This window comes from Simochromis diagramma, unplaced genomic scaffold (assembly GCF_900408965.1).
Source record: "Simochromis diagramma unplaced genomic scaffold, fSimDia1.1 OVJJ01000516.1, whole genome shotgun sequence".
Classification (NCBI taxonomy): Eukaryota; Metazoa; Chordata; class Actinopteri; order Cichliformes; family Cichlidae; genus Simochromis; species Simochromis diagramma.
This window is the reverse complement of record NW_024386938.1, coordinates 2497194-2569282: the sequence shown is the minus strand read 5'-3', so window position 1 is coordinate 2569282 and position 72089 is coordinate 2497194. Positions and strand designations below refer to the sequence as shown.

The following is a 72089-nucleotide window of genomic DNA, read 5'->3' as shown; positions in this document are numbered from 1 at the left end:
TCACTTCATCCATGTAGGCCGCCTCATCGTTGTTGGAGATGGCACCCAACACCACTGTGTCGTCAGCAAACTTCACAATGGTGTTGGAGCCATGGGTGGCCACACAGTCTGAAGTGTAGAGGGAGTAGAGCAGTGGCGAGAGGACACATCCCTGAGGTGCTCCTGTGTTGATGGTGATGCTGTTGGAGAAGCACCTGCCCACCCTCACCACCTGAGTTCTGCCAGTGAGGAAGTCCAACACCCATGCACACAGACGGCTGTTAAGTCCCAGTTCCCTCAGCTTTGTGAACAGTCTGCAGGGCACTATTGTGTTAAACGCTGAACTGTAATCAACAAACAGCATACGCACATAGTTACCCTGTTTCTTGTCCACGTGGCTGAGAGTGGTGTGTAGGACGTGGGCGATGGCATCCTCTGTGGATCTGTTGGATCTGTAGGCGAACTGCAGCGGATCTGTGGTGTCTGGGATGGAGGAGGAGATGATGTTCTTCAGCAGCCTCTCAAACACCTTCATTACTACCCGAGGTCAGTGCAACTGGCTGGTAATCGTTCAGGGATGAGGGTTTGCTGTTCTTGGGGCACAGGGATGATGGTGGATCTTTGAAGCATGTGGGGACCACAGACTTTGCCAGGGACTCGTTGAAGATGTAAGTGAACACACCTGCTAGCTGGTCAGCACAGCAGCGCAGCAGACGGCCGGTGATGCCGTCTGGCCCCGCCGCTTTCCTTGTGTTCACTCTCCTCAGTGCCGCTCGGACGTCATGCTCCGCGATGCTGGTCACCGGTCTCTCGCTGATGACGTCACTGTCCTCTGTAGTCAGGCGGTAGATAGCATTAGCCGCCTGGCTAACCTCGAAACGGGCGTAGAACTGATTCAGCTCGTTGGTGAATGCAGAGTCAGCGTTGATCAGCGCAGTGTCCCTGGCTTTGTAGTCCGTAATGGTGCGTAGTCCGTGCCACATACTCCGTGTGTCGCCCTGGTGGAAGCGGGACTCCACACGTTCCCGGTACCGGCATTTGGCATCTCTCACCGCGCGCCGCACGCCGTATGAGGCCGCTTTGTAGGCGCTCATATCGCCAGTGGCGAGACCCGCGTTGTAGGAGGCGGTCCTGGCGTTTACTGCAGTGCGGATCGATCTGTCCATCCACGGTTTCTGGTTTGGGAATGTGGTGACTCTCGCAGTGGGGATAATCTCCTCCGCTAGCATATTGACGAAGCATACTGCTACTTCCGTAAACTCGTTGATGTCGACTGCGCATGCTCTGAACATGTCCCAGTCGACGTCGTTGAGTGCGTCCTGTAGTGTAGCTTCTGATTGGGCAGTCCACCGTTTTACCTCCCTCGTGGTTACTTCTTCCCTCCGTATGCTTCAGAAAGTGTTCACGATGTCTTCTCCAGCGCTGATAATTGGCGTCTGTCTTGTGTCAGTGACGTAAAAAATGGATTTAATGCGACTTGACCGTTCAAACAGCAGTCGCTTTCTAAAACATCGGATATGTATCAGATTCAGTACCACATACGAAAGTGACTCAGATCGGATTTGAAAATATCGGATTTGTGCCGTTCACACTGTCACACCATGATCGGATATGTGTCGCATAGGGTCAAAAAAATCGGATTTGATGCGCTTTCGCCTGCAGTGTGAACATAGCCTTTTGACTCACTGAAAAACCCCCAAAAAGGTTAATTTTTGTTTAATCCTGCTCGTCTGTGGCGTCTGCTTTGGATTACTGTATGCAAGTGTCTTAAGATGGGAAGTCAAGTACAGATATATACATTTTTTACTTGAGTACAGTACTTAATTAAATGTGTTTAAGGCCTTTTGTAACAGAGAAAGTTCCTTTTCTGCTGGCAGTCGCTTATGCCGAAGAGTGCAGTACAGTTCTTTTCGAGGACGCCACAGAAGCCGTCATTCAAAATGAGACTGCATTTGAACGCTGCTGCTTTGTGTACTGAAGGAATTGTAGAACAATTTAAATGACTTGTAGGATAGCATGCCAATGCTATCAATCTATTTCATTAAGGACATTGGTGGCAGGTTTTGAATCAACTTCTGAATCACCACTGGTGTCTTTTTAGTCTTGATCTAAATGGATCATAACCAGAGTGAATTTCAAAGCTTCCCTGCCAACATCTGCCAAGGTGAGTGGTGTTGTTTACTTTATAAACAGATGTAATGAGTCAAACAGAGCAAGGCACTGCATGAATGGCAATTCAATTCAATTTTATTTATATAGCGCCAAATCACAACAAAAGTCGCCTCAAGGCGCTTCATAGATACAGAGAAAAACCCAACAATCATATGACCCCCTATGAGCAAGCACTTTGGCAACAGTGGGAAGGAAAAACTCCCTTTTAACAGGAAGAAACCTCCGGCAGAACCAGGCTCAGGGAGAGGCGGGGCCATCTGCTGCGACCGGTTGGGGTGAGAGAAGGAAGACAGGATAAAGACATGCTGTGGAAGAGAGACAGAGGTTAATAACAGATATGATTCAATGCAGAGAGGTCTATTAATACATAGTGAGTGAGAAAGGTGACTGGAAAGGAAAAACTCAATGCATCATGGGAATCCCCGGCAGCCTACGTCTATTGCAGCATAACTAAGGGAGGATTCAGGGTCACCTGGTCCAGCCCTAACTATATGCTTTAGCAAAAAGGAAAGTTTGAAGCCTAATCTTAAAAGTAGAGATAGTGTGTCTCCTGAATCCAAACTGGAAGCTGGTTCCACAGAAGAGGGGCCTGAAAACTGAAGGCTCTGCCTCCCATTCTACTTTTAAATACTCTAGGAACAACAAGTAGGCCTGCAGAGCGAGAGCGAAGCGCTCTAATAGGGTGATATGGTACTACAAGGTCATTGAGATAAGATGGGGCCTGATTATTTAAGACCTTGTATGTGAGGAGCAGGATTTTGAATTCAATTCTGGATTTAACAGGAAGCCAATGAAGGGAAGCCAAAACAGGAGAAATATGCTCTCTCTTTCTAGTCCCTGTCAGGACTCTTGCTGCAGCATTTTGGATTAGTTGAAGGCTTTTCAGTGAGTTTTTTGGACATCCTGATAATAATGAATTACAGTCGTCCAGCCTGGAAGTAATAAATGCATGAACTAGTTCTTCAGCGTCACTCTGAGACAGGATATTTCTAATTTTAGAATGGCAGAGGTGAAATAGCCATCTTCACCATGTGGGATCACAATGGTAACATATAGTGAAACTCTGACACTATATTTTTGACTCCTTAGATGTTACAAGATCAGACTTACTAGTAATTATGCAAATGTTTTTTGCACTTTGACCTGAAATCCATTTGAGACATTAGTGCTGACAGAGGGTCAGATTTACAGTATGCAGCAGTATTTTCCACCGCAGTGTTGACTATACTAGAGTTTCATGATGGCCCAAACCAGCTGCAACTTCAGCAAAGACGTTTTTTGTTAGACACTGTTACCTTAAAACAGTTTTCCCCCGGTTTGTAGATTCCTCAGGCCTCCAGAAAGAACACCGGGACTCAGCAGTCAATTCACAACACTTTTATTAATCCACACTTATTGATTACACCTTCTAGAAGGGAGATGTACAGGACCCCAGAATTCCTCTGCAGATCTCAACCCCTTTGTCTGTTTCACTCAGTTTTGTAGAAGTGACCCCATCCTAAAACCCCCCATGGTATGCTGCAGACCAGAGGTGGGACCAAGTCATTGTTTTGCAAGTCTCAAGTAAGTCTCAAGTCTTTATCCTCAAGTCTCAAGTCAAGTCTCAAGTAATGTCAGGCAAGTCAGAGTCGAGTCTCAAGTCACTGGTGTAAAAGTCCGAGTCAAGTCACAAGTCTGAAATTTTGAATTTCAAGTCCTTTCGAGTCTTTTTAAAAAAAAAAAAAAAAAAAACGAAAAAAAGCATGTTGCAGTTATATGCTAAATGTAAATATTAGACCATGTAATTTTTAAATCTGTGTTTTTCTCAACACATGACAAAATAGTGAACTTAGAAAATATACACAAATTGTGAAATTGCACCTCTTTAAAATGCAGCTCAATTAAACCTAGCTCCAAGAATAATTTTCACCGACAGTTCTGAGATAAGCTGCATGTTATTCTTGGATGCGCTTGTAGGACTGGCTTTAAAATCGCATGACAAAAATATCATACATAAATAAATGATATTTTTTTTAAAATATCATTTAAAAAAAAAAAAAAAAAAAAAAAAAAAAAAAACTGCATCACCAACGTAGCCTGGAAAACATTTGCTAGTTAGATGAAGTCAGCTATCTCATCGTAGCATATTTATATGCATATTTATAATCATACGGTTCTTGGAGTGAGCGCATACACTCATGAAGTTTAGTAACTTCCGGTCACTGCAACAAGCCCAGGTACAGTTTACCGACGGATGGGTGCAGGACCTTGAAATGCACCGTGTAGAACGAAAGACCATCGTACGTATCATAAGTTTACCAGTCTCACAAATCGTCGTCATAAATACACATTCGTTAACCGTTTATTAATAGGACCTTTGAGCTCAACGGTAATTAATTAGCAGTGGAAATAATTTCTGGTAGCATCACAGAAATGTAGCAGTGACAATAATACTGTATGCTGTAATCGTACTGGGCAATTAGTGATACAAAACAACTGTTTTATCCTGTGAATAAAAGTATATGTTTTTGTCACTGTACCATAATAACAGAAGTGAAACGCAATATTGTGTCAGGACAATTCACTATTTATGCACAATAAACACAATAAATAAAGGAGCATAGCGCGACAATTTCTGTTCAGCGCCAGACTTGCTTGTAACCTATATCACCAATTATGTTAAGAAAAATGACGCATTAACTACAACAGCAGACTGACCTGTGTGGAAATGCTTGGAGCAGACTAACCTGTGAGCTGGAGTGTTCTGGGACGTTATATTTGATCTTTGAATGGCTGCAATCCAGGCCACCCGTCGCCTCTTTGTTACTTCGGAAACATGGCTCGAACAATTTCTCTTCAACGACGTAATCCGATAACAACCGATCTCTTTACCTGTCGGCTTCCCGTGGCTGTCATGCGACCGGCAATAGCCGGTCTTGACATTTTTGTGTCTCTTTTTATCGCTGTATAACTGATTTTAATTGAAAGCCTGCGTGCGCTAGTACCGCTTGCCACTAGTTCCCAGAATCCTTTGCGGTTCTACCCGTGAATGACGTCACATTTTCAATCTCTTTAAAATATGCATGTTAAATTTTATATTTGGGGTAAAATATCAAGTCTTTTCAAGTAAACCGGTTCAAGTCCAATTCAAGTCCCAAGTCATTGGTGTAAAAGTCCAAGTCAAGTCACAAGTCTTAGAACATTTTTTCAAGTCAAGTCTAAAGTCATAAAATTAATGACTCGAGTCTGACTCGAGTCCAAGTCATGTGACTCGAGTCCACACCTCTGCTGCAGACTCTGTGTTTGTGTGTATGCACCAGCCTGTGAATGCCTGTGTGTGCGCGTACCCGTATGTCTATGTGAGTGCACGTAAGTGAGTGTGCATGTAGGTGTGTCTCTATGTAAGTCTCTCCCCGTTTCGTATGTTCTCAGGTTTGTTATTTAGTTTTTCCAGTTAGGTTTCTTTAGTTCCCTATCATCCCTCGCTGCCTGTTTGCCACTACACCACCCTCTAAATAAACATCACTCGAATCGTCAGTCATCGCCTGCATTTTGAGTCCTCCTTTCCTCCAACACCACGCGGCTCCCCTCGGCAGCCGTGACAGTCTGTAGGTTGCCAGTTCCTTTGTCTCATTGACCCAGACCTTATCACTCCCAAACGGGTCCGCGGGTGGAGAACAGCTTCAGCTGTCCCCACATTGGTGACTGGGATGTAGGCAACGCCCTTATCCACCTGGACCAAACATGGAGAGGCCAGCAACCCAACTGGCAACCCAGACTCAGAAGGCTCAAAAAGCACAACCTGACCTGACAACTGCTGAAAACAGGTGGTAGCCACCAGCTGCATGACGCCACCAGGTATCCGCACAGCCCGCGGGCCCTGTACCTTAACGGTACCAACAGGGTCCTCTGGGGCTTGGGCTGCAGACTGGTGACACTGATGTAAGGCCTCCAAAACTGGTCTCGGAGCAACACCTCTGCGTTACGCATACCATCAGGTGCACTTTGTTTTACTTGCTCCATCAGAGCCATTAGCGCTAAGGAAAAGTGCTGCAAAGTCTCTCCCTCCCGCTGTCTCCTCGAAAAGAAAGCCTGCTGCAGAGTGACATAGGACTGCGCATTACCATACAGTTCCTTTAAAATGGTCAACACCCGAGCAGGATCCCCTTGCTCTAAATTAGGGCGAAATTTGATCTCCTCCCCTGCTTCTCCCTCTAAATGGTCAAAAATAAAGAAAGCTTGATCAGCAACAGACAGGTGCCGGGCACGCATGCACGCTTGAACCTCTTCGACCCATTCAGCTATATTGATGCCCGTTCTGCCATTGAACATGGGACATTTACGGTCCCTAGGCACCACCACCAAACGCTCTGTAACGGCGGCCTGGCTACCAACATTTGGTATGCAACCAGCTGGTACGAAGGAGGACGACGCGGCACCACCACCAGACTCGAGCACAGCGCCCCCATCCCGGCGCAATTGCTCATTATCTGCCTTTAACTGCGCTACCAAGTCTCCAAGTTGCTGCAATTCTTCCTCCATAATAAATTTTGACCAAAAAAAAGGAAAATTAAATCAGCAAGGTGCTAAAATCCTATTACTCTTCCTCCTACCTGGATACTGCTGTCTTGTCTATAATCACACTCTAAAACAAATAGAGCCTTCAAACAGCTGAACTGTGATCTTTGCAAAAAAACAAAACAAAAACTATTTACAAGACCAAACATCTACCTCAAATGTGCATCCTGTCGACCAACGCCAATTATGTGACCAAGTGGTCGGCGGGGTTATAAAAGAATTAATAAAATGACAACGCCACCTGGGGGAATTCTAGCCCCCAGGAAATATGAACTTAAAAAAAAAAAAAAAAAAAAAACAACGTTTGCACAGGTTCAGGGATGCACACTGAGGCCGGCTCAATGTATTAACACCATTTTATTTATTAAAAAAAATAAAAACAAAACAACAAAGACAGCGCACTAAATGTCTAAAATAGTGTCCCAAATTACAAAAAAATAAACATACAACTGTGACTTACCAGCAGCGGTGGACCAAAAGAAAACCACACAAAAAAACCCACTATAGTCTATTAACCTGGTGCTGTACAACAAAAGTGTGGAAAACCACCCGCCTAAGGTCCCACGGCCGCTGGTAGATCCTCAGTTCACTGAAATAAAAGCACAAGATATACACATTAAACAGGATAAAAAAAACAAAAAACAAAACATGGGACATAAAGGCTCTCTATATACTAAAAAAAAGAAATTAAAAGGAAAACTGAGACCCACATACACACCACAGAGCACAGATTGGAAACACTCGTGCTCTGCGAGCCAGCCCACAGATGGTGCTGGTTCCAATTGTCCGTAGCCCTACTCAGTCTCGCGCAGCTCTCCACAACTGGGAGAGGGAAAGGGAGAGATGGTACCAGTTTTTGTAACACCAGCCCAATATGCAGCTGAAGATCGCCTCGACCAGCCGCGAAAGCTGGAGTAAAACGATAGTCCAAAAAGGGGCTTAACGTGAGACCCGAAGCCCCCAGGGGCGAGGAGAGGCCAGCAGCAGGAACAAAACTGGACGGCCAACAGATCGGAACACAAGATAAAACAGGGCAAGACAAGACAGCAGCTAGGCAGGCGTCTCGACTCTTTGCTTAAAATCAGGCAGTTGGTCCCTGAGGAGGTGCGGCAGCAATCAAACCCTACAAACCAAAAAAGGCAAAGATAACCTTAATCGTCTCTAATTTACAAATACTAGCAGCTATAATATAAGCGGCTTACCCCAAGACTGGAGGCGCTGTACTGTACGGTGAACGCAACTCACGCGTCTCTCCACCACAGCTGGAGTAAAGAAAAGAGAAACAGCTGCGCTGTAGCGGGCCGCAGAATTATGACTACTAGTTACTGACTTTTGAGAGAAAGAGGTCGAAAGGAGGCCTACTTGTAGCAGTCACACAATCCGATCGTATCGGTAAATTAACCAATAGGCCAGCATTTACTGCTGTATCGCACCAGAAGCTCGGGAGGAATGATCCAACAAAAAAAACCGGCTTCCCTTTATACAGGTAAACACCACCCTGTAATCAATATGCAGGTGGGTTCCTAATTAACCCAATCATACGATACAAGGAGCCAGTGCAGCGGAAAGAGAGCGAAGGTGGTAGAGCGAGCGAGAAAGAGAGAAAAAGAAGGGCGAGTAGCCCATCCGGCTACATCTGCATGCCTCAAACATTAATGATGACACCTTCAGTATTTCTCAGTTCCATTCTTTAATTCTCAGGCTTGCAGCGGCAACACAGTCTGCAGCGCTAACTTGTTCATCTACCGTTTTCTGTTGTCTCCTTTTTTATATCTCGTCCTTCCGCCTTACATTCGACCTTTCAAAATAAAAGTTCTGTAAACATCACAATTTGCAAATTGCTAAATGTCATATCACGTAAGGAGTTTTCTCCCACGTAAACAGATGTGTGCCACCATAAAACCTTCCTCCACACACAACCCTCTGTTACATCTTATTCACTTATTTTATAATCCAGTCATTTTTCCAAATCTAGTATCAACTAATTTGCATATCAGTTTATAATGCGCTAAGTTGACAGGTCACATTCAAAATATTACCACAAAAGAGAATTTCCTTCATACAGTAAATTACTTGTGCTGCATCAATCAAGCAGAAAACATCTCACAATTTATTATATTACCAACTAAATTTATTGTCTGATTACTGCTTGGTCATACCAGACTCTCTCTGTCTTCATTTATTTATTTTCTTCTCTGTTTTCACAAACGTTTCACCTATTGTCCTGCAAGCTGGAGAGTCAGCAGTGGATAAATTCAGCATTTGATAACAAAAAGTTTTCCCTGCTTTAACACCAATGAGAGATACAGGCGCGTGTGCTATAGTTTAAGTGATGATGTGACGAATCCTACTTCCGGGCCTAAAGTAGTCTGCGTTTAATATGGCTTTTGTGTTGTTAACATGTTTAATGTTTTGTATTTTCTTCTATTTAATCTCAAAAAGCTCCTAAAACAGTCAGTGATCACTGTGACCTCCCTCGGCTTTTATTACCGCTAATCATTTATTTAAGCTCAGTTTTTAAAACCTTGGGATGAAACTACAGCCCAGCATGAATGACTAACCTCGTATTGTGGATGGATTATCTCAGTTGTTCTCCTGGCTGAAATTTGGTCCTTTTACAGCATCCTGCCATGTGATTACATTTGTTCCTGACCACCGAGAACACTCACGTTAACGTTTATCGAGTGGAAAAAAAGTTAGCTTGTTTATATTATGCTAACATAGCTGTGTCGCTAGCTGTCACGTAGCACATCATTAGGATTGCCAACCGTCCCTTAAAATACGGAATCGTCCCGTATTTAGAAACAAAAGTACACGTCCCGTATTGAGCTAATAACTTTTAATGGAATTAACGCTTTGTTTGAAAACATAATTCCCAGCCCCTCTCCTGCTTTGTGACCAATGAGCTGACAGCTCACTTATGACAATTCAGATTACCGCTCATCTCATTGGTCGAGGAAAGGTCGCTTGCGGAGAAAATACCGGAAGACAACAGGTGACCACAACAAGAAGCATGGCCAACAGGGAAACAAACGCCGACACTGCGGTGCAAGTCTCGGACGACAGTACACCTAAAGCTGGGCAGACACTGTGCGATTTTTTCAGTCACGTTATTCAGCTCCTGCTCAAACTGCACGATTGACTCACAGCGGTCAGAAGTTGGTAGGTCACGGTGCAGGTCTCACACTATACCGCCCGATGCTCTGATGCGACCTGAGAGCTCACCCTGTGCCTCCATAAAATGAAGGTTATAACAGAAATTCTGTCGCTCTCTCTGTCTTTCACTCACACAGACACACCACCACCATCAACTTTGCTAAATTGCTAATGAAAAACATTGATCAGGCAGCTGTGATTGAGCAGCAGTGTAAATCCAACTATTTTCACGGTTGTTGTGGTCGTGATAATTTTGTGATGCCACATCGAAAAGGCTCGGATGAGCTTTCCAAAGTTCTACAAGTTGTGCCTCCATCGCTTGTGTCCAGATCACACGCTGCACAGCCGTGCTGCTCCATCTTTTTCACCGACGTTTACGTGTTTGCGCGTGGGCAGTGTGAGCGGCTGTGGTGAGACCCTCACGAGCGATTGATGATCGGGAGCTGGTCGTGAGGTGTTAATCACTTCTCGTTACCCCACGTATACTACACGACGCACAATGAAGGCCAAAATCGGTCCGATCACCAAATCGGTCGCACGACTCAAAAATCGTCTCAAAATGGGCCAAAAATCGCACAGTGTGAGCCCAGCATTAGAGCAGCAATGTTTGTTCGCTCAGAGAAAGGGGAAAAAGGCTGCAAAAGTACAGGGAGGAATGGGAAAAGGAAAACACCTGGCTGGAAAAAGTTAATATGGGCATGTGCAGTGAATATCAGCGCTATGTGGCCAGAAGTGTGATAATATAATTTGTTTTGTGTAATAAACAACTGCAAGGATAGATGATTACAACAAATAGATGACTAATACATAAAAGTAATACATAGATGAATAATGATGATGAGTTAAGATGCGTAATCATGGGAACAAGCGGGTTTACAAACAGGAGCAGCTGATTAGCATTAGAAAAGCTGAAATAATACCTCAGCTGAAGCCAATTGTACTAAATGCACTATATGTGCACAGTTACAAGAATATTTTTCTTTCTATTATTTTCTATTATTTTAAGTTAAGCAGGACAGAGTTCTTTTAAAGAAAGATTTACTTATATTCTCAAAAGTTAAGCATGACAGGCTTCTGTTTAAGAAAGCGACCTGTTTTCTTGTGTTAATGTTGTCATTTTGAGCTAAAAATAAATGGCTAAATGATCACTTGTTTCACATGTGTTCATATCACAAAGAATAGAATATGCATCTACTTAAATCAACTTCAAGTCAAATGGTTAAAAAAAAAAAAAATTCACACACAAAAAAAGAGCTAGAAAATTCACCACACTGGGAAGGGTGAAGACAACTGGGTTGCCCGGCCCTGGCCACAAGGTGTCCCTTATTTATTTTTCAGGGAGTTGGCAACCCTACACATCATATACCAGCTAGCCCAACTTCAGTAACCCTACAAACGTCACTGCTGTTTTCTGTCTTCATTTATGTTGGAAGTGATAGCAGAGCTGTACGTTTGAATTTGTTTCCAAACCCCACAGTCAGGACATGCTATATTGTATTTAGATAGAAGCTAGCGAGCTAACTTCCTGCTAACTTCTAACTCCGTTAAATGTCATAAATTCCGTTTTCATGGATGCCTGGATGTTAAACTCAATTGTTACACCTGGTAGAACAGAACGCTGATCATTTTATTAAAGATGAAAGACTTTAGACAGTTTTTCAACTCTCAGTAATGCCATAGTGATCGTTTGATATATGGACCTGCAGCGGAGTTTAGGTCCAGACACGGCTAGTGACGTCAGATTTAACGACCGGATTGAGCCATTCAGACAAGCACCTTTTTAACAGAGGATTAACAGAGGTGATTATAAATACATATCAAGAAAATTGACAAGAATATTACAGAGTGGAAAAGAGCGTGTGTAAAAAGGGTCTACCTATTGCAGTGTTTACAGTGTGTTAGATGGAGGAGTTGTAAAGGGAGATGGCCACAGGCGTGCGTGTGTATGTTTATCTGGTTAAATTCAGTATGGTTCCATCAACAGTTTTTACAAGGGGGAGAGGGAGTGCCAGAGGGAGTGTTCACCCAGGGCACCAAACAGCCCAGGACTGCCCCTGGTTGTAGGTTGCCTTGTAGGTAATCAAAGCTGTATTCATATTTGTATCATGGAAGCCAGGTCAGACTGAACTCAAACACAGGACTCATAGTTTGGTACATTTGAATCCCACTGCAGGTTTTTTCAGGAGAGCCACACAGGTACATTTTTTTCATTCAAAGGCAAATTGCACAATCACAGAGGTGAGGCAGCAGGTTTCACTCCACTCCACTTGCGGCTCCAAAATGCCCATAAAACAAAGGAGGTGTGTAATTACCAGCTTGTGTGCAGAAACCTGAGCTGAATCTCACCACTGCATAAAACCAACACACACAGTCTATCACACGCACACACACACAGGCCCGGCCCTAACCAATCTGGCGCCCTAGGCAAGATTTCAGGTGGCGCCCCCCTACATCGGCAGTGTAGTGTATGTACTCACAAGAAACCGAATAGCTTTGTCTTTGACCTTTTTTTTTTTACTTAAAGAAAGCAAATTTACAATCAGAATAATTAACAAGATAAAAAAAATATATGAATAAATAAATGAATACAAAAAATAAAAAATGAATATATGAAATACAATAAATTTTACATACATAAACACAATAAAACGTGTCAACAAGTTGGATAAAATAAATTAAAAATACAATATAAATAAGGCACTGCACAAAACAAGATATTAAATAAACCAGTATGACTTTAACAACTATATTACAAAAAAGGGGATCCTACAGAGTTCTCTAGTTGTGCTTTTTAATACTGCATAAACTAGAATGACTTACAAATTACTGTACACCACCCCCTCATCAACCTCACATCACCTGCTACAGCCTTACTCTCCTAGTCTTTCTTGCAGCAAAGTCATCTACAACATCATCATATGACAACTGATTTCAGACCACATGATTTATGCTTATGATGGAAAGTCCACTGAGACGTTCTTGCATCATAGTAGATCTCAGGTAGGTTTTAATGAGTTTGAGCTTAGAGAAGCTTCTTTCAGCAGCAGCCACTGTAACAGGAAGAGTGGCAAAGATTCTCAGAGCAACCCACATGTTGGGGTAAATTTCTGCCAGCTTCTTCTCATGCAGGAAGGTCAAGAGTTCCATGTTTGTCATGTTCTTTGATGGCAATGGTGGGAAATTCTGCATTTCCATTGTAAGTTCTGTGCCATTAATGTCCGGCTGGCTGTCATGGGTCAGAGTAGTACTCAGTGTTTGGCACTGCTGTAGCAGCTCTTCTTTTTGTAAGTTGTGGAAATTGAGGAGTACTCCAAACTTGTCATTCACCTCTCCAAGGTTCTGAAATCTCTCATCAAGTGAAGAGATGGCTGTATCCACTACCACATTAAAAAATGTGGTTTCCATTTTTTTAAGTGCATCTTGTATGGGCTCATCTGGAGACTCATAACCGAAGTGCCTTTTGGTGGTTCTCAATCGCTTTTGTTGAAAATTCTGCTGAAAAGAGGTGAAAAAGCTGAAATTTGTGTTGAAAAGAGTTAAAAAAAATTTAACTGTTAACTGAAAGAAATGTTGCCATAAGTGGGATTTGGACCCGGGCCTCCCAGTCTCAAAGCCGCTTTTCATCTCACTGAGCCATTCTCACAAAGAAGACGTGGAGAGACTGACAATTTTGCTGAAATGAGCAGAAACAGCTGAGAATTGTGCTGATAGGAGGTGAAAAGGCTGAAAACTTTGCAGAAAAGAGATGAATCAGTAGAATTTCTGCTGAAAAGAGGTTTTTGCTGAAAACAGCTGAAAAAGCTAGTATTTGTGCTGAAAAGTGGTGAAAAAACTTAAAATTCTAATGAAAAGGGGTGAAAAAGCTGATATTTGTGTTGAAGAGAGTTAAAAAAGTTTAACTGTTAACTGAAAGAAATTTTGCCATAAGCGGGATTTGAACCCGGGCTTCCCAGTCTGAGAACGGATGCTCAACTCACTGAGCTAAAACACAGGTCAACCTGGCAAGGAAAATCAGTGAGGCCACTGATGATATGGCAGAAATGGGCAAAAAATATTGCAAAAAAAATTCAATATCTCAAAAAGTATAGAAGTTATGAGCACCAAAAGTCATAGCACATATTAGCAGAAAGAGCAGAATTTTTTAAAGTTTGAATGGCGAAAATGGGATGAAAACTGTGGGAGTAGTTGAGTGCCAAAAAGTGTACGGAAGCAACTAGTAAATAGTGGAATAAAGAATAAAGAGAAACAGGAACTCAATAGTGTGGATGCCTAATAAATAAATAAAAGTAGTGTAAAATCTATGGACAGTAAATTGTCTATGGACAAGTTTCCTACTTGCACTCCCTCTCTGAGAAACTTATGATTAAATGCAGGCGTTTTACTTGCACATATTTTTACCTCTCTTTGTTTTGTTTGGTTTTGTTGTTTGGTTTTTATTTCTGTTAAAAAGGGTGGAGATCTGTGCATGTACCAGTTGGTTGAGCTTTTTTTCTGCTGTTTTCAACCTTGCTCAGTGGTTCCGCCTCCTGTCTTTATCTAATGCTTTATTGTCCACTGTGATACCAGTTAACTCAAAAGAAAAACACTGCACCTTTCATAGATTTCAACCTTTCTAACGATTACATTACAAGTTGTTCAAGCTTTCCAAGAACAGTTTTTCTTCACTCGTTAATAATTTTTTTTAAATTATTGTGGCTCCATAAACAGCTGGAAGAAGAGGTAGGAAATTTGCTTTTTCTATACTTTTGTCATACCATAAGAGTAAAAACCCAATATCTTTGTAATTAAATAAATAAGTTATGTTAATTTTAATTTTTCCGATACTCTCTGATTCTGGCGCTGTGGTATTCATTAGTTCGTTTCATTATGAAAATTGTTCTTTAGCACAAAAGGGAAAGGAGCCCATACATTTATATTTATATACTTTATTAGGTACACCTGTTTGACAGCTATTTAACCTATCTGTTCAGTCATTTAGGGACGTAAACATGGTGAAAACAAGCTTCAGAAGATGGTGATTGACTAACTCTACACATAAAAAGTTGTATCACTGAGGCAAGCAAGAGAGAGTGGCTCTCCCCTGAGGTTTCACCTTAAAACTAAATTCCTGGATCTTTATTTCATATGAATTGTCTTTCTCCAATAAATATGCAGCCACAATAATAAAAGTAGTTTTTTAAACCTTAATATCATGCTGTGCCTTAAAAAAAGTAAAACTGCAAATAGTTTTTGTTTTGTTGATGTAAATTATGTTGATTATTATTGTTTCCCTCATCTGTGGAGACTCGGGAGAGTATTTTTAAAAAGATGTTAGAGGATTAAAGCCTATAAAGAAGGAAAGACACACCTCTTTAGCAAATACAATGTTATTTGCAGTCACTGAAGCATGGAGGTTCAAAACTAGCTTATAGGTGTGTTGTGTCTAGCTTATTTCCTTTTTCTTTTTCTTTTTTTTGCCTGTCCCGTTTGGTTTTTTTGCCATCAGAATTATTGTCTAAAGGCAAAGAAAGATGCCCAACGGATTTACTTTACCAAATGGACCATCCCAGCCTTGCCGTAATGATCTATTTGATTCACCTTTTATTGTTTATTTTATTTTTTGTTTTCACTTGTTAGATACGGGACAGACTTGAATGAGGAAAAGAGGGAAAGAAAGAGGGAAAGAAAAACAGCAGAGAAGAGGGACGGGGATAAAGGGCAAAAAACAAAAACCAACAAAATAAGCAGACAAAAAAAAAATACATATATCAATCACCTGGATCACATGTTGAGAAAGAAAAAAGTAAATACTAAATAGTAAACATTATTGTGCAGCATGCAAGATCGACAGTGCACAGTGTGCTTTGAGGTAGGAGCCAAAAAGGGTGTAGTTTGTGTGTGTGAGCACCCGTGAGTACACCTGTGAGCATGAGCTTGTTTTTAAAAGGTTCCTTCATGTAATGATCTGCTAGAGGGTGTGGGGGGGCCACAGCCCCGTCCTCCAGGGCATGAAGCAGGTATGGAGGACATCAAAACTCCAGACATCCAGAGACCAAGGAAGACCAACAGAGGGGCAGCCGCGCCACTGTCCCAGAAAGAGCTGAGGAGAGTCCCAGATGAGGGCTCACTCAGCAGCCGCGGAGCAGAAGCCAGGGGGAGTTGCAGTGACGCGCCCGTGAGCTCCGCTGGCAGCCAGCTGTGCCAGAGTGACCCCACCCTCATGCTCTCATATGCAATTACTCAACACTCACCCAATGTGGAGACAGACATAGAGAGACACTATGTCTGGGAAGGTTCTCAGTCATCCAGGTCATCGTAGTCAAAGGAGCTTGCAAAGAAAAGCGTCTGGACTTCTTTAAGTTGCTTGAAGACGTTTCACCTCTCATCCGAGAAGCTTCTTCAGTTCTAAGGTCAAATGGTGGAGAGTCCCAGATATAAACCTAGTGGGAGTAACCCCCCACAGAGGGACAAAAGGACACCCTGATGATCCTCTAATCGCCTGAGCCAAGGTGTGAAACTGGGTGTGTGTCCCAATTAGCCAGAGTTTCGGGTGTGTTCATTGTGAAACCTGGCCCCACCTTATCATGCGAATTCCTGAGATCAGATGGCCCAGGATGTGAGTGGGCGTTAAGGCGTCTGGGGAGGGAACTCAAAACTGGATTATAGATGGCAGACAGTTGGTGTCGTAAACCACCGCCTCTGTTCAAAGATGGTCGCTCACAGTGGACATAAATGGCTTCTTTCACTCCTCTTTCAAACCATCTGTCCTCTCTGTCCAAAATGTGGACATTGGCATCCTCGAAAGAGTGTCCTTTATCTCTGTGAAGGTTCTCAGTCCTTTGACCTTTAGATGCAGATGGACTGCTGAGTCTTGTCCTGTGGAGGTGGCTCTTCTGTGTTGTGCCATGCACTTGTGAAGTGGCTGTTTGGTCTCTCCAATGTAGAGGTCTGGGCATTCCTCGCTGCACTGTACAGCATACACCACATTGTTAAGTCTGTGTTTTGGCGTTTTGTCTTTCGGGTGAACCAGTTTTTGTCTGAGCGTGTTGCTGGGTCTGAAATGCACCGGGATGTCATGCTTGGAGAAAACTCCTAAGTATTTCTGATACACCGGCTACATAGGGGATGACAATGTTGTTGCGTCTGTCCTTCTTATCCTCCCTCGCTGGTGTCTGGTCTTCTTTTCTGTGCCTCTTTGCTGACTTTAAGAACGCCCATTTAGGATAGCCGCACGTTTTGAGTGCTTCCTTTACATGTGTGTCTTCCTTCTTTTTTCCTTCAGGCTTAGAGGGAACATGTTCTGCCCGGTGGTGTAGGGTCCTAATTACTCCAAGTTTGTGTTCCAAAGGGTGATGGGAGTCAAAGAGGAGGGCTTCCGGTAAACTTCGATGTTGAGGTTGCCATTCTCTTCAATGTGCACGGCGCAGTCCAGGAAAGGCAAACAGTTGTCTTTTGTGTCTTCCCTGGTGAACTTGATGTTTTTATCCACAGCGTTAATGTGCGCAGTGAAGGATTCCACTTCTTGTATCTTGATTTTGACCCAGGTGTCGTCTACATATCTGTACCAGTGGCTGGGTACTCTTCCTTTGAAAGAGCCAAGCGCCTTCCTTTCCACTTCCTCCATGTAAAGGTTGGCTACAATAGGTGACATGGGGGAGCCCATGGCACAGCCATGTTTTTGTCTGTAAAAGCCTTCGTTGTATTTGAAATACGTAGTGGTGAGGCAGAGGTCTAACAGTGTGCAGATCTGACCGGGTGTGAAGTTGGTCCTGTCCTCCAAGGAGCTGTCTTCTTGTAGTCGTTTTCTGACAGTCTCCACGGCTGACGCTCCGCAACGTGGGGACGTCATTCAGGGCGACTGGAATCGATAAGGGAATCGTTTGCAAAAATGGCAAACAATTCCAAGGAATTGAAACAGTGGGAACCGGTTCTCAACAAGAACCGGTTTTCGATACCCATCCCTATTTATCAGGGCTTCTTGTCTAGCTTGTCTAGCTTACTTCTAATCCTTGGGCAAGATTGCTCCCGGATGCATTCATCGGAGTGTGAATGTGTGTGTGAATGCTAGTTAGAAAGCACTAAAAATGTGCTTGTGTGAATGGGTGAATGTGTAAAGCACTTTGAGTGCTCAGAAGAGTAGAAAAGGGCTATATAAGAACCAGTTCATCCATCCACATACCTAAACTACAGTGAGACACCTGTGCCAAGGTGATTCATAGAAAATAAATAATAGATTGATGACATGTGTCATACACTGACGTGAATACATATGCTAACAAAAAAAGTTTTTAAGCACTACTGTTTGCTGTTTGTAGGGAAGCAAACTATTCTAAGTAGTTCTCAGGAAGCGATGATAGACGATAGCCATGTCTTTAAGATTTTATGAATTTGCTCTTATGGCTGCACTTGTGCTCAGGCTTAAAAGGGAGAATGGCGTTGCTGCAGAGTAAAGTCTAAGTCACTTAGACTTAAGTACACCAAGTGAATAAACTTTTTTATTAATCTGCAAAGACTTGTAATTTATTAGGATTAATTTAGGAATGATTTTAGGAATGTATTGTCTTTGTAAATTTGCTCCCCCTCCAAGCTGATCAAGTTTATCACTATGGTTTTGTGATAAACTTGGTTTTGATAATAAGGACTGCAGAGTGCAAGCAGTGGCCTGCAGTGTTGGGTAAGTTACTTTAAATTAGTAACTTAGTTACATTACTAGTTACTTCTATCAAAAGTAACTCAGTTACTTCAAGTTACTTTCAGAGTAACTAGTTACTAGGGAGAGTAACTTTGGTTTTACTCAGAATTCTCTTGTTAATGTGTTGCTTCCGTAACTGGATACCCAGCAAGATTGCCAGTCTTCTAGCTTGCTTACTTGCCACAAGTGCACTGTGTCACCTACCAATAGAAAGGAAAAAATAATGTGCATATTTCCACGAGAGAAATCCCACGCCTGATTCTATCCTAGCCTGCTTTTTACATCCAACACAAAAACTGCAGTCGTGGTGCTTTCGATTGTACTCAGAACTCAGAAATTCTGCCTTCTGAATAGGAAGATGTAGGTAACACCAGACTGAAGATGAGCTGCATACAGGGCTGGACTGGGACAAAAAAATCGTCCCAGGCATTTTGACTAGAGGCCGGCCCACCATTATAGGAAAAATCATAAAGCCTTTGAATGAAAATAAACACTGTTGTGACAGTGATGTACACTGTTCTGATGGTTTATATGTATCAATCTATCAATTGTTTGTTGCAAGACTCAGATAATTTTTTTTTTTAAAGTGAGACATTTTAAATGAGAATAAGAAAGTAATTCCTTGTGCCCCCCTTTCCCTTTTAATGCCCTACATGGACCCCTGGCAACACTTTGCTAGACCTTCCCCTGCACAGTTACCAGCTGTCAGCTACTTAGAAAAGGATCCTGGTGTTATTTGTCTCTCAGAAACAGTTCATAACTTCCCTTCAACTCATTCCTGTCACCTAAAAGGTAAACCTGTTTCTCCATCAGCTGTTCAGCTCTGATGATTCAGTAAGGACATCTCCTGGTTTCATCTTCATGTTTCCCTCTCACCAGATAACCAAACCATATCATGACCAGCAGCTTTTTTGCAGCTGTGGCTCCAGCAAACATCAGCTGATACTAGAAATTAATATTAAATAAATTCTAACAACAGCTGATCAAGCTTAAACGTGCTGCTGTTGTTTAGCAGGACATCCGCTGGTTTCCTCTTTCTGGTGCAAAGTGGACGATAAACAAACAAGAGAGAAAAGCCGATCAGCTGATCATTGATCAGTTTCATGATTGAAGTAGAAACAGGAGAGGGAGGGGGAGAGGATGAGAGTAGAAGAGGCAGCTGTGCAATGTAAACACAGAATAAATCCATCTTTGTGTCTTTTTCATTGTAGCTGAAGTCCGGGACAAACTGTTCTTTTTCACCTCAATACGAAACGCGTAATATTTTCTCTGAATACGAGACGATTCCGTTTTTTACAGGAGGGTTGGCAACTCTAATAATTAACCTTATGAACAAAATGAAGTTCAACATCAGTAACATAGCACCACCCAGCTTTATAGAAACCCCGTCATGCTAGCTAGTACCCAGCATGAAAAAGTCAGCATAACGAAAATAAACTCCACCTAAACTTGGTTCATATCTGACTCAGATGGACTGCAGGTTATAACTTCTTACCTGAAGTTCAGTTCACCTGACACTCTCGGACTAGCGGCCGCTTCGGGTCTCTCCTCTTGCCTCCCTTTTCCTTCATCCACCTGCTGGCCTCCACCACTTGCTAATGTTATGGAATCTGTGGAAGCTCCGCGATAGCCACCACACGAAGTAACGAATAACGAGCCTATCTAAATCCCAGTAACGAGTAACGCGTTCCCGGTTTTGGCATAATAACTAGTTACCGTGCTCGTTACCACAATAATAACATAGTTACTGTAACCTGTTACTTAATAACGCGTTAGTCCCAACACTGGTGGCCTGTTGATTGAATTTTGTGTTAGATTATGATATATTGTTTAACAATTATTCTGTTTTAAGCAATGTGTGTCCCAATATAAAGATGTGAAAGCAGTATTATGTTTACATCATAGTTAAATAATAATAATAAAAAAAATATTAATATTTTTCCAAAATAATTGTGATTATCATTTTGATCCTACTTGTGCAGACCTAGTTTGCAATGTTAAAAACAAAATTATTTTAGTTCAAATTAATTTATTTTCAAACAGGCAAAGCAAAGATGAATCCAGTGCCTTAAAATTGCAGTTTGTCTGAACACAGGCAGATCAGAATCAGAATCAGAATCAGAATCAGAAAGGGTTTATTGCCAGATGTTGAGGAGGTTTACAACATTAGGAAATTGCTGCGGTGCTTCAGTGCAACATACTGTCATAAAAATATAAAAATAAGAATAAGAATTAAAAGTGCTAAGTGGATAGATATATACATGATATATACATGAGTGCAGGTGGTGATCAGTGCCAAACATGGAATGATGCAGTGAACACAGCGTAGGGTCATGTGTTAGTGGTGGGAACAGTCATATGGTTATTGTTCATGTGTCCGACAGCAGAGGGGAAGAAACTGTTCTTATGGCGAGAGGTTCTGGTGCGAATGGACCGGAGCCTCCTGCCTGAGGGGAGCAGGTCAAACAGACTGTGTCCAGGGTGAGAAGGGTCAGCTGAGATCCGAGCTGCACGCCCCAGTGTCCTGGAGGTGTACAGGTCCTGCAGAGATGGGAGTCTGCAGCCAATCACCTTCTCAGCAGAGCGCACAACACGCTGCAGTCTCTGTTTGTCCCTGATAGTGGCTCCAGCGTACCACACGGTGATGGAGGAGGTGAGGATGGACTCGATGATTGCAGTGTAGAACTGCATCATCGTCCGTGTTGGCAGGTTGAATTTCTTCAGCTGCCTCAGGAAGTACATCCTCTGCTGGGCTTTTTTAATGACGGAAGTGATGGTGGGCTCCCACTTCAGGTCCTGGGTGATGGTGGTACCCAGGAAGCGGAACGAGTCCACAGAGGTGATGGGGGTGTCAGTCAGGATGATGGGGGGGAGTGGGGCTGTGTGCTTCCTGAAGTCCACAATAATCTCCACTGTCTTCTGGGCATTCAGCACCAGGTTGTTGTGGCTGCACCAGGACACCAGACGTTCAACCTCCCTCCTGTAGGCAGACTCATCCCCGTCCGAGATGAGCCCAATAACGGTGGTGTCATCTGCAAACTTGATTAGCTTGACAGACTGGTGGGTGGAGGTGCAGCAGTTGGTGTACAGGGAGAAGAGCAGAGGAGAAAGAACACAGCCCTGAGGGGAGCCGGTGCTGATGGTCCGGGAGTCCGAGACATTCTTTCCCAGCCTCACATGCTGTTTCCTGTCCGTCAGGAAGTCAGTGATCCACCGGCAGATGGGATCAGGCACATTCATCTGGGAAAGCTTGCCTTGGAGATGGTCTGGAAGGATGGTATTGAAGGCAGAGCTGAAGTCCACAAACAGGATCCTGGCGTAGGTTCCTGGGGAGTCCAGATGCTGCAGGATGAAGTGTAGGGCCATGTTGATGGCGTCATCTACAGACCTGTTGGCTCTGTATGCAAACTGCAGGGGGTCCAGGAGGGGGGCCGTGAGGGTCTTGAGATGGGAGAGAACTAGGCGCTCAAATGACTTCATGACCACAGATGTCAGAGCCACGGGTCTGTAGTCATTTAGTCCAGTGATCCTAGGTTTCTTGGGGACAGGGATTATGGTGGAGGACTTGAAGCAGGCAGGCACATGACATGCCTGCAGTGAGGAGTTGAAAATGCCAGAAAATGGCGCTAATTCTGATCTACTGCCTGGACTAATGGACTAATCTTTTCCAATCCCATGAGCCCCTTTGCAGCCAAAAGGACTTAAAGTATTGAAGATACAGGCGATAAACTGTCAAAATGTGATTTCCAGTGTTTCTGTTTTGTTTGTTTTTTTCATGTGTAATATCTCTGCTTATATTGGTAAACAGATTGTAGTCAATAGGCTTTACAAAGGGCTTATATATAAAATAAAATAAAAATTTCTGTTGCAATCCTTATGATTCCATGATATTGTATCTAAATTTTATTCAATTCAGTCTTTTCTGGCCACTATTGTTATTAGGGCTGGGTATTGTCACTGGTTTCTAGAATCAATTCGATCCACGATTCGATTCGATTTGAATCGGGGACATTTTGCCTCAGTCAGAAATATTATAATTCAGATCATTTATCAGTACATTTCCATATTTTTATATCTATATGTATGTACTGTATTTTAGTTTAACTACGTAAGAGTTATCTTCTAATTCATTCTAAAAAGCGGGAATTTTCCTGTTCTGAACTTCTAGAAATTTCTTTTGGAAATAAACATTTACTAAAAAGATGCAATGGTTTTTGAAAAACATTTATTCTGAACTGTGCACCACAATTTCAAAACATTTTCTGAAAGATGTAACAGTGTACATGTTCTCACTTTCATTAGAGTTTTGTTTATCAAAAGGTCTGACATGGTAAATGCAAATAACAGCATTCTCATCACTTATTTCTTCAATACAATATGCATGTCCTTCATTCATCCCTTTGTGGAACTTCAACGCACTTCTGCTCTCCCCTATATTCCATCTTCACAAGCATATCCTGTGCGGAGATTGAATAAAAATTAGTTGACACTAATTAATGGTACAAATAATCCAGTAAACAATTGCAGCACAGTAAAAAAAAAAAAGGAATCCTCTTTGAGCCATTACTTGTGTAAAGTATTTTCCCAAAAGACAAAGACACAGGCAACAGGTAATACTGAACTAAATGTAAAACCTCAACCTTTTTAATTTTTACCTAAACCGTGTGCACAAAACTCTGGAGGGATCTATGCTAACGTAGAATCCAGTCAGGACGTCTGCTACTGCTGTTTGCTCGTTTTTTTTCCGTTTTTATGGGCGATCGTTTTCAGGCTTCAAGTAGCACCATTATACCAACATTTCACATTCTAGACATTGTTTTAGGTGTATTTGACCAAAAGTTTGACTGAAAATTCACATGCAAGCTTTTTTTCAAGGCTGTGGTATTTGCCCGCAAACAATACCTTTCAGCTAGCTAAAACAGAATATTATGCTATCACCGAGCAACATGGCTAATGCCTTTCACACAGCTTTGTCTCAACTCCAAAGAGCCACAGAAGTAAAAGCTCATAATAATAATTGAAACAATCTTTGAAAAAATGACTTACCAAGCATGGCAAACAACTCAAATATGTAGAGCAAAATGTTCTGAAACGGCTTCACTTCAGCTTCGATTGGAGCCGTGCTGGGGGCGGAGTCTGTGAATTTACTCTATTGGTGTCATAGCCCCTGTAGGAGTTCAGAGTTAAGAGGTCAAGAGTTAATGTTTCCATTGTAACACCTCCAGATTTGACAGAGAAACACTCATTTTTAACACTCGATTTTAACTACTATCATTTTACACCTCAGAGTTACATTAAAAGAATGTGACTCTGCTTAGAGTAAAATTAACTCTACTTTTGCAAGGAGACTATTAACACCAAAACATTTAACACTTTTGAATTTGCTGTGTAGACTTGTGCACAAGTGAATAATGAAGAAAACAGATTTTTAGATTGGGAAACTGTTCTTGAAGTACACTGGGGGAGAGAGAGAGAGAGAGCTGTGCATGAAGTGTGATTTTATCATGGTGGAAGGAAAACAGGAAAAGTAAGAGGGAATTCATGACGATGTTTATCAAATGTGAAGCATAGTTTGCTGCTTCATTTGCTGCTGTTTCATTGAATTTTGGTTGGAGAGAGATAAAACCTGCAGCTCAGAATCTAGCGCAAAAAATACACAAACACAAAGCGCAGACCTGCTGAAACATCAGAATCAGTGAGCTGTCGGCTTTCAGCCCCGACGACATGCTCGTGCCGTTGGGTGAGAAAGGCGACATCTCACTGATTCTGATGCGTCGGCGGGTCCGCACTTTGTGTTTATGTTTTTGTGCAGAATCCGTGTACTTGCTCTCATTTACTGTTTTAGCTGTTTGGTGGTTGTTGACATTTTGTGAGGTTTAACCTGAGATTCTGGCTTTTCAGGCAAAATAAATTTATATTAAAAAATAGGTTCAGGATTTTAATGAATCGATATCACGTTATCCATGCTAGAATCGATTTTAACCGATAAATCGATAATCAAAACCCACCCCTAATCATTATGCTGCTGCTATATTATTCTTATTTCAATTTCTGCTGCCCTCTTGGCCAGCTCACTCTTCAAAAACAAAAAACTAAAAAAATTTCTAATGTAAATGAGACTGTTCAACCAAATAAATAAAGGACATCTAAATGTCAACAAGTCATTTACAACAGCTTAAATTTTTTTGGCAAATACTGAAAATTCCTTTTTGGCAATTACACCAAAAGCTTCAACTGAGAGATGGAGGATGGATTTTTTTACAGACGCAAAGGAAACATTTTGTAAAAGAAAGCCATTTTTCATGTTAATTTTATACATGTTCAGTCATATCTAAGATGTGAGTCAAGACATAACAGATTTTATATGACTGATATGTCCATTTGTGAAGTTTAACTATTTAGATATTAAAGATTTTGCCTTTGCTAATTAACCAACTGTAATGTGTATTTCTGTGTATTAACAGATGTATATCTATACAAACGCAAAGCTTTTTGCAATTGCTGTTGTTGGTGTGCTGTTCATCATGTTTGCATTCTATATGGGGAATTCGTGTAAATGGACAAATGAGCTAGCCAACAACAATCTTCCAACATCAAAACAAAGGTAAATTATTCCTGTATCGTGTGTGTGTGTGTGTGTGTGTGTGTGTGTGTGTGTGTGTGTGTGTGTGGACAAACTGTCCTCTTCAGATTTGTATGTTATACATTTTTCTTTTCATGGCAGATAGACTGAAGCAACTGAGTGAGAAGGATAAAGTGACGTAGCTAAAACAGTGTTGTGCTGAAAGTGACCCGTGCACAATATTTGTAGGACCCTTTGAAAAGAAGATAGTGTCTTTGTCACAATCATTATAGAGGGCACTGCATATATGTTCAGAAATTTTCTGGGAGATTTAAGAATGATCACTAATTCATTTTATTCAACACTGTACATTTACTGTTTCCGGTCAACAATGACCAATCACTAGAAATTAATAGTGGAGACAACAATTAGTGTAAATAACTGAGTTAAGGTACATCCTCTTTTGTCAGATGGTCATAAACACACACACACACACACACACACACACACACACACACACACACACACACACACACACACACACACACGCACACACTGGGTTCCCTAGCAACTACACTGGAAATGTTTGCACAATAGAGCCTCACTTCCATGCCAACAACTCCTCTGTTGGCAGCATCATTGTATCATTGAACCTTTCTCATAGATTTGGTGTACAATGCTTTTTTGAGGCCTTGCTCAGAGGTCAGTGGGTGTCAGCACCATGACAAGGCGATATATAACCTAAGTGAGGCTCTTTACTACTTATTTGATCACTACACTGGTGAGGAAGAGAGATGCCAGGAAACTGACGGTGGGGATGCATTAGAGGAGAAATTGTCTGCATCAGAATATAATCCATGCAATCTAGACCAAGAAATGACTGATGAGGAGGAATCTAATGATGACTAGGATGGCCATGCTGAGGCTGCCATAAGGATCACATCATATAAGGACATACTTTCTTTTATACTTGACTGTAGTAGTTCATTTAAATGTTGATGTTGAATTGTGACTCTTCAGGACTTCCATATTACAGGCACCTTTCAGGATCTCTAAATTATAAGTCATCTTTGCCCACACAACATCGCTTACCTGGTCCATGCAACTGTCCTGATGGCTTTACAGTTCTCAAAGACCACATCCCAAAAGACCAGTATGAGGAATTAATGCAGCGACGAGCTAAAGAGTTCCAGCAATACAAAGCCAGGTAGAAGATGGATGTATGGGTGCGAGCTTTCCGTGAACTGTTAGACTTACAGTGCAGTAATAAATGAATTAAAATGTGTGTGTGTGTGTGTGTGTGTGTGGGTGTCATACTGAGCATTCAAAATTATTTTGTGTAATTTTTTCCAAATCCATCTCCTCAACAGGACTAATTCAATACTATCCAAGCTACTTTTTGCTTTGCCTAACTCTCCTCTGCAGTATCCTATCCAGGGCGTTATAGTACGACCCTTGACTGCAACTGCGATACCAGGTATGTTAAGCTCAACATATGCTTCGGTCACCAATGTTTTAGTTTTTATGTTCCTATAAAAATATAAATACAAATAGAATAGGAAGGCAACAAGGCCATGGTTCACAATTGTTTATGAACATAGGGTTAACATGAAAGTGATCATAGTAGTTTTTATAAAAGTAAGCTGTCAGTAGTCAGATCAAAAACAGCACTGAACAAATACATCTGCAAAGAAGTAGTTATTTGGTGATTCAGAGTCAATAGACTAGGTAAACTTAAGTCATTTAAAAAACAGCTAGAAAAAGCTACATTTCCTGTGAAAATGGCAGGTGAATGCCATGTAGTGGAAATGGTCTTTGAAAAACTGCTGAAGAAGCAGAACTATCTGCTGAAAAGAGGTAAAAAAGCTGAAAGGCCACAGATAGTCAAACCTACGCCCCCCGTTGTCAGGGTGCCTGCTCATCTCAGTGAGCTACAACGGTGCTCATGCCAGCAAGCCAAACCGGTGTGCAGAAGAAACTGCACTGTCTGCTGAAAAAAATGTTACCACGAGAAAGATTGGAATTCACGCCTCCCGCTCTCAGAACGCCTGCTTATCTCAGTGAGCTAAAACACAGCTCACCCCAGCGAGCTAAACCAGCAACCACACTTGTAGTGTGGTCCCAATCATGTCAATGGGACAAAAAATTGCACAAAAAGCGTAATATTTTAAAACGTATAAAAAACTGAGTGAAAGATAGCTGAGGTTTCCTCAAGAACTCACCTTGCAACACTGGTGTAAAGTGAAAAGATGATGTGAATATGTGTATTTGAGTAGAAGGACTAAGTGACACTGAAGGTAGTTTTTATTTCAGGTTTAGCTCTGCATGCTGAAGAAGGAACGAGCTATAAGGTTGGTCTGATATCACAGATTAGAAGCAGGCAGATCTCACCCAGATCTCCCTGACTGAATGGTTGGCTGGTTTATAAAAGATGGCTGCTGAATGTTTGTAAAGTTCAAAGATGTGTATGCTTATTTTATTTTATAAAAGGCAATGATGTTCAAAACAATTAAATTGTACTGAAAAGTTAAACATAATTAATTGTCTCTGATCACCTCTGAGACTGTCACTAATTTTGATGTACAAATCTGGGGATTTTTGTAAATATTACAAGCAATTATACTTCTTTCTTCTTTGACATGATTTTTTAATCAATGTACAGCAGCCATCTTGGGTGACCTTGGGATTTTATAGAGCTTGCTACTGAAAATGCTTTGATTTTGAGAGCCAGTATCTTATTCTGAATTTAAGTTCACATTTTCTCATTCTTATGCCAAGAGAATTATATACTATATACCAACTGTCAAAAAATGTATTATTGCATTCATGTGTGGCAAACAAGGCTTGGTATACAACCTGTCCAAATCACGGACAAAGAGGATCCCACAGTTGTTGTTTTTTTTTTCAACCCATTTTGCACAGAGGGGAATTTTTTTTAAAATGCATAGCAAGCATAAGTACAGAGGAGGGTGAGAAACTACGAAAGGTTTGTAGGAACCCGACCAGGGCTAAAGGCGAACCTTCTAGCCAGAGGAACAGACCTTCCATCAGCATGGGTGCTGGCAATGGCGCCGGCCCTCTAATGGCAGGCATAATTAGCTCTCTCTTCACCACGACAGACCAGTACAGTGTCTACATCACTGCAGCCGCAGCACCAACCAGTCTGTCGATCTCCTGCTCCCCTAACTCGTAAACAAGAACCCAAGATATTTAAATTCCTCCACTTGGGGCAGGAACTCTTCCCTGACCCAGAGTGGGCACTCCACCCTTTTTTTCAGCTGACCTAACCCCCTAACCGTGGCATAGTTTTCAAAAAAACAGCAGGAATCACCCAATTTGTGATACGATATGTATCACATGAGCAACAGATAGTTGTTATAGTTGTTAGTTCACTGGCCTTGAGACTAGACCAGAAGAACTAATGAAGGACATTATTGTACATTGACCAGAGAAATAGGCTAAATTTTGAACCTGGAACAGGGCATGGAGCTATCATTTAGTACAGTTTTTTATGTATAAAATCAGTCTAGCAGTACATTGAAACAGCAATGACCAAAAGGACGACAAGCTTTTATAAATTTTCTTCCATGAGGTTCTCTTTGTACCGAGTGTTGTGGCTGAAGGCTCAAGCTCTTTTTTGAGAAAGGTAAAGTCTGGGTGTGATCTTGTTGGATCTGCATCATTCATAAGAGTCACTAAGGTCCACTAAGTCTCCAAGCCTGCACACACGTCCGTTAATTGTGTTTCAAACAAACAAGCTTTATTCACCACTTACACAATCATACAGAGTACAACATGCAATGAAATGTTTTGTGTCCGAGCTGCGGACAGGCTGCAGACGTAGCCACGCCATTCCAGGGCTTGGTTTTTAGCATGGGGGGTCTAGCCAGGACCCTTGCTGAATACTGGGAGGGAATCAAACTTGTGACTCCCACTCCAAAGGTGTGTAGTCTTACCACTACAATAATAGCTGCCAATTATCAATTACAGCCCCTTTTGGTAGTTGATTTTGAAATTTCTCAAACAGCACAAGCTCACATGATCATGATAGATTTTAACTTTATTAGCCTTTGACATTTGTCTAAAAGCACCCTCTTGCAATCTCTACATAAGTTGGGGTGGCAGGTTTATTTCATATTCCTAAATTTTTACTTTTAAGATTCACGCACTGAAACCTATGCTTGCAGGACAGTGGATTTCACAATATAATTCAAACTGTCCTCAGTTGAAGAAGCTGTGCGTACTTGCGTTTCCCACTATTTTGCAATCTAACAAGACAGACCACACACCCTTTGGGCTGTGTAGTGCACCTGATATGCACTGAATGCTATAAAACTATAGGAACGCTGAAAAATATGTATTTGCATCAGGTTCTCAGGTTCCGTCTCACTTTAAAGCTTTCTTCTGGTTTAAAAAGACAGCTTGAGTGGTGGTGCAGTTTTGTGGAGGTGGTAGTAGTATTGGTATTGCTAAAATTACTCAGAGTGCTTTTTAGTTTATTCATGTGTTTCTATTCTAGGTTTTCTTAACTGTGTCAAATGGTGTCCTAACCACAGAAACTCCAACTGCAGAGGCCACTGTTCAAGGTGAGTTTCCAAGTCAAAGGTAAATTTATATATACACTGGTACCAAATTAACATTGGTTTGGTTTTTTTTTCTTTTGTTATTTTTAATTATTGAATATTATTAGCTTGCTTTTTTCTCTTTGTTTCATTGTTTTTTGTTCCTGTGTCCCCAATAGAAGGATCAACACTGTACAGAAAATGCTAATATTTATATAATTATTTTGGATGAAAATTTGAGCAGTGGAAGACTAGTAAAAGCTAGGTGTAAGGTAAACTATATGCCAAGAGTGAACAAGACATTGATACACTGATCCATACCAGTACAGCGTCTACAGCAATTACATTGGAATATCATTCAAACTGGAGAAGTTTATTTGAATGGTAACAAAGAGAGGAAAGGTAGTCAGAACTAAGGGGATTGCACTTGTTGATCTGTGGGACCAGCACCCGAATACAGGAAGTTTGATCATATGAGTATTACTTCAGTGCAGAGCTTGGATGGAGCTAGTAGGTGAGGGGACTCCCCCAGTTCTAATTGCCTCTAATTTCTAAATACCCCAGTACCCCAGCTAAACTGAGAGGACTGAGTAGCCTTGCAGGCCCAGTATGTACCGGTCACAGCTGTTGCAGCAGTGCCCCTCTTGTTCAGTGTTCTTGGAATATGACTGGGTTTAGTTTAGTGGCCTGGAGTGTAAGACTCAAGGTTCTGAGTTCAATTTCTCTAGCCACACCTGATGGCCAGGGCTTTTCCCGTGGAGGCTAGCAGGCCTCAGACCAAAGAAGCTACATGGGTCCAACCACCACCATGGGGGGAGTATACTTGAATCCTCCACCCTCCAACAAGTTTTCTTTCCAGACATTGAGATTTTCTCCAATGAATGAGAAGTTGCTTCTCTATGCCTTTGGGTTGGGGAAAAGGTCCTGACTATCATTTGTCTGTGTGCCAAATGACACTTCAGAGTGCTCAGCCTTCTTGGGGTCATTTGTTGGAGTGCTGGGAAGTGTGCCATCTGGGGATTCCATTGTTCTACTCCATAACTCCACATGGGCAATGATAGCGGGACCTGGAGAGGTGTCATAGGGAGGAATAGGCTGTTATATCTGAATGGAGTTCTGTTACTGGACTTCAGTGTTAACTACAACATAACACCACGATTGAGAGTATTCATAAGTGTATGTGGCACCAGAACACTATGTAGAAGGTTGATGGTCAGTTTTGTAATCGTATTATCAGATCTGCAGCCATAAGTCTTGGACACTCATGTGCAGAGATGAGATGCGCCGCTAGTTGATCACCACCTGGTGATCAGTTGTGGCAGAAAATTCTGGACAGACCTGGTGAGGGTATGCTGCAGGCAGGGGCCATCTTCAATTCCCACTGTAATTCAATTCATTCCATTTTTTTTTTTCCATCCATTCGCTTCCGCTTATCCTTTTCAGGGTCGCGGGGGGCGCTGGAGCCTATCCCAGCTGTCATGGGGCGAGAGGCAGGGTACACCCTGGACAGGTCGCCAGTCTGTGGCAGGGCCAACACACAGGGACAGACAACCATTTGCACTCACATTCACACCTAGTGACAATTTAGATTATCCAATTAACCTATCCCCACAAGCTGCATGTCTTTGGACGGTGGGAGGAAGCCGGAGTACCCAGAGGGAACCCACACAAACACGGGGAGAACATGCAAACTCCACACAGAAAGACCTCGGCCTGACGTTGGAATTGAACTCAGGACCTTCTTGCTGTGTGGTAGCAGTGCTAACCACCGTGCCACCATGCTGCCCTTTCAATTCAATTCAATTTTATTTATATAGCGCCAAATCACAACAAAAGTTGCCTCAAGGCGCTTCATAGATACAGAGAAAAACCCAACAATCATATGACCCCCTATGAGCAGCACTTTGGCGACAGTGGGAAGGAAAAACTGCCTTTTAACAGGAAGAAACCTCCGGCAGAACCAGGCTCAGGGAGGGGCGGGGTCATCTGCTGCGATTGGTTGGGGTGAGAGAAGGAAGACAGGATAAAGACATGCTGTGGAAGAGAGACAGAGGTTAATAACAGATATGATTCAATGCAGAGAGGTCTATTAATACATAGTGAGTGAGAAAGGTGACTGGAAAGGAAAAACTCAATGCATCATGGGAATCCCCCAGCAGCCTACGTCTATTGCAGCATAACTAAGGGAGGATTCAGGGTCACCTGGTCCAGCCCTAACTATATGCTTTAGCAAAAAGGAAAGTTTGAAGCCTAATCTTGAAAGTAGAGATAGTGTCTGTCTCCCGAATCCAAACTGGAAGCTGGTTCCACAGAAGAGGGGCCTGAAAACTGAAGGCTCTGCCTCCCATTCTACTTTTAAATACTCTAGGAACAACAAGTAGGCCTGCAGAGCGAGAGTGAAGTGCTCTAATAGGGTGATATGGTACTACAAGGTCATTAAGATAAGATGGGGCCTGATTATTTAAGACCTTGTATGTGAGGAGCAGGATTTTGAATTCAATTCTGGATTTAACAGGAAGCCAAAACAGGAGAAATCTGCTCTCTCTTTCTAGTCCCTGTCAGGACTCTTGCTGCAGCATTTTGGATTAGCTGAAGGCTTTTCAGTGAGTTTTTTGGACATCCTGATAATAATGAATTACAGTAGTCCAGCCTGGAAGTAATAGCTGTAGAAGACGCATGGCAGATCCTACCACATTGTCACACTTTCAAACACTTCTTTATTCTGTTGGCGTTTGTTTTACACTAGGCTGCAGCTTTTCACCTGCCAGCCACACAAACACAATAACAACACTCAGGCCCCAGTTCACTCTTTTATGGAGAGAGGCGTGATGATCTCATGCAGCTCAGGTGTGTTTTCCTCCACCGCAGTGTGCCACGAACCACGCCCCATCACACCTCAAATGCACTCTGAGGGAGGCTGGGAACAGTGAATCTGAGTGGATCATGTGCTGCATTTCTAAATTGGCAACAAGGGGCTGCGGCTTGTAGAGCCTGTGGGACTCCAGAGGCAACTGACAGGTTGCAGGCTAAGCAAAGTACAGTTGTGGGTCTTATGTGGCTGATTCAAAAATGTAGGGGTGGAGTTCATTGAGACCATGGAAGAAGAACTTTTTCTTTTTCTAAATTTATATAAATTATTTGCTAAAACCAGAATACAATATTGTGGTCTAATGGAATACATGTTTGGTGTTTGGAAGAATTGTTTCCAGTGCCTTCACAAAACACTTTATTATGTTTAGAAAACAAATGGTAACACAACTCAAGTGCGGGACTCAGGCAAAACAACAAGGCAGAAGAAGTAGTTAAAGACTTAAAGATATTTACAAATAATTTCAACTGGGGTGAGTGACTAATTCGACTTGAACAAACACAAAACACATGAGTGATCTTTTGCATGGGCAAGAGTCTTGACTAAACACAAAGATCAGATTAACTTGAGTGAGACACTGTGTCAAGAGATGTATTCTAAAACACTTCAGCTGAGAATCAGAGAGGAGAAACACACAGTTTTACTTGCATCAAGGACAGCCACAGAGCACCTGCACGAGAGTGAGAGCTCAGGGACTCGTGCTCTGCCACTGCCCTGGTCTTTATTTATAGACATCAGTGGGTGTTGGTTCCTTACATTGGAATGTGGATGGAGAGCTGCACTGGTCCTTTTGAACAGTTGTTGATTGCACTGCTGACTCACACATTAAGGTCAATGAAGGTCAAATGAAGGGTTTTCATGTACTCAGCCTAAAGTGTGTCTGATCCTTCCACTGTCTAGGTGGTAATTATCTCTTATGTTCTACAAAGGTTGCTGGCTCTCCATTATTCCTGTCAGTAATACATTAAACTAGCCAATATTACTTTTTTTTTTAGATCATTTTATAATTTTTTTTCCATAACATCTGTCTAAAATAAAAATTGTAATCTCAAAAGACTGAATTCATAAAAGAGTAATGTGATAAAAGTTAGAAGACAAAGACATATACATGTATTCTTTTTCTTACAAGGCATCTTGACACCTTTTTAAAAGCACTACCCTGCAACCCTACCCTTTTTTATTACAGCTTTTTATATTATGATGGTTTTCCCTTTAACTTGCCTCCATAGCTCCATACAATTTCAGACATCGTGTCTCCTCAATCAGCGTAGTATTGGTGGTTTTACATGAATCTTATTTAGTAAAGTTCAGGACTTCATATTCTCGTTGTCAATTATCAGTAACTAATGTATTTTGGCTGGGCTAGCGTGGTAGTTAACACTGTTGCCTCACAGCAAGAAGTGTTATATCTTCACTCCGGGTTACTAGTATAACAATGATACTCGGACCACGACGTAACTTGAGGTATTTATTATAACGGCATAACTTAACATGGAGCTAGCCCGAGCGACAGCCTAAAGCTTTTTATCCCATAATGCATCTGGGCATGACCGCTATGGGTCCTGTTATAACCCAAAATACACAACATCTCCTCCCCTCTTACAAAGGATGTACTACGAAATAAACAGGTGATCTACTCACAAACTTCAGTCTTCACTGGCACATGACAGTAATAGCCTCACAAACATTTCACCTCTTGTTAACTGTAAGGTTACAACACCAACTCTTTTAATTGCTATCTTGGGGAGTGAGGGTGGACTACCTCAACCTCCCCCATGACCCATGGGGATTATTCTGCCCCCTTCATTTGGGTCAGGTGCCATCTAATAACTCAGACGAACAGGAGGCCGCCGCTCTCTATTGGGGTATCGGCGGTCTGTGGTAACGTCAGTCTGTGTGCTCTCTTGTGGAGCCTTTGTTCCTGACACCGAAGATGTCTCAGTCTCTCTTACAGTCTCATTTACAGGTGGAACCACTGTTCCTGATGTGGTGGAGTTCTCTACTTGTGTGTGTGAAGGGGCTGACGAGTCGATGAGTGCATTTCCAAGATCTCCGCAAGACCCTTCTGCAGACACTGGTGCGGACCGGAGTAGCTGATCCACGTGTCTTCTCCAGACTCCATCGGCCACCTGAACTGTATATGAAACTGGACCAGTTTGAGCAATGACAGTTGCAGGAACCCACTTGTGTACTCCTCGGTAGTTCCTGGCCTGCACTGACTCGCCGGTGCTGAAGACTCTGCTCTTGACCTTTCGACCCCTGTACATGATTTGTTTCTCTTGTTGTTTTTGTACAGTGTCCTTCACAGTTGAGGGTTTCAAAAGATCAAAGGTAGTGCGCAGATCTCTTTTGAACATTGCGTTGGCAGGAGATGTCCTTGTGGTAGCATGTGGACTATTCCGGTAGTTAAGCAGAAACTTGTGCAGTCTCTGATGCAGTGTTCCTTGGCCTTGTGATGTTTTCAGTGCATGTTTCATTGTCTGAACAAACCTTTCTGCAAGACCATTCGTTGCAGGATGGTATGGAGCTGACGTAATGTGCTGCACTCCATTAGCCTGTAGGAAAGCCTCCATTTCCTGTGAAACCAGTTGAGGTCCATTGTCAGAGACTATCTGAGTAGGAGATCCAAACCTACTGAACATTTCTCCTAGAGCTTCTATGGTCTTTTCAGTGGTGGCTGATTTCATGATGGTCACTTCAGGCCATTTACTGTGTGCATCAACAGCTACAAGAAACATTTTGTCCTCGTATGGACCTGCAAAGTCAATGTGTACCCGATGCCATGGCTCCTGTGGGAACTCCCAGGGATGGAGAGGAGCAAGTGGTGGGTTGTTCCGGACCATCTGACACGAAGAGCAGTTTTTAGCAATCTCCTCAATCTGTTTGTCCATATTTGGCCACCAAAAATAGCTTCTCGCTATTTCCTTCATTCTCACTATTCCACTATGTCCTGCATGCAGTTGCTTCAACAGTTTTGGTCGCAATGACATGGGAATGATGACTCTCCTCCCCCACAGCAAACATCCCATCTGAACAGAAAGCTCCGCCCGCTTTCCCAGGAAAGCCTTCAGGTCTACACCCTTACTTGCAGGCAGACCCTTAATGATCCAGTCCAGCACTGCTGCCAACACAGGGTCATTTCTGGATGCCTTTTTCACCTGCACAGCCGAAACAGGTGCTGTCTCTACCTCCCTGAAGTAGAGGATCTCAACTGTGTCAGAGACGGGTTTTTTAACAGGAAGGGGTAACCTGGACAACCCATCTGCATTGCAATGAGACTCCGATTTGCGATACTTGATGTCATAAGAATGTCCTGACAATATCAACGCCCACCTCTGGAGAGGTGAAGCAGCAAGAGATGGAATACCTGTATAGGGTCCCAGGATGGTTGTGAGAGGCCTATGGTCAGTAAACAGTGTAAACTTCCTACCGTACAGGTACTGGTGGAATTTCCGAACACTGAATACAATGCTCAGCGCCTCTCGTTCCAGCTGAGCATAGTTGGACTCTGCTGTGTTTAATCAGAATCAGAATCAGAAAGGGTTTTATTGCCAAATGTTGAGCGGGTTTACAACATTAGGAAATTGCTGCAGTGCTTCAGTGCAAACATACTGTTTTAAATTAAGCTTAAATAGACATGAAAATAAAAATGAGAATAAGAATTAAAAGTGCTAAGTAGATAGATAGATATATACATGATATATACATGAGTGCAGGTGGTGATCAGTGCCAAACATGGAATGATGCAGTGAACACAGCGTAGGGTCATGTGTTAGTGGTGGGAACAGTCATACGGTTATTGTTCATGTGTCCAACAGCAGAGGGGAAGAAACTGTTCTTATGGCGAGAGGTTCTGGTGCGAATGGACCGGAGCCTCCTGCCTGAGGGGAGCAGGTCAAACAGACTGTGTCCAGGGTGAGAAGGGTCAGCTGTGATCCGAGCTGCACGCCCCAGTGTCCTGGAGGTGTACAGGTCCTGCAGAGATGGGAGTCTGCAGCCAATCACCTTCTCAGCAGAGCGCACAACACGCTGCAGTCTCTGTTTGTCCCTGATAGTGGCTCCAGCGTACCACACGGTGATGGAGGAGGTGAGGATGGACTCGATGATTGCAGTGTAGAATTGCATCATCGTCCGTGTTGGCAGGTTGAATTTCTTCAGCTGCCTCAGGAAGTACATCCTCTGCTGGGCTTTCTTAATGACGGAGGTGATGGTGGGCTCCCACTTCAGGTCCTGGGTGATGGTGGTACCCAGGAAGCGGAATGAGTCCACAGAGGTGATGGGGGTGTCAGTCAGGATGATGGGGGGGAGTGGGGCTGTGTGCTTCCTGAAGTCCACAATAATCTCCACTGTCTTCTGGGCATTCAGCACCAGGTTGTTGTGGCTGCACCAGGACACCAGACGTTCAACCTCCCTCCTGTAGGCAGACTCATCCCCGTCCGAGATGAGTCCAATAACGGTGGTGTCATCTGCAAACTTGATTAGCTTGACAGACTGGTGGGTGGAGGTGCAGCAGTTAGTATACAGGGAGAAGAGCAGGGGAGAAAGAACACAGCCCTGAGGGGAGCCGGTGCTGATGGTCCGGGAGTCCGAGACATTCTTTCCCAGCCTCACGTGCTGTTTCCTGTCCGTCAGGAAGTCAGTGATCCACCGGCAGATGGGATCAGGCACATTCATCTGGGAAAGCTTGCCTTGGAGATGGTCTGGAAGGATGGTGTTGAAGGCAGAGCTGAAGTCCACAAACAGGATCCTGGCGTAGGTTCCTGGGGAGTCCAGATGCTGCAGGATGAAGTGTAGGGCCATGTTGATGGCGTCATCTACAGACCTGTTGGCTCTGTATGCAAACTGCAGGGGGTCCAGGAGGGGGGCCGTGAGGGTCTTGAGATAGGAGAGAACCAGACGCTCAAATGACTTCATGACCACAGATGTCAGAGCCACGGGTCTGTAGTCATTTAGTCCAGTGATCCTAGGTTTCTTGGGGACAGGGATTATGGTAGAGGACTTGAAGCAGGCAGGCACATGACATGCCTGCAGTGAGGAGTTGAAAATGCCAGAAAACACTGGGGCCAGCTCGTTTGCACAGTGTCTGAGGGTGGCAGGAGACACACCGTCTGGGCCGGGAGCTTTTCGAGCATTCAGACTCTTAAACTGCTTCCTCACACCTGCTTCATGAATATGAAGAGTTGTGGTGGGAGGAGGTGGTGTGAAATCCTCTTTTGTGTGGGGTGAGGAGGGGGGTGTTGTAGGTGAAGTGTTTGAAGGTGGTGATGGCTCTATGGAGGGGGGAGAGGTGGGGGAATGAGTGTCCAAAGTGTCTCTATTGTTGGGGCCGTTGGAGGTGTGAAGGCTGCCTGATGGCTCGTCAAAACGCCAGTAAAAGTCGTTGAGGGTGTTGGCCAAGAGCAAGTCATCAGTGGAGTGGGGGGTTTTAGGCTTGTAGTTGGTGATATTCCTAAAACCTTTCCACACAGAGGCCGAGTCATTCTCTGAGATCTGCTGCTGCATCTTCTCAGAGTGCTGATGTTTAGCAACGTCCACTTCTTTAGTGAACCTGTACTTGGCCTCTCTGTAGCAGTCCCTGTCTCCGCTTCTGAACGCCTTTCTCTTTTCCAGCCACAGCTTTTTGAGTTTAGGAGTAAACCAGGGTTTGTCATTGTTATAACTCACCCTGGTGTGTGATGGCACAATGCTGTCCTCACAGAAGTGGATATAGGAGGTGACAGTGTCCGTAAACTCGTCCAAGCTGTTAGAAGCAGCCTTCATTGTGTCCCAGTCTGTAGACTCCAAACACGTGCGAAGCTCCTCCACAGCCTCGTTGCTCCACAGTTTTTTGGTCCTCACGACAGGTTTGGAGAGCTTCAGCCTCTGTCTGTACGCGGGGATTAGGTGGATCATGACGTGGTCAGAAAGTCCGAGTGAAGCGCGGGGCACCGCACGATAGGCCCCGCTGATCGTGCTGTAACAGTGGTCTAATGTCCTCTCCTCTCTGGTCGGGCATTTAATATACTGCTTGTATTTGGGAAGCTCATGGCTCAGATTGGCTTTGTTAAAGTCCCCAAGAGCAATGATGAGAGAGTCCGGGAATGTCCGCTCCATGTGCAGTATCTGCTCCGCGAGTGCGCCCTGAGCTGCCTGCGCATCCGCATCTGGCGGGATGTAAACAGCGGCCAGGATGAATGAAGCAAACTCCCGCGGAGAATAAAACGGTTTGCAGTGAATAAAAAGGTATTCCAGAGAGGAAGAGCAGTGCTGAGCAATCACTGTTACATCTGTGCACCAGCCACTATTAATGTAGATGCAGACACTTCCACCTTTGGTCTTACCAGAGAGAGAGGCCTGCCGGTCCGCGCGCAGCAGATGAAAGCCCTCCAGCTTGAGCGCGCAGTCCGGGATGTCCTCACAGAGCCACGACTCCGTAAAACATAAGACACAGGAGGAGGCAACGTCTCTGTTCATGCTTCTCATCAGGGCCAGCTCGTCTATTTTATTCCTGAGTGAGCGTACATTGGAAAGGAAGATCCCAGGAAGAGCAGTTCGCAGTCCACGTCTCCTCAGACGCACGAGTGCGCCGGCTCGCTTTCCTCTCTTTCGGCGTCTCACTTTCCTGACCAGAGTCTGCAGTAAATCTGCCGCAGATGCGACAAATATTGGAAGTAAATCCACAGGTGTTGTAGTCCTGTAGTTAAGAAGCTCTTCTCTGGTGTAAGAATATCCAGAGGAGTGCCCAGACACAGAAGTTATGCACAAAAACAAAACAGAAGTAGAATAGAATAGAATAGAATTCAACTTTATTGTCATTGCACATGCACAGGTACAGGGCAACGAAATGCAGTTTGCATCCATCCAGAAGTGCTTTAGTGATATAGATATATTACAATATATATTAGCAATAATATAGATATGTGAGTATATTACAGAAATGGGTCTATTATGGAATGTTATAATGTACACGGTATGAAGTATGTTGTGAATATTCTATAACTATAAGTATGTACAGGCTGTAGTGAGTACAAGCTATGAACAGGCTATGAACAGGATATAAATATGAAAAACTATACAGAATATGAAATAAGTAACTTTACAGAATCTGAGATATACAGCTATACAGAAATGGGAACTATGCAAGTTGTAAACAGTTGTAGGATTAAAGATTATCGAATGTACAGAATGATTATTTACACAGAGCTATACAGTAGTGCAGTTAAGATAAGTGAGGGTGTAGATAGTTTCTACAGAGGCTATATAAAGTGCTAGTGGTTGTGAGTGGTGGTTCAGTCCATGTTATTATTGTGTGTTTGAGGGTACAGTTGTCCATTGTGTGTATGTTCAGTCCATGAGTTTAACGTGGGTCAGATGTCAGGAGGCAGAGTTCAGGAGTCTGACAGTAACGCACTGAACGCACTGAAGCACCAGGGCATCCATACGCGGCGCCATCTTGGATCAACGTCCTTGGATAATGTCCTTGATGGGAATGCAATTGGCCTTTCTTCGCCATTTGGGAGAATGTGGGAAATCACTGCCCCCACCCCATAGGGAGAAGCATCACAAGCAAGCTGAATTGGGAACTTGGGATTGAAGTGGGTTAACACCTCAGATGCAGTCAGTGAATCCTTTGCCTTTTGAAAGGCCTCTTGGCAGCTTGCTGTCCACTCCCATGCTTCTTCCTTGCGTAGCAGGTTGTGCAGTGGTTTCAGGAGTGATGCCAAGTTGGGTATGAACCGTCCGTAGTAGTTCAACAGCCCTAAGAAAGACTTTAACTGACTGACATTTCGTGGTGGGGGTGCATCCACGATTGCTGTGATCTTCGAAGGTGCAGTGTGAAGTCCATTTGCATCAATCACGTGCCCTAGATATTCCACAGATGACTGGAAAAAGTCACATTTCTCCTTACGGACTCTCAATCCGTATTCCTTCAGCCTCTGAAGGGTCGCATCCAAGTTGCGCAGATGCTCTTCATCATCTGCTCCTGTACACAGGATATCATCCAGATAGCATTGCACACCAGGTAATCCCCTCAGGATTTGATCAATCGCTCGTTGAAACAATGCTGGAGCTGGATTCACGGATACCTTGAAGTCTCCGCAGATCCGGATTCCGCCGTCCTTTTTAGGAACTGGAACCATGGGCGTGGCCCACTCGCTGGTCGTAACCGGCTCCAGAACACCATTCTTGACCAATGCGTCTAAATTAGACTCCACCTTGGGCCGAATGGCGTACGGCACAGGTCTAGCCTTCATAAAGACTGGCTTGGAGTCAGGCTTGAGATGCAGCTTCACTGTAATTTTTTTCATGCTGCCCAGTTCCTCACGAAAAACCTCCTGGTGTTTTCCCAGTATGGCCTGTAGCTGAGAGGAACCATGCGACAGCTTTCTCACTCCTTGCCAGTTGAGTCTGATTGTTTTGAGCCACACACGTCCCATTATAGCAGGGCAGTTCTTCTGCATAACATACACAGGCAGCTTAGCAGTTTGGCCATTGTATTGAACAGTCACCTCTGCCATTCCTTTCATAGGCACTCGATGTCTAGTATATCCTTTAAATACTGTGTCGGAGGGTTTGAGTGGAAGGTGCTTCAGACATGTCCTATAGACATTATATGACACTAGTGATGCTTTTGACCCAGTGTCAATCTGCATTTTTACAACATGTCCCTCCAGTTTGGGCTTGACCCAAAAGCCGTCTGAGGTTTCATCCACCTTCAGTATTCGCACAGTATTTATTGCAGACAACACTTCTTCACCTGAGGAGTCATTTGCTCTATCCTCATGAAGCTTAACTGTGTAAACATGTCTTTCTTTTTTGAATCTTGCAGTGCCTCTTTTATTTCCAGGCTTTGAGTCCTTATCCTTGCGCCTTTTGTTCCTGCATGCCCGTGCTACATGACCTTTTTTTCCACAGTTGTTGCAATCCATTTCTTTGCACCAGCAATCACTAGCAAAGTGTCCTAACTTGCCACAGCGGAAGCATGGTCCCTGTGCATTTGCTTTACCATTGTCTAGTTTGTGTACTCTGTCTGTAGCATGTAGCGCATGGGTTTCTTTTGATGCCATTTCCATGGTCACACTGATATTAATTGCCTTCTCAAGAGTCAAGTTACTTTCCGTGAGCAATTTCTTCTGTGCAGCTTCATTTCTTAAACCACACACGAGTCTGTCTCTTAATGTGTCATTTAAAACATCTTTAAACTCACAGTGTTCAGCTAATTTGCGTAACGATGCAACGAACATTGTGACAGATTCACCCTCTTCTTGGTTTCGCTTGTGAAACCTGAACCGTTCAGCGATCACGAGGGGCTTGGGCGAGAAGTGTTTGGTCAGTGTGTCCACGATCTCTGTGAAACTTTTATTGCCGGGCTTTGCTGGCTGTAGCAGGCTCCTTAGTAGGGTAAAAGTCTTTGGGCCTATCACACTCAAAAAAAATGGGCACCAGTTTAGCATCCTGTATGTCGTTAGCCGCAACGAAATATCCAAAACGCTCCGTATATGAGCTCCATTGCTCCGTGCTTTCGTCGAAGGGACCGATAGGGCCAGTAACTCCAGCCATTACTCGGCTCCTGGTTGAATGGCACTCTTCCCCTCACAACTGTTCCTTTTCGTAACGTCTCTTTTACCCGTTTATGTTTTGGTTAACGTCACTTACGGAGTCTGCCTTCGTCGTCCTGTCCGCTGTACATTCCTCCCTCCGGCGCCGTCTAACACCAAGTCAGTACGAGGCATCAGCAGGAAAAAAAAGTGTAAAACTCCAAGCGGACTGCAGCGTCGGTCCAGACGTCCTCGTCGCCACTTTTGTTATATCTTCACTCCGGGTTGCTAGTATAACAATGATACTCGGACCACGACGTAACTTGAGGTATTTATTATAACGGCATAACTTAACATGGAGCTAGCCGAGCAACAGCCTAAAGCTTTTTATCCCATAATGCATCTGGGCATGACCGCTACGGGTCCTGTTATAACCCAAAATACACAACAAGAAGGGCCTGAATTCATCTTCACCATCTACTGTATTTTTGTGTGGAGTGTGCATGCTCTCTCTGTGTTTGCACTGGTTCTCTTGTCTACTCTGGCTCCCTCCCAGAATCCAAACACATGCAGTGATTGAGGTTAGGTTAGTTGGTTATTCTTAACTGCCTGTGAATGTGAGTGTCAATGGTTGTCTGTATGTGTTAGACCTGCGACGGACTGGCGACCCACCCCGACCTCCCAATAAGGATAAGCGCAAGAGAATGGATGGGCGAATAATTTAATTAGGAAAGACACTTTCCTAATTAGCCAGAATAAATTACTCTGAATTAAAGACTACTCCTATTATATTATAAGCCCTTTCTGAGAAATGACGAGCAGTATTATATTACTTTAAAATTGTCTGGTTTTAATTCACAGGTTCTGGAGAGACGAAACTGATTATTGAGTCTAGCAGCCTGTTGGTCCTCAATGACCTGCTGGCCAAAGTGTCCTATACCAGCACCATCTACCACATAAACACTGGAGACCTTGGTATGTGTCAGAAATGTGAAGCGCTATAAACACCCATTTTTAAATGACAATTGAATTTGCAAAATAATGTGCATTTTACACATGATCATTAATGCATGTTTAAAATAACTGTGAAAGAAAAGTGAGTCCCCCTTGTTCTGAACCTAAACATTTTTTTTTTTTGTTTAGTCACCTTCCAGTTTGAAAACTATGAAGCCGTGTTTCCCATTACCATCCAGCAGCCTCATGTACCAGTCCTGTATGACATGGGAACAGGTAGAAGTGAATTCTTGATCAGGGCTTAATATTCAAGCCTATATTCATTTAAATATTGTTGGAAAATGCTTCTTTAATATATTAATTGCATGCTGTTAAGAGCATTAACAGCATCCAAAGAACATTATGTTGATGCAAAATCATTATTTCCTTCAGTTACTGTCATTTTCTCATTATCTTACCTTTCTCAGAAAAACAATCTTAAGCCTCTTCTTCTTCACTCCTAGATGTTTCCACATTAGGAAGTATCTTAAACACTATGCTTTGTTAAAAACTAGTAACTGATTAGTTAATAAATATCACCAAGAAGACACAATAGCATAATATAGTTTGAGCAATCTTCTGGATATGGGTATCCTATACCAAGCCTATATCATAACTCCATTCTTAAAGTGAGGTGTTTGCAGACATCATAGCATGGTGTGGTAGAACTATTTCGACCAGCTGACATGGGTCTTTGTCAAGATTTTCAATCAGTCCCTATCATATCCCACCAACTCACCCTGCCTGAAATCCATCATAGTCCATCTGCATAAAAAAAAAAAAAAAACTTGCCTCAATGTCTACCAGCCATCAACACTGACTAAACTCAACTGGTTATGAAGTGGTTCAAGAAATTGGTCCAGAGTAATATTATGTCATTCATTTCCTTCACGTTTAATGCACACACATTTTCTTACAGGGCAAATAAGTACACCGAGGACTGTAGCACTTGCATTTTCACTGTCACTGCATTGTCATATATGAAGAAGCAGATAAGCATGGATGCATGCTTTAGCTCTGCTTCTAATAACACCACCCTCTGTCACTAACTATTATTTAAACTGCATGCTGTTGGATAAAACACTTTTTGATGAATCATACTCAGAGGGTTATATATGATCCCCTCCTCTCCACCCATGGTTACACGCCCATTCACCATAGTAACACCATTGTTAAGTTCACTGACGACACCAAGGTGGTGGAACTTGTGTTTGGCAGTGTTGTGCAGAGACAACCTGTTTCTTAATCAAACAAAGACAAAAGAGCTCTTTGTGTTTGTTGGATTTTAGGAAGAATGAAAAGGTAACTCAGACATTACTCATTAACAGGGACTTGGAAAGTGTTTCAGACTTTTGTGGACTAACACATTAGCCTGTCCTCATCAACACAGTGGTGAAGAAAGCCCAACAGAGATTGCTCATGAAAAAATCCACTGATGCAATATTTTCAACACAGGGATTGGTCTCAATGTTTGCTAAATGTCTATTGTTTTATTAGGCTTATCTTTTATATTTCTTTGTATTCATTTAGTTTACACTTTATTTATATCCTTCCTATCACAATAAAGAGCTGTGATGTGTACCTAAATTTTGCCGGAGTGGATAACAACTTACAGCACAGACTAAGTTTAAGTTTAAGAGGGCTTGCAGTTACAATATTCCTGTGACATACATTTAATTTCAGTTTCAGTTTTATTTGTCATATGCAAGTTAGCACAGGGTCAACATTGCAATGAAATGTATTTGACGAGCAGTAGACAGTCACTCAGCAGTATAGTAAGTAAAAAATAGTAAGAGCAAAATGTTTATAAGATATAGTAAAAAGATAAAGATACATGTATATACATGTGTGTATATATATATATATATATATATATATATATATATATATATATATATATATAGGGAAGGTAGTCAGAACTGAGGGGGATTGAACTACCAGAAGGCAACATTGCAGACATAGAGGACAGTTACAAGTACCTGGGGATCCCGCAGGCAAATGGGAACCATGAAGAGGCCGCTAGAAAGGCTGCAACCACCAAGTACCTGCAGAGGGTCAGGCAAGTCCTGAGGAGTCAGCTGAATGGTAAGAACAAGATCCGGGCCATCAACACGTACGCCCTGCCCGTGATCAGGTACCCTGCTGGGGTAATAGGCTGGCCAAAGGAGGAGATAGAAGCCACTGACATAAAGACAAGAAAGCTCCTTACCATGCATGGAGGGTTTCACCCCAAGTCCAGCACCCTGAGGCTGTACGCTAAGCGGAAGGAAGGGGGCCGGGGACTGGTGAGTGTCAGCACCACAGTCCAGGATGAGACAACGAACATCCAAGAATACATTGGGAAGATGGCCCCAACTGACCGAGTGCTCAGTGAATACCTCAGGCAGCAGAAACCCAAGAAAGAGGAGGGAGACGAGGAACCATCATGGAAGGACAGGCCCCTGCACGGTATGTACCACCGGCAGATAGAGGAGGTGGCTGATATCCAGAAATCCTACCAGTGGCTGGACAAAGCTGGACTGAAAGACAGCACAGAGGCACTAATCATGGCAGCACAAGAACAAGCTCTGAGTACAAGATCCATAGAGGCTGGGGTCTATCACACCAGGCAAGACCCCAGGTGCAGGCTGTGTAAAGATGCCCCAGAGACAATCCAGCACATAACAGCAGGGTGCAAGATGCTAGCAGGCAAGGCATACATGGAACGCCATAACCAAGTGGCCGGCATAGTGTACAGGAACATCTGTGCCGAGTATAACCTGGAAGTCCCGAGGTCAAAATGGGAGATGCCCCCAAGGGTGGTGGAGAATGACCGAGCTAAGATCCTGTGGGACTTCCAGATACAGACGGACAAAATGGTGGTGGCTAACCAACCGGACATAGTGGTGGTAGACAAACAGAAGAAGACGGCCGTAGTGATCGATGTAGCGGTTCCGAATGACAGCAATATCAGGAAGAAGGAACACGAGAAGCTGGAGAAGTACCAAGGGCTCAGAGAAGAGCTCGAGAAGATGTGGAGGGTGAAGGTAACGGTGGTCCCCGTGGTAATCGGAGCACTAGGTGCGGTGACTCCCAAGCTAGGCGAGTGGCTCCAGCAGATCCCGGGAATAACATCGGAGATCTCTGTCCAGAAGAGCGCAGTCCTGGGAACAGCTAAGATACTGCGCAGGACCCTCAAGCTCCCAGGCCTCTGGTAGAGGACCCGAGCTTGAAGGATAAACCGCCCGCAGGGGCGTGCTGGGTGTTTTTTATATATATATATATATATATATATATAAATATTTCGAGACTTCAAAACATCGTAGGATTTTTATTTATTTATTTATTTAATTACTAACCAGAGAATGCAATATGCTGCATTTAATACTGCATTTACTCTTCCAACCCACTGTCTTTCTTTCATTTAAAGTTTTTGCTGTGTCTTTTCTCAAATTGCTCTGAGAATTTTCTGAAATCACTTCCAAACTGGGAACTGGGACTTTCTTGCTAGAAATTTCTCGAAGCTCACTCAGAGTATGCTGAGAATCTTTCTAATCTGATATCTGTGTTGTGACCCCATGCCTAGCAGGCTCCAGAAAGACTCTAAAACATATGTGAAATAATTCATTTATTTCATAATAACAGGCAGATTTTATATCTTTATATCTAACTTATTTTTCATCCTCACACATGCTTTTCCAGAATTATAAAAAAAATACATTTATTAGTATTTCCTTTGGTTGAATGACTCAGAAATTTAATGCTACTCTGCCATATTAACAGTTCATCTTTTCTTAAAATTATTCTCTGTATACTTCTGTCTGTTAGATATCAGCTCTCAAGTCACCATCATCACAAAGACCTTTCTGCGTTACAAACAACTGAGGGTGTTGTTGGACAGCATCCGGAAATTCTATAGTGACATTAAAGTGATTATTGCAGATGACAGTTTACAACCAGAAAACGTTACTGGAGAAAACATCCAGCATTACATCATGCCTCCAGCACAGGTATGCACACACATTCATTTCAGAATTATGAGTTTTTAGCAATATTTTGGACTCAAATTATATTTATAGAATATAAGACATGCAAATGTCAATTCAGTTCTTGGAAGACTTATCAAGTACAATTCCAGTCAAACCAGGTAAATCTCGGGGTCCCATTCCAATTTATAAATTTGAACAGAGGATGTTTCTTTCTTCTTCTCAGGGCTGGTTTGCAGGCAGAAATCTAGCTGTTTCCCAGGTAACAACCAAGTACTTTCTGTGGGTGGATGATGACTTTTTGTTTTCAGAGAAGACAAAGATAGAGAAGCTTGTGGAGGTGATGGAGGCGGTCCCTGAACTAGATGTGGTAAGAATGAAATAGCTTGTGTTGGTTCAGTTTGTAACAGTTTTTTTTTCTTTAGCTCAATCATGTGTAACTTGGACCTACAAGTCTTAAGTTTTCTTGATAAGAGAAGACATCAATTGTTGGGTCTGTGTTTCCACAAGCCCCGCTGGTTTAGAGACTTATTCATCATGAAGAAAACAAGACAGTCAGCGATGGTCTCTGGAATCCCATGTTCCGGGATGATATTCTTATATATTGCTTTGGCAACCAAAATGGCATCTGCTTTCCTAGTTGGGACGATTTCTACCCACTTTGAAAAAGGGCACACAATCACTAGACAGTACTTATAGTTATTACAGTTGGACAGCTCTATACAGTCCATGTGAATAACTTGAAATGGGTCACTGGGTCTGGGGAATTTCCCTCTCTTCAGTCTCAAATTACCCCGAGAATTGTGCTTGCAACATATCATACATGACCTGCAAATTATTTTTTTTTAAAGTATTAAATCCTAGAGTATAAAAATGTTGCTCTACTGCTCCCATCATCTCCCTCCTGTTGTGAAATGTCACGGCCCATGGCTCAAAATAGCAGCAGTCTTATACAAAATCTTAGGCGGTATTGGTTTATTGCACAGATAATAAACACCATCCTGCAAGCTCGCTCCTTCTGCAAGTCACAGCCGTTTTCCTGCTGTAGGTGAGTGGGCCTGCAGGTCTGCTGATGTTGTACTGCTAAAATGTTAACACCATGTTCAACTAAAGCTGCCTCTTTTGCGATCTTATCTGCAAAAACTTTCCCTAATGCAACTGGATCTTTCCCTCACATGTGTGCTGCACATTTACAAGCGGCAATTCCACTGGTTAATAACACTGCCTCCAGCAGATTTTGCAAGAGTTTGGCGTGTTCTACAGGCTTCCCTGTAGACGTTGTCACACCTCGTCTCACTCACTGCACTACAAAGAAATGTAATGTAGCAAATGCATACTGCCTATCAGTGTATATTGCAGTGTATATTGTCTCTCTGCAGCTTTACACACTTCCGTTAAAGCTAGCATCTCTGCTGCTCAAGCAAATATAAAACATGTTAGTTGTCCTGCACAGATAACTTTCTCACTGTCTGCTACAGTGAAACCTGTCTTAGCCTGTCCCTCTACTGTCGTAAAACTCAAATCATCAACAAACCAAACCTTTCCCTCAACGAGTGCCACAGCTATTGAGTCATCCCTTGGCTTACACTCCTTCTCCAAGTGCTCTCTACACTCATGAGAAGTGCCCTCTTCTTTCGTTGGCAAAAGGGTTGATGGAGTCAGAATTGTGCACCATTTTATGGTAATATGTGTGGTTGTGAGAGTAAGAGTGACATTAAAGACAAGTGTCTTGTAGGTGACAGAAATGTAAATTTAGTCTGCAGACGACGTAAGGCAGAGCACGTCGTACACCTTAGTTGTCTTCCTCAACGTCAACGTCGAAACTCTTCCACTCCTTATGGTTGTTTGCTGTGCAAAGACTCCTCTCGATGATCTCCTGAAAGCCCAGTAGCACAGCTCTCTGTGCGATGTCTTCTGTGCTGTCTCTGATCCTCCTGAAGTCTCTCTCCTGGCCTCAGCTCCCATCTTGTGGACGATCCTCTCAGCCACTCCTTCTCGTCCTGGCACCTCACGACATCTACAAATTAAAAAAAAAAATGACACTCCTCTCGCCACACGGCTTTCACCACGTGTCAACTCCCCAATGAGACATGTACAAGAATGTTGCACAGTCTCCCTAAAACAATCTCCAGGGTTTGTCCCTTGGAGCAGCCATACTCCACCTGTAACCCTGTGTAAAAACATTAGTCAGCAATTAAATGTTTAGCTTGTTTAACTCCCAGCTCCACCCAGAGCCTGTATCCTAGAAGACAAAGTCTTTAAGTTAAAACAACTTCACATTTGCAACTAACTGCAGCTCGTAAGTGTAATAAAGTATTCAGCATCACAGAGACAAGGATCATTGCAGGTTTATTCTAAACTCCTTAAACTCCTGCTTTTTCCATACTTTGCTCCAAATCATTTAACATCTCAACGTCATTCCACATTGTAATCAGTGACTTCCCTTAAGTTTGTCACTCACCATGAGCCCAACAGTGTGGTCAGATAATGAGCCCTATTTAACTATTCAGTAACCACTGCACATCTGTTCAATTGTCACTTGTCTGTCTGTGCTGAATCCTCTTCAAACACTCTTAAAGAAAAACAAACATCAGCCAAACACACGGATCATCCTGGTTGTCAGGTGTCGGCCATCCAGATTCCAGAGGAGCTGTGAAAAGTCATAAAGTTAACACTCTGCTGTAAAAAGATGCAACACTGGTTTCAAACACAGTATCACACTGTATTCACTTCTCCCCTGTAACATTCACATTTTCTCCAACATTTTCTCAACAACACAGTGTAATTTCATCATCAACATATAGCCTGTAACCACAGTTTTCTTCACACAAAATCTCAGTAATCCTGTGGTAGAAAAACATCATTAAGTTGTGTCCTGCTGTAAATCACATGATCAAATCACATGATTAACCATCTGCTGTAATAAAGAAATGTAAATGTTAGCGCTGCGCAGGTGTATACACTCTTTCTCACAGTAATCTCTGTGAGCAACATAAGGTAGTGAATAACACACCCATGGTAAATTCACAGACACAGAAAAATTTAAACTAAAAAGGTTAAATTTGCAGAGTTCACATAGTCATGTGACCCAAGATTCCTCCTGTTGTCTCCTTCTGCTCCTGCAACAGAGACACACACAGAGATACATCCACACCTTTGTCAGGTGGGGGTTAACTTCACACAATGGTGTTAAGTCAGTCAGTCTTGTCAGCTTTTACCAGTCAGTCAGTTCCCCATTTATTTTAAATTCTCACTCATTCACTCAGTGATTCTTTCTTTTGCTGATAGCAGAAATTATCGTCACATTTCGTTTCCACCCTCAGCAAAATGACGACATTTCAAAAAGAAAAAGAATTTAGACTGGATTTCCTCGTTGAATCCTTTTGGACAGGAACTTACTTTCTAATTGTCCCAAATAAGTGGCTTTCTCCCCAGCCCATTTTAATTTTGGAGAAACTCACTTTGCAACCGTTCGCAACAACATGTTGTATAGTTCTTCCTATTCAAACGTTCAGATCTGGTTAGATGACAGAAAAATTATCAAACAAAACTTTAGTGCACCATGAGAGTAACAAAATAAAAAGAAAATAAAGGAAAGCAAAGGAAAGAAAGGCCTTGTTTAAGTCATGACACGTGTTCTTCAATTCAGGGGAATAAATCGTACCAACCCAATTGGCAGGCTCAACTTAGTAACAAAAGACAAATAAACAGCCAGTTTAATCTCAAACATTCATCCACTCACACACAACATACAGCATAACCCTGTTGTCTCATCACATAATAATTTTCTTCTCATGTAACTAAATGTGTGCCATGTTACAACTTCTTCACACACCAGAAACTCACAATCAGCTCACTCATTTAAGACCCCTCATCAGCATTCTGTTTCCTCCTCTATGATGCAACCATCTGTCCTCCTATAATATTCAGTCCACTAGTCTATATATCACTTTCATCTTACTAGTGACTTGGACAAGATGACAAACAGAATCTCATGCTTAAGATGCTGTCTGGTCTTCATGAGTATCATTGTATGTGTATGTGCATGTAGGGTTAGTATGGTTAATGCATTTTCTGTATGTTTTTGTGTTCCTCTCTCATCACATTTCCATTATTCTCATCACTGCTTAAACAACACACATCTCTCTCTCTGATTTTTTTTAAACTGTCCTTTTCTCCAAAACAGAAAATAGCATTGCAGCTGTTTCAGGCTGAGAAACACCAAACACTCTTCATGCTATCATTCATCAACACAACTATTTTATTTCTTTTGTCCACTGGGCAGGTGACCTGCAGAATCATGTCTGCCCCAGCTGGATACCTTTTCACACACACCGTGATATCAGACACACTCACACTCACTTCTGCTTAGAGCACAATTTCACTTCATTCGTCAACGATCCACACACCACGTGCTGCCCAATAAATACTTTGCAGTGTATTTCATCCTCTTTCAAGGTAGACTTCTTTTAATTTTGCGGCATGCAACGCGCCTTACCCCAAAACCCAGGCTACGTGTAATTCCGTTAACACGACTTAGGTTTCCTTCTGTGCTGCTGCGTTCACTTACTGGCACTCACACACACATACGCTCATTCACACTCTCTTTAGGCCTATAACCTCCCTTACCGCGGCGAGCTCTATCCTCCTTACTATTGGAGGAGAAACCAAACACTCAACGCCCTTAACTGCGGAGAAAAACCTTTTTTTATTTTATAGAGCTCTATCCTCCTTTCGGTGGAGAAACCACCTTAACCCTCCTTAAAACATTGGCGGAGAAGCCAAACCTACCTCCTTAAATAAATCAAAAAGATTTAAAAACAAAAACAAAAACACTGGCGGAGAAGCCAGGCAGCTTGCGTCTACACGCACAGCTTGCGCACTCACGTAACTGCGTTTAACCGCACGGTCACGTAGCCGCTCTCTAAGGCCTTCTGTACTCACTGTTCGTGTTGTTTCCGTTCATGGGAAGAATCTCTGGATCCCGTCAATCGCCATCCATCCCGACCGGCCTGGTGACAAAGTTAAGCACCAGGGCTTTCGTCAGACGTCCCAGACGCTGGCTGCTAGCAGACTGCGGCGGCGTCATCTCCCTCTCCTCGGTGGATGCGATGCGTTGGGCTCCGGTTCCGAAGGACCAAATAAATGTTGGGTCTGTGTTTCCACAAGCCCCGCTGGTTTAGAGACTTATTCATCATGAAGAAAACAAGACAGTCAGCGATCGATCGGTTTATTTGCAAGGGAGGCCTCGTCGGTATCTCAGAAACGCACTTCGAATCTCATTACGAATGACCCCGACGACGGCCTCCTCTCGCTGCCTTTTATTGGGAAAAGAGTTCACACAAGACAGGGAGTGCAGAATTATTAGGCAAATGAGTATTTTGTCCACATCATCCTCTTCATGCATGTTGTCTTACTCCAAGCTGTATAGGCTCGAAAGCCTACTACCAATTAAGCATATTAGGTGATGTGCATCTCTGTAATGAGAAGGGGTGTGGTCTAATGACATCAACACCCTATATCAGGTGTGCATAATTATTAGGCAACGTCCTTTCCTTTGGCAAAATGGGTCAAAAGAAGGACTTGACAGGCTCAGAAAAGTCAAAAATAGTGAGATATCTTGCAGAGGGATGCAGCAGATACTGAAGGACCCGTCCCATCCTGGCAACAAACTGTTCCAACTTCTGCAATCTGGTAGAAGGTTCCGCATCTTCCGGGCAAGGACAGAGAGACTCAAGAGGAGCTTCTATCCCCAAGCCATCCGGGCCCTAAACACACACACCCGCCCTCTCACATCATCTATAATTGACTGAGACAGGACTCTCTTCCAGACACTAAACCAAGGCACAATGTACATTTCAATTCCTTTAATTTTAAATATGTTTATATTGTCTATCCTGTAAAATAGTCAGATGTCTATTCATATTAATGTACAGAATTCACCTGCTTGCTGCTACTACTGCACATTCACCCAGTGTATATACTATATGTGTATATATATATATATATATATATATATATATATATATATATATATATATAATGTTCTTCCTCTACACCCCCCCCCCAATTTTTGCACATGTCGAGGAGCGTGTCAGGCTACATTTCACTGTGTGTTATACTTGTATAACTATGCATGTGACAAATAAAGAACCTTGAACCCTTGAACCTTGAGCAGTCTCAAAATTGCAAAGCTTCTGAAGCGTGATCATCGAACAATCAAGCGTTTCATTCAAAATAGTCAACAGGGTCGCAAGAAGCGTGTGGAAAAACCAAGGCGCAAAATAACTGCCCATGAACTGAGAAAAGTCAAGCGTGCAGCTGCAGATGCCACTTGCCACCAGTTTGGCCATATTTCAGAGCTGCAACATCACTGGAGTGCCCAAAAGCACAAGGTGTGCAATACTCAGAGACATGGCCAAGGTAAGAAAGGCTGAAAGACGACCACCACTGAACAAGACACACGAGCTGAAACGTCAAGACTGGGCCAAGAAATATCTCAAGACTGGTTTTTCTAAGGTTTTATGGACTGATGAAATGAGAGTGAGTCTTGATGGGCCAGATGGATGGGCCCGTGGCTGGATTGGTAAAGGGCAGAGAGCTCCAGTCCCACTCAGACGCCAGCAAGGTGGAGGTGGAGTACTGGTTTGGGCTGGTATCATCAAAGATGAGCTTGTGGGGCCTTTTCGGGTTGAGGATGGAGTCAAGCTCAACTCCCAGTCCTACTGCCAGTTTCTGGAAGACACCTTCTTCAAGCAGTGGTACAGGAAGAAGTCTGCATCCTTCAAGAAAAACATGATTTTCATGCAGGACAATGCTCCATCACACGCGTCCAAGTACTCCACAGCGTGGCTGGCAAGAAAGGGTATAAAAGAAGAAAAACTAATGACATGGCCTCCTTGTTCACCTGATCTGAACCCCATTGAGAACCTGTGGTCCATCATCAAATGTGAGATTTACAAGGAGGGAAAACAGTACACCTCTCTGAACAGTGTCTGGGAGGCTGTGGTTGCTGCTGCACGCAATGTTGATGGTGAACAGATCAAAACACTGACAGAATCCATGGATGGCAGGCTTTTGAGTGTCCTTGCAAAGAAAGGTGGCTATATTGGTCGCTGATTTGTTTTTGTTTTGTTTTTGAATGTCAGAAATGTATATTTGTGAATGTGGAGATGTTATATTGGTTTCACTGGTAAAAATAAATAATTGAAATGGGTATATATATGTTTTTTGTTAAGTTGCCTAATAATTATGCACAGTAATAGTCACCTGCACACACAGATATCCCCCTAAAATAGCTCAAACTAAAAACAAACTAAAAACTACTTCCAAGAACATTCAGCTTTGATATTAATGAGTTTTTTGGGTTCATTGAGAACATGGTTGTTGTTCAATAATAAAATTATTCCTCAAAAATACAACTTGCCTAATAATTCTGCACTCCCTGTACACAACACAGCAAAGCAACGCCCACATGGTTCTAAGACAAGGCACTGTATGTATATGTGTGTGTGTGTGTGTGTGTTCCTATTCACAACTGTTTCTACAACATCCTGGTCATAAAGAGGGTAGTCTCCCCCACACCCAATGTATGGTTCACCATGGATAACACAGTGAAGCCATACAAAGGGCAGGAAGCTTACCAAACTTCAAACAGAATCTTCACAAGGGATGTGTAATAATCCTCCCCCAGCACAGAGTGGCTGGAGAGGTGGTCAGGGACAAAGGCATGTCTTGATCCTATAGATTGAACTAAGACCTTACAAATTTAAGAAGCATAATGACAAACATTCAACAATTGGACTTAACATCAATCTTCTGCCTAGTCAAGAACAGCTTTAAAGACAAAATCTTTCATTTGTATGCAGCATATAGCACTTGATGAGTTTACAACAAGCAAACTTTTAAATCAAATCACTTTTATTGTCACATCACATGTGCAGGCACATTGGCACAGCACATGCGAGTGAAATTCTTGTGTGCGAGCCCCACAAGCAACAGAGATGTGCAAACACAACAACACAAACGAGCAAAATACAAGAATGGCCAACCTGAAACTAATAAATATATGTACAATATATAATAGTGTATGCATTTCTGGATGTGTATACTAAATATTTTCCTACGTGTGTGTGTGTGTGTGTGTGTGTGTGTGTGTGTGTGTGTGTGTATACACATTTTTACAAATTAAATAGTAAAAAAAATTAAATAAATAAAAAAAAAATAATAATAATAATAATAACAATAATAATAATAATAATAATAAAATATATAAAATATACAGAGTTGAATATGTGCAAAACAAGTGGCATTTATATACAGTGTGGAGTGCATAATGTTGAAGTTCCAGTAGTGAAGCTGAGGTGTCTATGACGTGTTCAGCAGTCTGATGGCCTGGTGGAAGAAGCTGTCTCTCAGTCTGCTGGTACGGGACCGGATGCTGCAGAACCTCCTTTCTGATGGAAGCAGTCTGAACAGTTGATGGCTGGGGTGACTGGAGTCCTTGATGATCCTCCCCGCTTTCCTCAGGCAGCGCTTCCTGTAGATGTCTTGGAGGGAGGGAAGCTCACCTCCAATTATCCGTTCAGAGCACCGCACTACTCGCTGGAGAGCTTTGCAGTTGTAGGCGGTGCTGTTGCCATACCAGGTGGTGATGCATCCAGTGAGGATGCTCTCAATGGCACAGTGATAGAAGGTCCTGAGGATGCGGGGGCTCATGCAGAATCTTTTCAGTCTCCTGAGAAAGAAGAGGCGCTGCTGCGCCTTCTTCATTGTTTTGTTTGTGTGTACTGACCACGTAAGATCCTCAGCCAGATGTACACCAAGGAACCGGAAGCTGCTCACTCTCTCCACAGCAGCGCCGTTGATGGTGATGGGGGTGTGTACTTCTCTGCACCTCCGGAAGTCCACTATCAACTCCTTTGTCTTTGCGACATTGAGGGTAAGATGGTTGTCTTGACACCAGTGGGACAGGGCGCTGACCTCCTCCCTGTAAGCTGTCTCATCACCGTTGGTGATAAGACCCACCACTGTAGTGTTGTCCGCAAACTTCACAATGATGTTGGAGCTGTTAGTGGCTGTGCAGTCGTAGGTGTAGAGTGAGTACAGGAGAGGGCTCAGTACACACCCCTGTGGAGCACCAGTGTTCAGTGTGTTGGGGGATGAGGTGATGCTGCCCAGTCTGACCACCTGGCGTCTGTCAGACAGGAAGCTAAGGATCCAGCTGCAGAGGGAGCTGCTCAGTCCTAGATCCTGCAGTTTCCTGTCCAGCTTCGAGGGAACGATGGTATTGAATGCTGAGCTGTAATCTACAAACAGCATCCTCACATACGTGTCTCTCTTCTCCAGGTGTGACAGGGCAGTGTGTAGTGTCAGGGCTATGGCATCATCAGTGGACCTGTTGTGGCGGTATGCAAACTGTAGAGGGTCCAGTGAGTCGGGTAGTGCAGAGCAGATGAAGTCCCTGACCAGCTTCTCGAAGCATTTGCTTACGATGGGGGTCAGGGCTACAGGTCGCCAGTCGTTCAATGAGGAGATGGTGGAGGATTTGGGTACAGGGACGATGGTGGCCATTTTGAAGCAGGCTGGGACTACAGACAGAGAGAGGGAAAGGTTGAAGATGTGCGTGAACACTCCAGCCAGCTGAGCCGCGCATGACTTGAGGACGTGGCCGGGAATCCCGTCCGGACCAGTAGCTTTGCGTGCGTTCACCTTCCTGAAGCACCTCCGCACATCCTCCTCAGACACAGTGTGCGCCCTGACGTCATCCGCGGTGCGCACACTGTCCGGTCTCATGGTGTTCGCTGCGTCGAATCTAGCATAGAATACGTTTAGATCCTCACACAGAGAGGCCGTGGTCTGCGGTGTGCTTGTTTTCCCTCTAAAGTCTGTGATCGTGTTTAGTCCCTGCCACATACTCCGAGGGTTGTCAAACTGTTGCTCCACCCTGTCCCTGTACTCACGTTTGGCTGCTTTGATCGTCTTCCGGAGTTGGTAATGTGCGTGTTTGTAGTCCGATGTGTTCGCGGAGGCAAAGGCGGTGTTCCGTGCCGCGCGAACATCTCCGTTAATCCAGGGTTTTTGATTTGGGAAGGAACAAGACATGAACAAGGACAGAACCCCTGAATTGGGAAAATGCAACAATGTGGAACCAACTGAAAGTTTGATTCCACATCTGTTTCAACTTACTGAAGAGCTTTGACCAGACATGAGCATGCATCTAAGTTTGTTTGATGCAACCAATGCAAATTACAACTTAGGGATTGGTCTTTGAAGGTTGTAAGAAAGCATCTAACAGATTTAAAAACAGAAAAACATTCCAGATTGTGTTCACTTTAACTGTTGATCTCAACAAAGACAAACTGAAGAGTCCAAATCAGGCTTAGCAAAGGTTAGTTTATGTAACAGACCCCTGGACAGAAAGCATCTGAAAAAAAACTAGACTTCTAACGTGGCCTAATCTAATCTTGAATAATAATTCAAGATTATTTTTTCTCAATCACCAGTTTTGAACCTTGGTTACATGATTCTGTTGTACTGTATTGTGTTGATTTTATAATGGGTTTTTTGTTTTTCTCTAATTAGGTTGGTGGGTCAGTACAAGGGAACCGCTTTTACTTTTCTATTCTATACGAGGAAGGAGATGAAAATGAAGGTGGCTGCCTATACAGGAAGTCTGGTGGAAAATTCCACCGTCTTCCTGGTTACCCACAATGCCATTTGGCCAGTGGAGTGGTCAACTTCTTCCTGGCTCGTACAGATGCCATGCAGAGGGTGAGATTTGACCCCAAGCTCCAGCGAGTAGCGCATTCAGGTAAGTCCAGACCTCAAAAGGGGTTTAGATTGAAAATGGCACTAAGATGATATTTTCTTAAATGGGAAATGTCTGTTTCTGACTCTAGAGTTCTTCATGGATGGCCTGGGCTCTTTGATGGTTGCCTCATGTGGTGATGTGATAATTGACCATCAACCCAAAACACAGGAAAACCGTAATCCTACCTACAACAAATTCAGACACCCTGAAAGAAGTGAAGGCAAATTCAAACTGCAGCTTCACTTTTTCAAAAACCACCTTAAGTGCATTAGATATGGATAGAAGACCATAAACGCACATAAGGGTCACTTATTGTCATTACATATTGCACTTAATCTGAACATTTTCGTCTCTTTCATTTTAATTGTTTAGCCATTACTCCAGGAATGACAGAGCTTGGGATTCATGTGAATAAAGCTATTTTTTCTTTCTGTTGGGTTTTATTGTTCCTGATTTTATTTCTTTATGATTCTATAGGCAGTTTGATTTCTTATGCTATTGTTGATAGGGTTAGTGTCATAAGGTCATGTTTTTATTGTTAATCTAATATATCTAGTAATAACACAATAGTTTGAGTTCCTCTTATTGCCTTGTTTTTATGGAGTGCTGGATGCTGTTCTAGTTTAGAATACTTGATTTTTCATTCAGTTTCAGGTCCTACTTTGAATATGTTTATGTTTAGTTTCTTTGTTGTTTCCTTAACTGTTCTTCTCCCTCTCTTGTCTAGTGGTGCGAGGATTGATACTGAAATACTGATTCCTCCGATACCAAATAATGTGTCTATTTTAGTAGTTTGGGGAAAACTGGATTTTATCATTAACAGAAAAGCAGTAGAAAGTAACTATATTATTGTGATCATTGAAATGACTGGTAGGAACTACTTCCTCATCCGCCTGTTATAGTGGGATGCAAAATACAGCTGTATAAATGTCCTGTGTGCTTACTCAATCCGTTGATAATAATGGCTGATTGTAAGTGTAATGTAACAGCCAAGACACAGTTTGTGACAAGACCACAGTTTTTGACAAACACAAGTAAATCATAACAGAATAGACGTTTATGATGAGGAGAACTGAACAGGAGGAGAGAGGCTTAAATTTAGTACGGCAAGGTTGTATAAAGTGGATTTTATAGGCTAGCTATCATTAAAATATGCAGCCTACTTGTAGTAAAGCAGTCACTGTAGGCTTTAAAAATAACTCAGAATATTTCATATAATAGATAGATAGATAGATAGATAGATAGATAGATAGATAGATAGATAGTCTATGAAAATGGTTCTTAGCTTTATTGTTGTTTTCAATCAGTCATATTTGTTTTGAGTCATTGTTAATTGAATATTTTAAAGGTTTTGACATTGACTGGGTTTTTTCCCTCTTGTATGATAATTCTTCATAATTAAACAATAAGAACAAGTAGTGTGATGTCTTGTATTTATTGTTAAGGTATAATTTAAAATACAATAATGCTGATTTTGATTTTCCAAGCACATTAAATTCTTGTACAAAGTACTGATATCGAATCATTATTGTTGATACCAGCCTGAACTTTACTTGGTATGGGATTGGAAAGGAAAACAGAGATATTACTGTCACATTACTACTCTCATATTTAGTTATTTTATGTTTAATGTATCTCTCTTGTTTCTGTTGTTGGGTTGGGTTCCTGTGATATTTTAATAGATACTGGTACCTTTGCCACTTATTCTTTAATCACATAAGTCCATACTTACACGCCAATTATTATTATTATTTTTTTACTTAAAACATTTTTCTTGCAAAACTAAATAGTCAAAAAAATATCAAAACTGGTAGCCATATGGTTGGTCACCTTACAGCAATATGTAGTATATGAAGTATAATATGTAATATATGAAGTCTAAGTTACGGCAACTCAGAATTTAAAGCCCCAAAGACTATTTTTCCACATTCACACAAGGGCCATTATGCATGTGTGTATGGGTAATTCTTCAAAAATTATTGAAAAACAAGCGTTTTTAAGGTATTTAGATGAAGTTAAATCATTTCTTCTGTTCAATATCAATACCTAAGAAATTTCAACTCACAGATTGTGCCAAAATGGACCAGATTGCAAAACGCCTGGCTGTGTATTCATAAACACCTCTGTGACTTTGCTCTTTTACTTCAGCAGTATCAGTCTTTGCACAGATAATGTTCATATGTTGATTCCTGGTTTTCTGGAGTTTATTGTCTATTGCAGTATCTTTAATCTTTAATTTAGGATGAGATGTTAAATTGTGTGTTGTGATGAAATGATTAAAAAATACTCAGTAAAGCTAAAGATCACTCTTCTTCATCCACACAAACTTAAAAATGTGTTTGTCCGTACTGACAACATATAACCTTCCTTCCTCCTCCACAAACAATTCCCAGCTCTGGCCTTGCCTGTGGCTGATAAATTAATTAATTCAATTAAGTAAATAAAAAAAAATTATATTAAGTATCCTTGTGTATCTATAAGTGGGTGTGCAAAACACCCAAGATATCTTACCATGTGTACTTGGTTTGTAGAGTATTTTTAGGCTTGTGAAAATTTGTATTTTAGTGGAGAATTTTTCACAAGTGGGAAGCAGTTGCCTAGTTGAACAAAGTCCAAATGAGTCAAATTTATTTTAATTTATTTAGTAAATAAAGCTCTGTAATTTAAACAGGGTGATAAACACTGTACTGAGAGGAATAGGAAGCTGCAATTTATAGAGCACAGCAATTACATTATTGTCAGTGCTTGTAGATATTACTATGGAAACAGGGATAAGGTTACTATATCTGAGCAAAGACTGACCACTTACACTAATACAAAATATTACGTTTTGTAAACCACACATTACTCTCCAGACTTTCATATATACTGGGCACAATTTGAACCATAAATTTCACATTTTGAATTGATTGCTCCACAAGACCTGTTTCTGCTGATTTTCAGTCCAGTTCTTGTGTAATTGGCATATCTCAGTCTTTCTTTTCACATTCTGCTTTTCTACAAAATTGATTCTTGACAGCCACTGAGAGCATTTCTGATGTGGCTTTCTTCCTATTTCATAAGGAAATGAATTTCAGATTTTTCCCCCTAAAGTACTTGCAGAAGAAGATCATATCAAGATAGCCCTGAGAATATGTTGTTATCCGATCTGGACATTAGTCAACACAGAGAAGACACCTAAGGAAAGTTTCAGGCGATTCAGGAAAGTGAAAACTCTTAGTGATCCTTTATTTTCAGAGTAATATTAACAGTAATATTACAGTTATTTCCAGTTGTTTACACACAATTACTTGTACTTCAGACACAGTGACTACCACATGTAATTGATGCACCACCCCCCTAAACCAATTCTGCTAAACTACAAGTATAATTCCTGCTTTACACTCAAATTGCAGTTTTAAAACACACTTTTTTCAAAACACTACACATAATTCTCTGCATTTGGAACTCTTTTCATGAAGAAAATCTCTTGTTTTCACAAGAAACACACTGTCATTCAAAATTGTAAACTCAGTTGCCCTACTTTGCATACTAACTCATCACATAGGTAAACACCTTTCACACATAATTGCAATGAAAAAATCAGAGCTTTATAAAAGGGCAACAGGTGAGTTCTTCTGTTTTGGTGCAATGGATGCCAACATTGGAAACAGAGGCAGAGCCAGAGGAGTGAGAGTAAGAGGAGGAGGAGGACGATGAGGATGATGAAGACTGGTTCACGGTCCACCAACACTTTTTAGTTTTTTCTCGATTCGCCATGCTAGGCGATATTTGCCCTGCTGATCAGCCAGTGAAAATATTGCTTGTGATGTGGATGAGGTGTTGATAGTGTAACCCATGTGAAATACAGGGCTGCAAAATCCCTTTTTGTAATCTAAGGCTATAGCCTGTTATTGTCACAAGGGGGCGCTGTGATGCAGTCTTGTGTTCTGACGACCTTGCGTCTAGTGCGCAGGAAGTATTACCTGTCTCTTCCTGTGAGATCTTCCCTCTGACGGCGGTCAAGTACGTGTCGGAGCGCATGGAAAAAGTATCTTGGTCCCGAACTCTGACCACAAAGGGAATAACGTCTGTCAAGTTATTTGTGTCTGAAAATCCCGATTGGTTTTTTTGAACTACTAGAAGAATTCTGGAGAACCACTGACGGCGAGAACAGCCCAAATGAGATCCTGGATGATCGTGAAATGGTGTGGCCAGCCATGCGATCGGATTGTGGGATTTGCCTGAGAAACTGATTCAAGCAACCCTGGATTACAGATAAGCCCTATGCACTACTTTTCCTACCCGGATAATAGGGTTTGCACACTGACAATTCCCCTACAGTACACCTGTTTGGGTTTTCAACGACTTTAAAGGACAATTCAGACTGGACAATTCAAACTTCACAACAGGAACACTTTAATCTGTTTCATTCATTCCCAAGAGCTCTGATACTGTTCAGTATAAATCTTCCATTTAAGTGTCTTTATTTTGTTTTGTTTTACATGTATTCACCTTTAAAATGCACTATTAGTGTGCAATTTGGGTTATTGTGTTGTATATGTGTATAAATGGTACTGAGGCAATAAAGGTCCCAGTTATTCACTTCCAAGCCAACTCCTTTTGTGAGTCTCCAAAACAAAACCTCCTCCTGAACCTAGAAAGATGTCTAGGGTCTCTATTTAAAGTGAGTGTGTACTGGTGCTGAGTAGAGGCGCTACACAAAACGTGGCGAGCCAGCCAGGAGGTTTAATTCCTTTTATTTTTGGAAGTTGAGCAACTGGTGCTTTCATGCCTTTTGGGTCAAATCATTACAATTGTCCATGACATTCTGGGTTGGAGTAATAAGACAACATGGATGTAATCCAAAGTGAAGGTGTCAAAGTACCTAACTCTGTCCTAGTAGGAGGGTTAACAGGCGATGAGGTTGACAATGAGGTTGTTGATTACTTAGGGCAGTTTGGTTCTATTGGAAGAGTAATCAAAGTAACTAGCACAGAGGCACAGTTTAAAAACACAGCCATTGTGGAGTTCCAATCAGGTGAACCAGTCCAGTTCCTTAAGGATAGCTTGCCTTGCAAAAGACAAAGCCGTAACCCAAGTGTTGTCCATCATATCCAGCTTCTGTCTGCGCTGTATGCTGCAGACAGGGGTTCATGTTTAACCCATTCTTACCTAACTGAACTGAAAGGGCTTGCTAAACTGAGTGGTGCAGATTTTGAGAAGGTTTTACTAGATGAGCTGGCCAGAATGAAGAAGTCCACTGAGAGTAATCCCGCAGTTGGACCAAATGTAACAGTGCCTAATCAGAATCTGCAGCTCACTAGTGACACAGACCAAGATGAACCAGCCATCATAGAGCATCAAAGTCCTCTTAAACTGGGGAGTGATTTAACCCACTTACCTGAGCATGACTCTCACTCATCCTCTCCAAGTGTAGAAGTGACTCCCTCGCACAGAAAACCCACTATCTACTTACCACCTGAACAGCTCACTACACCTGAAGTACAGAGAGTAGTAGTTGAGCATGTCATTAAGAACAATGAAATGCCTTCTCAAGGTCATGCAAAGCTCAGGCCCTTCTCGGGGAAAACCCCTTGCTCTACTTTCGAAGCTGATTATGATGCGTGGCGCAACAATGTTGAATTCCACCTCATAGATTGTACCATATCTGACAAACATATGGTAAGGAAAATAGTTGAGAGTCTTCTTCCACCAGCTGCTAACATTGTAAAGCACCTTGGTCCTAACGCTTCTCCCCATGACTATCTCAGCCTTCTTGACTCCGCGTATGGTACTGTTGATGATGGGGATGAGCTTTTTGCCAAATTCCTGAGCACAAACCAGAACTCAGGTGAAAAGCCTTCTGCCTATTTACAGCGGTTGCAGATAACCCTGAGTAAAGTCATTAAAAGAGGTGGCATCACTACAAATGATTCAGATCGCCAACTGCTTAAACAGTTTTGTAGAGGTTGCTGGAATAACAGCTTGATCACAACCTTGCAGCTTGAGCAGAAGAAGGACAAGCCACCTTCATTTCCAGAGTTGCTCCTCATGCTACGTACTGAGGAGGACCGGCAAGCGGCAAAGTCCAGCCGAATGAAACAGCACTTAGGCATTTCTAAGCCTAAGGCACATTTGAACTCCCTTGAAGTAGGAGAGTATGTCACTGATGATACAGACGTATCAGCTGTTAATGATAGGCTAGTGCCTTTTGATGCACATAAGTTAGAAAGGAAACTTGCAAAGCTACAAGCCCAAGTGGCTTCACTGAAAGCATCAGCTATTGACAGTTCAAGCCAGAACTCTGACAAGCCAAATAAGAAAACCAAACCTAAGTTCAAGATTCTTCCTAAAGAGAAATCTGACCCAAGCGAGACTAAGCTCACTAAGAAGCCACGCCCATGGTACTGCTTCAGGTGCGGCGAGGATGGTCATATTGCTCCCTCTTGCAGCAATGAACCAAACCCTGAACTAGTTGAAATGAAACGTAAGGAGTTCAACCAAAAACTACAAGTCTGGGAGGAACAGAATATGTCAGCTTTAAACTAAAATCAGTTTCTGGGGAGGGACTACCAGGAACTGAAAGTAATCATGAACGTCCCAAACTGGAACCTCAGAGTAAAGCATCTTCTCTCTCTCGTGCAGCACGACCCCAGATTAGGTTACCCAAGGGACTTGTAGGACAGAAATGTACAGCAAATGTTACCGTGTCGGGAGTCAATTGCAGTTGTCTCCTTGACACTGGGTCTCAAGTGACCACAGTGTCTGCTTCATTTTACAACACCAATCTTTCAGAATATCCCATTCAGCCTATCAGTGGCCTGGATGTTGAGGCTGCTAGTGGCCAAAATGTTCCTTACTTGGGATACATACCCATCAGCCTTAAGTTTCCAAAAAGCTTTATTGAAACTGAGCCTGAGGTTTCTAGCCTTGCTTTAGTAGTACCTGACTTACGCTCTAACTGTGACTTGCCTGTGCTGATTGGGACAAATGCACTTGATGTTCTGTACGACGAATATTGTCAAGGTAAAGATCCCAATGATTTGTCGTCGGTCTATGGCTACAGGCAAATCCTCCGTACACTCAAGGTCAGGAGAGAGATAAACCTAGCCGGAAACGATGGCTTTGTAACTCTTAAGGGCAAGGTGCAACACGTAGTACCAGCTCAAGGGAGGGTTCTCCTTGAAGGCTGTGTCAGATCCAACAGTGCTGGTGAATGTGCCATTGTTGAACAGCCAACGACCTCCATCTTACCAGGGGGAATTTTTGTGGAGTGCTGTCTTGTCACTTTGCCCAAGAAGCATCCTCATAGGTTACCTATATGGGTGAGAAATGAAACTGAGCATGACGTGACACTGCCTTCTAGATGTGTCATTGCAGAGCTCCATAGTCCTGCAAAGATATATGACGAATCACCCATTTCAACCAAAAACGATGACACTGTGAAATGTTATAATGTTACTGCACAGCCAGTTGATGAACCTGCTCACCCAGATTTGACATTTGACTTTGGCAATTCTCCCCTCCCGCAGGAGTGGAAAGAGAGGGTTACCCAGCGTCTAAGTGCCTATGCTGATGTTTTTGCCCAGCATGATTTGGATCTTGGACATGTATCTAAAGTCAAACATCACATAAACTTAAAGGACGAAGCACCCTTTAAGCAAAAGTCCAGGCCAATCCACCCAAATGATTATGAAGCTGTGAGGAAGCACTTGCAAGCACTCCTTGATGCAGGAGTAATCCGTGAATCAGAGTCCCCTTATGCTTCACCGATTGTGGTGGTTAAAAAGAAGAATGGAGAGGTCCGTCTTTGTATTGATTATCGTAAGCTCAATGCGTTAACAATACGAGATGCGTACGCACTTCCAAACCTTGAAGAGGCTTTCTCAGCCCTTGCTGGATCCAAATGGTTTTCAGTAATGGATCTCAAGTCTGGTTATTACCAGATTGAGATGGAGGAATGTGATAAGCCCAAGACAGCTTTTGTGTGCCCTTTGGGATTTTACGAGTTTAACCGTATGCCCCAGGGGATCACCAACGCTCCCAGCACCTTCCAGCGCTTAATGGAACGGTGTATGGGCAGCCTCAATCTGAAAGAAGTTCTGGTGTTCATAGATGACATCATCGTGTTCTCCAGCACTTTGGAGGAACATGAAACCAGGCTTCTACGTGTCCTTCAGCAACTGAGAGAATATGGGTTGAAACTTTCTCCCAAAAAGTGCTCCTTCTTCCAAAGTTCTGTGCGATACCTAGGACACATGTTGTCTACCAAAGGTGTAGAGACCGATCCTGAGAAGGTCAGAGCTCTCAAAACCTGGCCAAGACCCCAGACGCTCAGTGACCTCAAGTCTTTCCTAGGCTTTGCAGGGTACTATCGACGGTTTGTGAAGGACTATTCAAAAATTGTCAAACCCCTGAATGATCTTACCAAAGGCTACCCACCATACAGGAAGGGCAGAAAGGTGACACCCGGTCCTAGCGGATACTTGAACCCTAAAGAGCCTCTTTCCAGCCGTTGGACACCTGCTTGTCAGGAAGCTTTTGAGGTAATCATAGAGAAACTGACATCAGCTCCAGTGCTTGGATATGCTAACCCAAAATTACCATACGTCCTCCATACTGATGCGAGCACCTCTGGGTTAGGGGCAGCCTTGTATCAAGAACAGGATGGTGAAGTGAGGGTTATTGCCTACGCAAGTAGAGGACTTTCACCCAGTGAAAAGCGGTATCCAGCTCATAAACTGGAATTTCTTGCATTAAAGTGGTCCATTGTAGAGAAGTTCCAAGATTATCTCTACGGGAACACATTCACGGTTTTAACGGACAACAACCCATTGACCTATGTTTTGAAGTCAGCCAAGCTTGATGCTGCCAGCTATCGCTGGTTGGCCGCTCTCTCCACCTTCGACTTTAATATTAAGTATCGTGCTGGTAAGAGCAATCAAGATGCGGATGGCCTCTCTAGGCGGCCACATGATACTGTGGATGATGACTATGCTTCTCTTGAAGAAAAAGAGCGAATGAAACAATTCGCTTCCCATCATCTCTCTTCATCTCCCAACAGACAAGATGTGACAGCTGACACATTCAGTGTCTTGTGCCACCGTCATCTCTTAGGTGAATCTGACAATAGCCTACCTTCTATCACTTTGGTAGAGTCCCTTGCTCTACATACCGATGCGGTGCCAGACGTCTACGCAGATGATGGAACATTAGGTTGTTCTGTCATACCTACCTATAGTGAGGTAGAACTCCAACAACATCAGAGGTCTGACCCAATTATTGGGTATGTGGTCAACATGTTAGAAAATGGAGGTGAAGCAAATTCCAATCCTAACTCTGCATCCTTAGAGCTTAAACTAATGCTCAAAGAGTGGAAACGTTTGGAACTGAAAAATGGTCTCCTCTACAGAACCCGCAAATCAGGTGAAGATGTCACCTTTCAGCTTGTCGTTCCTGAGTCTTTAAGGTCCACCATTCTCACTTGCCTTCATGACGACATGGGGCATATGGGTTTGGAAAGAACCCTCGACTTGGTTAGGTCAAGATTTTATTGGCCTAAAATGGCAACTGATGTAGAGAGAAAGATTAAGTCTTGCGGACGTTGTGTTAGAAGGAAGACCCTTCCTGAAAGAGCAGCACCTCTTGTGAGTATCCAAACAACCCGTTCCATGGAACTGGTATGCATGGACTATTTATCCTTGGAGCCTGACAGTCACAACACCAAAGACATTCTGGTCATAACTGATCATTTCACCAAATACGCTGTTGCTATGCCAACAAAAGACCAAAAGGCTACAACAGTTGCGAAGTGTCTTTGGGAGCAGTTTCTGGTGCATTATGGTTTTCCTGAGCGCCTGCTTAGTGATCAGGGCAGGGATTTTGAGTCCCAACTCATTAAAGAGCTCTGTGCCCTAGCTGGTATCACGAAGGTGCGCACCAGTCCTTATCATCCACGGGGAAACCCAGTTGAACGGTTCAACCGAACTCTTCTTGGCATGTTAGGAACTCTACAAGACAAAGAGAAAACTCATTGGCGCGATTATGTGAAACCACTAACTCATGCCTATAATTGCACCAAGAACGAAACCACTGGGTTTAGCCCATACGAGTTAATGTTTGGTCGCCAGCCGAGGCTTCCCGTGGATATTGCATTCTGCCTGCCAGTTAAAGATGGCTCTCCTACATCTCACTCTCAGTATGTGAGAGCTCTGAAGGCTCGCCTTCAAGAGAGCTATCAGATCGCTGCCAAAAACTCTCAGAAGGTTGCTGAACGGAATAAACGCCGTTTTGACAAAACTGTCAGGGAGTCAACTTTGGAGAAAGGTGATCAAGTGCTAGTGCGGAACCTGCGACTTCGGAATAAACACAAACTTGCAGATAAGTGGGAGTCAACCATGTACAGAGTGGTGGAAAAGATGGTAGACCTACCTGTGTATGTTGTACAGCCTATGAATGGAGATGGTCCTATTCGAACTCTTCACAGGGATCTCTTACTCCCTTGTGGTGACTTATCTGAAGCTGAGGAAGTTGACCAGGTCAAGCCAAAGAGTTGCAGGCCAAGAACGAGGCGCAGTCAGCCTCTGTTACTGGAGGAGCAATCAGAATCTGAAGATGACTCACCTGTCTATCCTAGGCAGTCTTCTGTCATTCCTGGAAAGTTGGTTCAGGTGTTTGAAATCCCGAAGAGACGACAGCAAACAGGAAAAACAGTACCGGAGGGTAGTTGTATACCAGCTATGCCAGCAGACTGTGTAAACCCTCAGCCTCAGGATGAGCCTTGCAGAGGCAGCTCCCCTTTGCTGCCTGCAGAGCCTGTAGGGGTGCCTCCTGAAGTAGCTGAAGGAGAGGAGCCAGATGTTGTGGCTGAGCAACACCCTACTGAAGACGATGTAACTTTACCAACTATGACTAATCAAAAATCAGCTGTGGCCGAAGACAGCATTGATGTACCGTCCATTGATGTAGAGGCTCCTATAGCTATGGAAACCATTGATCTGAACCCACAAACCCCTGAGGTAGCTCTGGAGCATAAGGAAACTGTTGACAGTGGAGAAAAAAATGACCATGTTCGTAAGTCAGAAAGGACACGTCGACCACCAGGGCGCTTCCATTATCCTGAGTTGGGAAATCCCTTAATTTCTTTTGCGCAGAGCCTCATAGAGAGCTTTAACCAAGCACTTTACACAATAGGTGACTATGAGAGTTCATCTGTAGACCACAGCGTGACGCATGAAGGGGCTCATGCTGGGTCAAAGGGGGAGGGTGTAACCCATGTGAAATACAGGGCTGCAAAATCCCTTTTTGTAATCTAAGGCTATAGCCTGTTATTGTCACAAGGGGGCGCTGTGATGCAGTCTTGTGTTCTGACGACCTTGCGTCTAGTGCGCAGGAAGTATTACCTGTCTCTTCCTGTGAGATCTTCCCTCTGACGGCGGTCAAGTACGTGTCGGAGCGCATGGAAAAAGTATCTTGGTCCCGAACTCTGACCACAAAGGGAATAACGTCTGTCAAGTTATTTGTGTCTGAAAATCCCGATTGGTTTTTTTGAACTACTAGAAGAATTCTGGAGAACCACTGACGGCGAGAACAGCCCAAATGAGATCCTGGATGATCGTGAAATGGTGTGGCCAGCCATGCGATCGGATTGTGGGATTTGCCTGAGAAACTGATTCAAGCAACCCTGGATTACAGATAAGCCCTATGCACTACTTTTCCTACCCGGATAATAGGGTTTGCACACTGACAATTCCCCTACAGTACACCTGTTTGGGTTTTCAACGACTTTAAAGGACAATTCAGACTGGACAATTCAAACTTCACAACAGGAACACTTTAATCTGTTTCATTCATTCCCAAGAGCTCTGATACTGTTCAGTATAAATCTTCCATTTAAGTGTCTTTATTTTGTTTTGTTTTACATGTATTCACCTTTAAAATGCACTATTAGTGTGCAATTTGGGTTATTGTGTTGTATATGTGTATAAATGGTACTGAGGCAATAAAGGTCCCAGTTATTCACTTCCAAGCCAACTCCTTTTGTGAGTCTCCAAAACAAAACCTCCTCCTGAACCTAGAAAGATGTCTAGGGTCTCTATTTAAAGTGAGTGTGTACTGGTGCTGAGTAGAGGCGCTACAATAGGTTTGTAGCTTGAACCCATCCGCTGGAACGTTGAAGGCAATATAATTACACTGCAAAGCAAGACACAAGTAGGCAAAGTTCTTCATGTTACTCGTGCACGGGAGAGAACCGGACAGGCGCCGTTCCTTCGCTTGACCCCAGTTGCTCTCGTCCGTCCTCCCGTACCACTGTTCTTTTATTGAGGTTACATGAATATGCTATAGGTTCATTAACATATGACGTCTACATACAAACAAAGAGTACCTTGCCTGTGTGTGTGTGTGTGTGTGTGTGTGTGTGTGTGTGTGTGTGTGTGTGTGTGTGTGTGTGTGTGTGTGTGTGTGTGGGTACTGCTGATCAAAGGGTCATAAAAGCACACAAGCAAACATCCTTGGTCAGGAAGAGGGTAGATCCCCCCTCATCCTAGATAACACCGTGAGGAAGTCCAGCAGTTCATTTATACACAAAAAGCACTTAGACTAGAACAGACGTAACTACGTTAATCCTACCATAAAACAATTAAACAAGGTACGAACTTTCCCATGCTCCCAGGATGTAGGTGTGCATTCTAGTGCGGAATACACACCAAGCCTCTGTAGCCTGTTAAAGATCACCCAACTTATCACTACACAATTAATTATACACCTCTAAACATCCATGGTTAAATATTTGTAAGCATAAATGACAATCAACAATACAAACTCTAACAGGTGTTGTGGCCAAATAGAAACAGAAGAAACGATGCAGCATAATTGTTTTGGTTTTGTTTTGTTTTGTTTTACTGTATTCAGTAAATTCTTCTGTTGTTTGGACTTTCCAGACCAGCAGGTTTAGGGAAGTCGTTTATGGGGTCACACTCTGACACACACACGCACACACACACACACACACACACCTCCAAATTCCAATGTAAGGAACAAACATGCCGGGTAAAAGCTATCGGGGCCTACGCTATCTTCAGCTGCACCAGCTACAGGGGCCTGGCTAGCTATGAGTGAATGAAGGGTGCGAAGCCGAGTCTCCAATTCAGTAATCCTGGCCTCCAGAGCTGCAAATATGCTACATTTGTTACAGATATCATTACTGCTAAAGGAGGCCGAGGAGTAACTAAACATCTGACGCAATGAGCAGGAAAGTGCAGGAGGGACAGGTGAAGAGGCCATGCTGCTAGCAAGTCGGCTACGAGCTAAGCTAAGCTAGCGATACAGTAAAGACACAGTGAGTGAATACTTTGGCTATAATTTAGAAGTGAGTACACAGAGTGTGGTTCGGATGAAGCACGTGTAGATTATACTATAAAAAAGGAGGTATCTAAAAGTTTTTAATTAAATTGCTAAGCAGATAAGCTACTCAAAAACACCACTGTGTGTTGAGCAGGAACAGGAAGTGATACTCTACCGCAGAGAGAGCGAACACCAAGTGACCAGTCAGATGTCAAAAAGAAATGACAGTCAGATAGTGTTGCAGTAGCATGCAAAGTAACTAATGTGGAATGTATCCTAGTGCCTTTAGTTTTTTGCATATTTGTCAGCACTTGATTTAAGCTGAAAGTCTGCATTCCAATTACGTTTGGATTGTTTGATTTAAAATCTGCTGTGGTGATGTAGCAAGGCAAAAGTACAAAAACTGTCTTGATCCAAATAGTTATGGATGTAACTTTAGCACCCACCACCTCACCTGCCTCTGAATGTGTACTTTAGTCTGCTTTTTCTTCCAATGGCAGACAGAAGCACTTAATCAGAAAATTAGGCTAAAGTTCTGGAAATTCACTGTTAAAAAAAAAAGTAATAAAAAATAAAAATGACAAATATATATGAATAACCTAAATGTGTATATACCAAAGGAGAAAACTAGCTTCACAAAATAAACATAGGTGCCATTTTGTAGTTGGCTAAACTTAGACAGCAAAACAAATGTTTTGTCAAGAGTATAGCAAAATAAAACTTTATGGTTTACATGGTTTACAGACCTCACAAAAGTGGTTCTGGAAGAATGGTCAAAGATTCCCACAAACACACCCGTAAACCTTGTGGAAAGCCATCCCAGAAGTATCCAACCTTTTATAGCTACAAAGGGTTGGCTATCATATTAAACTCTGTGGATTACGAATGAGATGTCACTCAAGTTCATATGTGTGTGAAGGCAGTGTATGTTCATTTCAGTTGTTTC

At 42.7% G+C, this 72089-nt stretch overlaps 1 protein-coding gene across 1 annotated transcript; it reads left to right on the top strand.

The window, feature by feature from the left end:
• Window positions 1–14396: 14396 nt before the first annotated feature.
• Window positions 14397–59007, top strand: LOC120736896 (beta-1,4 N-acetylgalactosaminyltransferase 2-like). Its single transcript, XM_040037261.1, has 12 exons — window positions 14397–14583; window positions 25000–25139; window positions 26134–26304; window positions 26468–26574; window positions 27411–27448; window positions 29617–29683; window positions 42908–43021; window positions 43190–43276; window positions 46847–47028; window positions 47231–47374; window positions 57589–57817; window positions 57906–59007. The coding sequence occupies exons 2-12, from the start codon at window positions 25000–25002 to the stop codon at window positions 58097–58099; spliced, it is 1473 nt and encodes a 490-aa protein (XP_039893195.1). The 5' UTR covers window positions 14397–14583; the 3' UTR covers window positions 58100–59007.
• The last annotated feature ends 13082 nt before the right edge of the window (window positions 59008–72089 follow it).

What these genes read in the sequence shown, in the direction of transcription:
- LOC120736896 (XM_040037261.1), top strand. Translation starts at nt 25,000, where the DNA reads ATGTATATCTATACAAACGCAAAGCTTTTTGCAATTGCTGTTGTTGGT. An exon ending in TGCAGAGGCCACTGTTCAAG is followed by an intron (nt 29,684 to 42,907) that starts GTGAGTTTCCAA and finishes TTTAATTCACAG; the next exon opens with GTTCTGGAGAGACGAAACTG. An exon ending in ACATCATGCCTCCAGCACAG is followed by an intron (nt 47,029 to 47,230) that starts GTATGCACACAC and finishes TCTTCTTCTCAG; the next exon opens with GGCTGGTTTGCAGGCAGAAA.